General features: G+C 37.0%; 2 protein-coding genes and 1 long non-coding RNA gene across 10 annotated transcripts; 1 reads left to right on the top strand and 2 right to left on the bottom strand.

Annotated features, from left to right (window-relative positions):
- Nucleotides 1–19,922: 19,922 nt before the first annotated feature.
- LOC136235138 (histone-lysine N-methyltransferase ASHH2) lies at nucleotides 19,923–39,103 on the top strand. 4 transcript variants are annotated; one of them, XM_066024661.1, is made up of 19 exons: nucleotides 19,923–20,168; nucleotides 20,369–20,439; nucleotides 20,676–22,701; nucleotides 23,089–23,296; nucleotides 24,022–24,179; nucleotides 24,286–24,371; nucleotides 27,105–27,236; nucleotides 27,403–27,519; nucleotides 28,022–28,114; nucleotides 31,233–31,310; nucleotides 31,590–31,646; nucleotides 32,546–33,320; nucleotides 33,404–33,459; nucleotides 33,759–33,838; nucleotides 33,961–34,043; nucleotides 34,176–34,255; nucleotides 35,440–35,519; nucleotides 36,549–36,594; nucleotides 37,786–39,103. In XM_066024661.1, exons 3-19 carry the CDS (start codon nucleotides 20,697–20,699, stop codon nucleotides 38,977–38,979), a joined length of 5,328 nt encoding a protein of 1,775 aa, XP_065880733.1. In that variant the 5' UTR covers nucleotides 19,923–20,168; nucleotides 20,369–20,439; nucleotides 20,676–20,696; the 3' UTR covers nucleotides 38,980–39,103. The 4 variants fall into 4 exon arrangements, with proteins under 4 accessions (XP_065880733.1, XP_065880731.1, XP_065880732.1 ...); XM_066024659.1 differs by having other exon boundaries at nucleotides 20,598–22,701; XM_066024660.1 differs by lacking the exons at nucleotides 19,923–20,168; nucleotides 20,369–20,439 and having other exon boundaries at nucleotides 20,449–22,701; nucleotides 24,022–24,167.
- Nucleotides 39,104–39,364: 261 nt separating this feature from the next.
- Nucleotides 39,365–41,054, bottom strand: LOC136235139 (glutathione S-transferase TCHQD). 2 transcript variants are annotated; one of them, XM_066024662.1, is made up of 3 exons: nucleotides 40,909–41,054; nucleotides 40,151–40,405; nucleotides 39,365–40,073 (listed from the first exon to the last, which is right to left on the bottom strand). In XM_066024662.1, the coding sequence occupies exons 2-3, from the start codon at nucleotides 40,357–40,359 to the stop codon at nucleotides 39,479–39,481; spliced, it is 804 nt and encodes a 267-aa protein (XP_065880734.1). In that variant the 5' UTR covers nucleotides 40,360–40,405; nucleotides 40,909–41,054; the 3' UTR covers nucleotides 39,365–39,478. The 2 variants fall into 2 exon arrangements, with proteins under 2 accessions (XP_065880734.1, XP_065880735.1); XM_066024663.1 differs by lacking the exon at nucleotides 40,909–41,054 and adding an exon at nucleotides 40,511–40,872.
- Nucleotides 41,055–49,793: 8,739 nt separating this feature from the next.
- LOC136234857 (uncharacterized) lies at nucleotides 49,794–53,310 on the bottom strand. Of its 4 annotated transcripts, none has more exons than XR_010691495.1 (8): nucleotides 53,104–53,310; nucleotides 52,885–52,977; nucleotides 52,655–52,721; nucleotides 52,272–52,346; nucleotides 51,440–51,481; nucleotides 51,122–51,252; nucleotides 50,745–50,867; nucleotides 49,794–50,072 (listed from the first exon to the last, which is right to left on the bottom strand). It is a non-coding gene; the product is annotated as an uncharacterized lncRNA (long non-coding RNA). The 4 variants fall into 4 exon arrangements; XR_010691496.1 differs by having other exon boundaries at nucleotides 52,920–52,977; XR_010691493.1 differs by lacking the exon at nucleotides 52,655–52,721.
- Nucleotides 53,311–72,089: the final 18,779 nt, after the last annotated feature.

The raw sequence follows: 72,089 nt of genomic DNA, 5'->3' as shown, positions 1-72,089 counted from the left end.
ATATAAGCAAAAACGTTAATCATCATTACGACACCTTTAATGTGATGGCGTAGTAATGATGATAAACGATACTGCGTATATTGTTAGTATTACACGTGTCATCCGGGAAAAGCCTAAAAGTGTTTTCAATTTCTTACTGGGGGACATCTGTTATATTATTAAATCATTTGGGCTTATAATAAGTGGACCCACTACGATTTAAGGAGTTCAGATGGGCCATAGTTAACGCAAGAGAAATGAAGAGTTACAGTCTTGGCTGAAGCATTGACCAAAGGCAATGATTCTGTCATCTTCATATTGCCGAAGGCAACTTCTTGAGGGGTATTTTGGAGGACACGTGGACCAATCAAAGCGTTGGATTCCAAATGCACGCTCCTCGTTTTTTATAAACATGATGGCACACAAAGATATGGTTCACTGACCTATCAGCTGCCACATGTCCAGAAATATCAATTTAATTATCTATAAATAGCAGAGGTGCTTCCAGAATCGAGGTAACTCATTTCTAATCATTGAAATACATTCTCATTAGTCTTTGATATTCTCTAGTTTATCAACTGAGTTTATTATCGGAGGGGGGTCGCCGATCTCCGACCCCTTTTATGACCTGTTGTGTTTTCAGGTAATCAAAGCTCTGAGTAAGGAATCAACATACAAAATATGATACAAGTGGTGAAGATACAACTGTTATCAAACATACTTAAATTAAATAAGTATTTAACATTTTAATTTAAGTGATTAAGTGTGTTATCAAATAAGTCCTAACTAAAGTTCAATTTAATGTGACACTTGACATTCACACTGAGGATTCTAAATTTGCTGATTAGAATGTGCAAACTAGTGAAGAAATCCTTGATCAGAGCACTTCCTTGTGAGGCACCGTTAGGATCGGCCAGGGACACTCCGATGCCAAAGTCAGTAATATTACTGAGAATAAACTGTAATCACAAAGTAGGGTTTTTGGAAAGTGTACCTCAATATCTTGGGATGCAAGCTTATTTATACTCGTGTAGTTGTAACTCTCGATTTGGTAACTAGAAAGTCTCCATTAATGCCTCATTAATGGTGGTTATTGATCCTATTCAAGTATGACCGTTAACTCATTAATAGGTTATTATTTACCTTTATTAATGTCGGTTTCCTCATAGGGAATCGACACCGACATTCTGCGGGCGTCCCGATGCTTGACGGTGGACCTCTCAAGACGTGGCGTTTACCGGCCTCTTTATGACATCTGACCATCTGAGGCGTGTTGAAGAATCTATAGATCCGCCATATCTATGTCTTGCCTCGTACGCCACTTTTCCGACGTACCACTTGTCCGCAGTCATTTGGTTAATTATTCTTTTGGTCCCATGAATAATATCAGGATGTTATCAGAAGCCCCCTTAAAATGTCAATAAAGCCCTTTACTTTTGGTCTTCTAAGCGTGCTATCAATAGGCGGCCTATTGATGGTCATTCTGTCCCAGGCCACACTCTAGTTGCCAGGTGTCCTGGGTGCGCGCGTCGAGGTAATGATGTCATGGCTCTTTTAAACGTTTCTTTCTCTTTTTCCCAATTCCATTTCTTCGTAGTCCAAGCTTTCGTTTTCTTCTGGAATTGCTTTTGTACCCAGAACCTGCTGTTAGAATTCTCCGTGTTTGTTCTCGAATTCCATGTAGTTTGTTCCGTCTTCTTTCTTCTTTTATCCGTTTTTGTTTTTATGAGTTCCATCTCTGAGCTTTTTGGCTCGACTTCCCCCAATGAGGATTCATCCAGTAAAGGGTCTTTCGAGAGCACTCGAAGCTGCGATTTTTCTAGCTTGCACAGTGCTCTAGAGAAGCGTAAGGACTGCCAATTTGGGTTTATAGAAACCCAGAATTCCTTCGCTGTTGTTGCCCCTGTTGTAGTGGTGGCAACTTCTAGAGTTTCTTCGGGGATGGAGGCTTCTGCCTCGACTCCTCATAGGAAAAAAGGTCCTTGCGTTGAGGTTACTTCCTCTCGTATGAGTTCTGGGGACCTTGCCAATTTGGCGAATCTCTATCCTTGGATGAAGGATTTTGAATTGATGTTGGCGGACGTACATCATCGTCCTGTCGTTCCCCCAAAGGGATTTCTTTCGGTTTATAAAAGCCATGTGGAGAGGGGTTTTCGTCTTCCAGTTCCCCAAGTGATTGGAGAGATCCTTGATTACTCTGGGGTTACCATCTGCCAATTATACCAAATGGCTGGTTGGGTCCAAAAATTGAAATACCTTCATCAAATTGGGAATACATCAGATAGTGGACCAAGGTGCCCAATCGGCGAACCAGCGGAACCCCATTGATCATGAACTCAAGTGCCTCAGCATAGGACCAAGTGTCTGCCTTGACACTCCTCATAAGGTTCGCCACGTTCTTTTCAACAGGGGTCAACTGAATTGATTCGCCAGCCATATGCCGGGGTTTATGGTTCCAATACGATGGAAATCCTAGAGATACACCCTCTTTTAATTTAACAAAGAAGAATTTTTCGTCCCAATTATGGACATTGGACATCTTATCCTTAAAGGAGAATAACCCCTGACTTAGCAAAAGTTATGAAAGACTCAGTCTTTCGTTTGGAAGGCTTATGAAGAGACCTAAAGCCTCGAGGGGAGAAGACCACCCCCAAGTTCGCTGCTAAATAAACATCCAGAACTTGACTTTCTTTTTGTCCCCTTGACAGGGAGTTGTCTGACACCAATCGTGCCGTTGCAGAGAGTCGAAAAAATATGAACGATCTGGAGGCTAAGAAGAAGACTGAGCAGGTGGCGAATCCTAATAAAAAGGATGGGAAGCATCCTTTGGAGGGTGCAAATCTTCCTACGGATAAGAAGGCGAAGGCGACTCCAGTTGGCGAAGTGAAGCTAATGGCTGCCTGATAGCTCCCATTTGTATAGGGTTTTTAGACCCCTTTGAGCTCATGTTTGCTTCATTTTCTTTTAGTTTTATTATCGTTTTGTTAGCTTTCAGCTAAAATTAGTAATTTCAAGTACTTACGTATTTTTCTGTATTTCAGGTGTTTGAGGACTATTTGAGCATTTTTGAACCAGACTCGTGCCTGTTGGAGCATGTCCGGACAATTCGGGGACCATTAGAGCAAATTCCGGAGGCCCAAGGACCGAGACCGAGAATTTCCGGAGAGGGAGCTGCCACTTTTCAGCGCCTGTCTCACAGAGACAGTGTCTATCTCATCGAGACAGGCCCTCGTCTCGTCGAGACAAAGCCTATCTCGACGAGACGAGGGGGGCGATGGTTCCCAAAAGGGAGCCATCACGTGGTGTCTCGACGAGACGCCCATTGTCTCATCGAGACACCTTCTTGTCTCGTCGAGACACCTACTGTCTCGACGAGACGAGACGCTGGGGAGAAATTCCCCAGAGTCTTCTCACCTCCTAGGCACGAATCTTGGCCTAAAAATGTCCGAAATACCCCTAAAAACACCTCCCACTATAAATAGAACAATATGCCTCCTTTGTTAGGGTTGGCTTTTTCTTTTCCTAGATATTTTTTTCCCTTTTTCTTCTTCCTTTTTAGATTGGAGCAATTTCACCATTGTTGGGGGAATTGTTTTACTTGAAGTTCTTTGAAGATTAGTAGAGGAGAGGACTCTCTCCCTATTTTTGTAATTAGAATCAGACACATCCGGGTTTTAGATTTCTAATTCCTTTAATTGTCTTTACTCTTTGTTTGTTCAATTTAATGGAGATTTATATTGATGAACTATGTTTAATTTCTTGGGTGAGCTTAATTATGAACTAACCCCCATCCTATCTGGGATGGGGATGAGATTGATTGCTTGACCATGTGTGATTAGGGATTTCGTGTATGTATTACTCCCCAATTGATTAGATTTTGCAGGCTTTATGACCTAGATTTATCAGAACTAGGATCAAAGCTAGAATGAGATTCGATGATGATCAACCAGCCTGAAACTATGGAACTTAATGCTTAGAATCTGACAAATATAGTATCGCAGATAGGTAGTTACCTGGCCTGGGAGCTACCTAATCCGAATTAGCATAATCTAACCTCGCTAGAGACCACTAGGAGTGCGGTTTAGTGGCTGGGCTACGAATTTAGCTTCAATCACAACCAAGCCTAATGCTTTGCATGCCCTAGGTATTATGCCTAATCAAGCCGTCAACCTACGGCACGGGAATAGGCTGCAAGTGATTGACCATATCCTTGCGGTTATTTTGGTGATTACCGTCAATTGTCCTTCGGATATACGATCAAATCCCATCACATTAGACATGGAATACAATTAAGAGCATCCCTATCCTAGATTATTTCTTCATAAAATCTAATCCTACCTCTTCAATAGCTTTTATCTTTTGTTTAGAAATTTATCTTTGTTAACGACTCCACTATATATTCAACCTTCCGAACAATTACGTTCTTTTCCTTAGACCGATTAGTTGTGACAAATAGTCCTTGTGGTTCGATCTTGTGCTTAAGCACTATACTACTTGCTGCAATAGGATACACTTGTCCTGTTTTACTGCTATATACTTTGCAAGCATCACTGCCGCTGCCAAGGCGGAGAGGCCCAAGGTGGATTGGTTCGCTACTGCTCTGGAACATGTAAGATCTTTTCTTCCTTGTTCTGCTTCCTTCTCCATTGTGGTTTCTAACTTTTATTTTTCTTTGTTAAGTTGGTGAAGCCGGACTTGGGAAAGTATTGGTTTGCCAAACATGGAGAAAGAGGAGCTATTGAGAGTGAGGCGATGATGAATGACTTAGATGAAGCTATCGGACAGCTGGGTAAGGTTTAGGAGAACCGTACTAAGTATTCTAGGCCTAACCATGCAAAGATGGGAAAGAGAAAGCTCCTCGCAGTATGTTGCTTATTTTTATCCCTTTCCACATTTTTGGATGAAAGAGTGATCTTGATTTTGTGAATTTGCTCTAAAGTTAATCTTTGTTTCTGACAGGCGTATACCCACATATGTGCAATGGAGGTGGATGTTATCCAGGGTGTTGCGGATAAGGCCACCATCAAAAGTCTGGAGTCTGAAGTATCTATTGCCAACTCCAACATTGCTGCGGTTGTGGCTCTTAATAAGAGCAAAGATGCTGATGCTCGTAAAATATATAGCAGTTAATGGGATAAGTGTATCCTATCGCAACAAGTAATATTGTGCTAAGCACGAGATCGAACCACAAAGACTATTTGTTATAATTAGTAAATCTACCTAAGCTGGTCTAATTATTTAGAGGGTTGAATAATAATTTGGGTTTTTGATAATTAACTAAATGAATTAAAAGCGATAACATAACAAAATAAAGCGAACAATTAACAGGGCATAAGGTGAATTAACGGATGACACAATCTAGGATGAGGAATCCTTTTATTAAATCCTAAGTATGGGCTTAGGGAGTTCGGATTTATGTTTTACCAGTGATTGACGGTAATTACCTAATAAGAAAGACAAATGTGTACAAGATTTATCTAACCTATTCACATGCATTCGGGTGACGACTTGATTAGGCATATACCCTAGGTCATGCAAAGCATTAGGTTCTTTGGCAACTAAGGCTAAAGTCGTATCCCAGCCATGAAGCCGCACTCCTAGTGGTCTCTAGCGAGGTCAGGTTTACACAAGTTCAACATAGATAATTCCATGGTCAGGTTCTTATCTATTTATAATCCTATCTTTGTGAGGTTTATAGGCATGAGGCACATTCATATATACAAAGCAGGCTAGTTGATCGTCATCGAGTCTCATTCTAGTAATAATCTTATTCCTGACAATTTCAAGGCATTAAACATGCATAAACTGATCAATTAAAAGCCCTAGATCCCTAATCATACATATTCATACAATCAATTTCATCCCCATCCCAGGATGGGGATCAGTTCATAAACAAACCAATCATAGCAATAGGAAGTAAGGAATAATGGAAAACATCTTCAATTGAATATAAAGGTAAAAGATAAAAGGGAAAGAGAGAAATCTAGAACCCGTTTGTCGATTCCGATTTATAAAATAGAAGATCAGCTTCTCCCATCAATTGTTCTTCAATAAAAGAAATAAAAACTGAAATAAATCTAATCTAGAAAGCAGGAAAATAAAACTAAACTAATAGCTAAAACTAATTGTCTACAATGTGAAAGAGGCAGAATGAATCCCCCCCCCAGGATTAGGATTAGCTCCCTATTTATAGAGTTAGGGAGAAAACCCTAATGCATCAAGGGTGAAAAAGACATTTAGGTCCTTAGGCTTCCGAAAAATACTCTAATGGTCCCTGATGAATCCCAAAAGTTCTCTGACGTTCCCTGAATAGTCCGAAAATGCTCCAATGGGCTTGGGTCTGGTTCAGAAATGCTCGAATAGTCCCTGAAAATCCCTGAAAACACTGACAATGCCATAAATAATGGAAAATACTAATTTTAACTAAAAACTAACAAATTAATATAGAAACTTAACTAAAAGCTAATTAAAACAAACTAAATTAATCCTAAAAACACTATAAAATAGGGAGCTATCAACATCCCCACACTTGAATCTTGCTTGTCCTCATGCAAGACAGAATCCAAAACAACGAAAAATCAACAAATAGCTCCCGTATAAAAACAAGAATCTATTGCACTTTATTATCCACAACAGTTCAGACTACTCATTTTGCAATTAAAAATATAATGAACCTCAGACGAGTCTCCAAAACTGATTAATTGGTTTTATTGATCAACACTTCATGAAAACGAAAGAAGAGAACTAAAATTGATAGCTCACAAGTGGTCACTCTAACGCTCAAGTGTTTGGGTGTAATTTTTTTTTTTTGTAAACGCTCTACATTTTATTGCACAAAGTGGTCACGCCGGGATTGCATCATCCATCCGGTCAAAATTAATGCGTTAAAATTAAACAAAATCATAGGCCTTTAAGGGTTGTAATGTGGGCTAAAGGTTAGGGTAGGAAAATGGAATTTATAGGTAAGAAGTTAATGACTCAAATAGTTAAGATTTTTGCAAAAAGGACACAAAATTAGGGAGCTATCAACCACCTACCCACACTTAAAGCTTGTTTGTCCTCAAGCAAGTCAGAATCCAAAAGGGACACGTTTTCCGCTATGTATAAGAAGGTTTAAGCTCAAGGTTGTTTTTGTGATTCAAAAGTATTCGGGAAGCAACTAAAATATAAACACGTCTTTTATCCTTTCCTTTATAATTTATTTTTTTATTTATTATTTTTTTAATAGAGGGGAAAAAGAGTGAAATTCAAATGGGTAAAGATTGCTTCTTCTATTAAAATTACAACCTTTTAATGATTGCTAGCGGGAATTTGAAGGATATGTGTGTCTAAGGATTTATCAAAACTAAATTGAGTCAATTAACTTGGGTGAGAAAGGGTATTTAAGAAGGTAAAGGTTTGTAACAGGGTTGATCAAAGAAAGGGGAAATATAGGCTCAAAGGGGTTTATCTAGTGGAATTGTTAAATGATTTTGGCTGAACAAAGAATAGGCTAAATTCACAAAGGGCTATACCTAGGTTGCCTAATCATTTCAAGTTTAATAGAAACACAAAATTCAACCAGTATTGGATGCAATTCCTATGAGCACAAAGACAATAAATGTAATGCCACACCTAAGAGATCAATTGTTCCTAATTATGAGTCTAAAAATATTGATCTTTATGGCTCTAACTCGCAATTTAAGGGTTACTTGTATCAATCCTAGTCTCAACTAATGTTCTGTTCCATGTCAATTTTAGGCAAACAATACTCTTTGGAGACTCAAACGTTGTTCAAAAAATTTCGCATGCATCAATTTCATTTAGAATATGCAAATTTTTAAGCGCATTGTCAACTGTATTGTCGGGTTAGCTAAATGTATCAAATTCAACTGCATAAGATTCTTTTTATTCCTGGAAAAATAAAAAGCAAACAGAACAAAAAGCATGAAATCCTAAGATAAAAATAAAACAAAAACATACAACCATGCAAAATAACAAAGAAAAGAAAAAAATAAAAAAAATAAATGAAATAAAACAAGGAAAAACATGCAAATGGGATAAATCCAAAATCATCTTTCCTATTACCTCCTCCCCACACTTGTACATGCATTTACTTCCAAAAATATATAAAAGTAAAACGTAAAGTGCAGAAAGAAAATATGGGAGAAAAACTCCCTCAGGGGTGGCGGTCCATCCAACCCCGAATATCTGATGCTAAATTATTCAAAGCCAAGAGGAAGTCCTGGAAATCAATTCGGCGTCGGTGAGTATTCCGATGAAAGGGTTCTGCCAATAGAAAAAAAAAGAAAACAAACATTAGAATAGAAAAAGCAAAAGAAAAAAAAAGTTTAATTTTTTAATTTTTTTTAAATTCTTGTTTTTGTCCATCTCGTCGAGATGAACAGTGTCTCGACGAGACGAGGTGAGAATTTTTTTTCGTGTCTCGACGAGACGAGGCGAAAAACCCAAAAAAAATATATGTTTTTTGTTATTTTTATTTTATATACAAATCTAAACAATTATTTCAACTTATTCAATTTACACAGATTATAATCGAAATAGTCTCCGGCAACGGCGCCAAAAACTTGATGCTCGTAAAATATATAACAGTTAATAGGACAAGTGTATCCTATCGCAACAAGTAATATTGTGCTAAGCATGAGATCGAACCACAAAGACAATTTGTTATAATTAGTAAATATACCTATGCTGATCTAATTATTTAGAGGGTTGAATAATAATTTGGGTTTTTGATAACTAACTAAATGAATTAAAATCGATAACATAACAAAATAAAGCGAACAATTAACAGGGCATAAGGTGAATTAACGGATGGCATAATCTAGGATGTGGAATCCTTTGATTAAATCCTAAGTATGGGTTTAGGGAGTTCAGATTTATGTTTTACCAGTGATTGACGATAATTATCCTAGTAAGAAAGACAAATGTGTACAAGATTTATCTAACCTATTCACATGTATTCGGGTGACGGCTTGATTAGGCATATACCCTAGGTCATGCAAAGCATTAGGTTCTTTGGCAACTAAGGCTAAAGCGGTAGCCCAACCACGAAGCCGCACTCCTAGTGGTCTCTAGCGAGGTCAGGTTTACACAAGTTCAACATAGATAATTCCATGGTCAGGTTCTTATCTATCTATAATCCTATCTTTGTCAGGTTTATAGGCATGAGGCACATTCATATACACAAAGCAGGCTAGTTGATCGTCATCGAGTCTCATTCTAGCAATAATCATATTCCTGACAATTTCAAGGCATTAAGCATGCATAAACTGATCAATCAAAGGCCCTAGATCCCTAATCACACACACACACACACACACACATATATATATATATATATATATATATATTCATACAATCAATTTCATCCTCATTCCAGATTGGATGGGGATCAGTTCATAGACAAACCAATCATAGCAATAGGGAGTAAAAGAATAATGGAAAACATCTTCAATTGAATATAAAGGTAAAAGATAAAAGGGAAAGAGAGAGATCTAGAACCCGTTTATCGATTCCGATTTATAAAATAGAAGATCAGCTTCTCCCATCAATTGTTCTTCAATAAAAGAAATAAAAACTGAAATAAATCTAATCTAGAAAGCAGGAAAATAAAACTAAACTAAAAGCTAAAACTAATTGTCTACATTGTGAAAGAGGCAGAATGAATTCCCCCCAAAGATTAGGATTAGCTCCCTATTTATAGAGTTAGGGAGAAAACTCTAATACATCACGGGTGAAAAAGACATTTACATAATGTTTTAATGAGCTTCAGGGCCCAAATCCGCGAATTCAGCAAGGGGGAAGGCGCTGGTGTGCCTTTCCACGCCTCGTCTCGTAGAGATAAGGAATGTCTCGACGAGACGAGGGCCTATCTCGACGAGACAGGTCCGAATTGGGGCGATTTTGCTCCGGCTTTTATCTATTTAGCTCCTTGGGCTTCCAAAAAGTGCTTTGATGGTCCCTGATGAATCCCAAAAGTGCTCTGACGGTTCCTGAATAGTCCAAAAATGCTCCAATGGGCTTGGGTCTAAGTTCGGAAATGCTCGAATAGTCCCTAAAAATCCATGAAAACACTGATAATGCCATAAATAATGGAAAATACTAATTTTAACTAAAAACTATCAAATTAATACAGAAACTTAACTAAAAGCTAATTAAAACAAACTAAATTAATCCTTAAAACACTATAAAATAGGGAGCTATCAGATGCTAAGATACATGAGCTGGAGGATAAGCTAGCGGAAGTTTCAAAAGATTATAAGGCTGAGTTGCAAAATATGGACATCATATGTGGTAGCTGTGCCTTCTACTATGGCGAGCGGATCATGGCTTTTGTTAAGATCAGCTATCTTGAGATAGACTTCGAGGATCTAGAGCTGCTTGTTCCTACCACGAAGGAAGCTAAAAAGTATGATGAAATGGCGAATGCTCACGATTTCATCTGTGGTTAGATTAGGACTGAGTTGAAGCAGCATGCTGGAGAAGACGTGAAGCCTTTTATCAACCTGGATGAGGAGGCGGGTGATCTTAGCGAAGCATCCAAAGAGCATGGTGATAAGACTGATCTTGTGGGGTCTGATATTGGCGCTTCCCAGGTGAAAACTACTAAGAAGGAGAACGATGTTCCTGTAAAGGATGCATCTTCTGAATTAGCTGAAGGGGAGAACGCCATAGTGTAGCCTTAGTGTATTTTTGGTGTGATTGTAATCAAGTACAATTTAATTTTGAATTTTAATATAATCATGTTTTATATCACAAATTATTTAACAGGAGTATTTTTTGGGGTAAGGTGGCCAACCAGACCCCGGGGAATGAACCTAAAAAGGTTTATTTTAGTTTAGAGTCTTAAGTTTAAGACTGCCTTTAGAAGAGGTCAACCCTTTTCCTATCTTTGAGGTGGATCGATCCTCTTTTAGGACTTTTCATTCTCCTATCTCTGAGGAGAGTTAGGGTGTAATTATTTTGGAATAATTTTAACCCGCCCTAATGGTGACCAATATTTTTCCTATCTTTGAGGTAGATTGGTTTACCTATGGGACTTTTTCATTCTCTTTGAGGAGAAAGCAGATACGCCGTAGTAGCGTTTTGCGAATCTGTAGTGGGAAATGCTTTTGTTGCCTCCCACCTTTGAATCGGGAATATTTATATTTCTGCAAAAAATACTTAAAAAGAAGTTCCAAATAAACATAACTTTTTATTAAATTGCGATTCACCTTATTACAACAAACCGGTCTTTTATTTGAGCCTCATTAAAACCTTTAGTAAGAAAAACCTCATGGGAAAAACCTTACTAAAGGAAAAAGAGTACTCAAGACCTTTTATTACATTCTACTCTTTGAGAAAGTATTTGCGGAGGTTTTGAATATTCCATGTCCGTGGCAGAGTGTTCCCATCCATATCTTGAATTTTAAAGGTGGAGGGTCCAATTTTGGCAACTATTTTGTATGGCCCTGTCCACGTGATTCTCAGCTTTCCTTTGCCTTTTGTGGATTGAACTTTGTCGGTTTTTCTTAGCACCAAGTCCCCTTGATTCAAATCTACGAGTTTGGCATTCCTGCCGTGATAGGCTGCAATCCTCTGTTTGTAGGCTGCGATCCGGACATACGCCTTTTCTCTTTTTTCCTCTAAACAATCAAGACTCTCCCACAATCTTTTCTCATTCCGATCCTCACAGTAGAACAAAACCCTGTCACTTGGAACTTGAATTTCTACAGGAATGACAGCTTTTACTCTGTAGGTGAGGGCGAACGGTGTTTCGCCAATGGCGGTTCGGGGAGTGGTTCTGTACGCCCATGGGACATTCATTAACTGATCTGCCCACTTCTTGTCATGTTCACCTAACCTCTTCTTTATGCCTTTCACGATTGTTCTATTGGTGACTTTGGTCATTCCGTTTGACTACAGGTAATACACCGAGGCAAATCTGTTTTGGATACCTTGGTTCTTGCAAAATGATCTGAATTCCTCACAATTAAACTGTGTTCCATTATCTGTGATGATTGTGTGAGGGACTCCAAATCTTCCGACGATGTTATCTCTTACGAACTCCACCATTCGTTCGACGCCAATTGTCGAAACAGCCTTTGCCTCTATCCATTTTGTAAAATGATCAACAACTACCACCATATACTTTCTCTGTTTTCTTGTGGATGGGAAGGGACCGACTATGTCGATACCTCATATAGCGAATGGCCGAGGTTTTTGTAGATTTTTAGTTGTATGAGTTTTATTTGCATGAACTTGATAATTAAGGCAGGATTCTACAAGTTTCTGGGCGTCTGATTCTGTGGTAGGCCAATAGAATCCGGATAGCCTGTATTTTTTGAAAATAGATGCGGATGCTTCATGGGCTCCACACGTGCCTTCATGCAATTCTCTCATGATCCCCTGCCCTTATTTTGTCGTGACACACTTTAGCCAAGGCTGGCTAAAAGATCTACGGTATAAGTGATCATTTACCATGGAAAAATATGTTGTTTTTCTCACCATCCGCGTAGCTTATTCTTTGTCTTGAGGCAAGGATCCATCTGTAAGATATTGTTGAATCGGCAACCTCCAGTCACCAGTGGCAGATGTAACAATAACTATGAACTCCGGGGCAAATGCTGGTCTGGTTTTTACTTCGAATGGGCATTCAAGACCCGTCCATTGATCTCTGCTGGAAGCTAACTTAGCTAGATGGTCTACTTCCGTATTCGATCCTCGGAGCATATAGATCATCCCCCACTTCATCTCCTTGCCCTCCAGGTAGGTCAATAACCTCTTTGCCTCTTTTACATATTTGACCAGGGTTTCATCTTTAACACTAAATTTTTTGATCATCTGGTTGACCATCAATTTTGAGTCACTATAAATTACAACCCGCTCTGGTACAATTTCTTTTAGTAGGCGTAGCCTAAGTATCAAGGCTTCATATTCTGCGGTGTTGTTTGTTGCAGAGAAATCTAGTCTGGTCGCGTAGTGTATCTTAATATACTGGGGGCCTTTGATCACAACACCTATTTCTGCGCCTTTTGCTGACGATGCTTCGTCAGTGTACATCATCCACTCTTCCAATTTTGCTTTGGGGGGTTGATGTCTTCTTCAGTGAATTCATTCACAAAATCCGCCAAAACTTAGCTCTTGAGAGCGGACCTACCTTCATAACAGACATCGAACTCGCCAAGGCGGATGGCCCACTCCATCAACCTTCCAGAAGTTTCTGGTTTCTGCAATACCTTTTTTATCGGTATGTTGGTTCTGACAATAACTGTATGAGTTTGGAAATAAGGTCTAAGGCGGATGGAGGTGGTGACCACTGCCAGCGCCATTTTATCCAATCTTGAGTATCGAGTTTCATCTTCCTTCAGAACTTTGCTAACATAGTAGATTGGATATTATTGACCTCCTTCTTCTCTGATCATTACTGTGCAGACAACTTTATCAATGACAGAAACATACATGTACAAATCTTCACCTTTAAGGGGCCTACTCATCAAAGGCGGTTTTGTGAAGAAACGTTTGATGCCTTCAAAGGCCAGCTTACAGTTTTCATTCCATTCAAACATTTTTTGTTTTTTGATCACCTCATAAAATGGTTGGCATCTCCGAGCAGAATATGAGATAAATCTCCTGAGGGCTATGATTCGCCCATTGAGGCGTTGTACCTCTCTGATGTTCTGCGTGGCTTTCATGTTTAACACGACCTTAATTTTATCTAGATTAGGGCCCACTCCTTTCTGACTGATCATGTATCCCAGGAACTTCCCATATGTTGCCCTAAAGGTGCATTTTTCTGGGTTCAGTTTGATGTTATGTTGACGAAGGACTCATTCAGCATGTTTTTCCATCGTGGTGCTTTTGATGATCATGTCATCAACATATACTGAGAAGTTACTGTCGTCTTTACCTTCAAATATTTTATTCATCATGCACTGGTAAGTTGCTCCTGCATTCTTAAGTCCAAAAGGCATGACTTTGAAACAGTAGGTTGCTTGATGTGTCACAAAGGAGGTTTTGATTCAGTCTGAAGATTCTATATAGATCTGGTGGTAGCTTGATTTTACACCCGTGAACGAATATACAGCATGCCCATTCGTCCCATCAACCAGAATGTCGATACAAGGCAAAGGATAGTTGTCCTTTGGACACGCCTTGTTAAGATTTGTAAAGTCTATACACATCCGATATGATCCACCGACCTTTTTAACCAACACAACATTTGCTAACCATTGAGTGTAGATAACTTCTTCAATAGCGTTTGCTTTTTTTAATTTGGATATCTCCTCCTCAATTGCCTTTTGTCTTTCTGGACCGTGGTTCCTTCTTTTCTGGGCTACTGGGACTGTATTCCCAATGATGTTCAATTTATGAATGATTATGTCTGGGCTCTCTTGTGAGGTGGTGACCACTGCCAACACCATTTTATCCAATCTTGAGTATCGAGTTTCATCTTCCTTCAGAACTTTGCTAACATAGTAGATTGGATATTATTGACCTCCTTCTTCTCTGATCATTACTGTGCAGACAACTTTATCAATGACAGAAACATACATGTATAAATCTTCACCTTTAAGGGGCCTACTCATCAAAGGCGGTTCTGCGAGGAAACGTTTGATGCCTTCAAAGTCCAGCTTACAGTCTTCGTTCCATTCAAATGTTTTTTGTTTTTTGATCACCTCGTAAAATGGTTGGCATCTCCGAGCAGAATATGAGATAAATCTCCTGAGGGCTATGATCTGCCCATTGAGGCGTTGTACCTCTCTGATGTTCTGCGGGGCTTTCATGTTTAACACGGCCTTAATTTTATCTAGATTAGGGCCCACTCCTTTCTGACTGATCATGTATCCCAGGAACTTCCCATATGTTGCCCCAAAGGTGCATTTTTCTGGGTTTAGTTTGATGTTATATTGACGAAGGACTCCTAGAACCTCTTTTATATCTTCAACATGTTTTTTCCATCGTGGTGCTTTTGATGATCATGTCATCAATATATACTGAGAAGTTACCGCCGTCTTTACCTTCAAATATTTTATTCATCATGCGCTGGTAAGTTGCTCCTGCATTCTTAAGTTCAAAAGGCATGACTTTGAAATAGTAGGTTGCTTGATGTGTCACGAAGGAGGTTTTGCTTCAATCTGAAGATTCTATATAGATCTGGTGGTAGCTTGATTTACACCCGTGAACGAATATACAGTATGCCCAGTCGTCCCATCAACCAGAATATCGATACAAGGCAAAGGATAGTTGTCCTTTGGACACGCCTTGTTGAGATTTGTAAAGTCTATACACATCCGATATGATCCACCGACCTTTTTAACCAGCACAACATTTGCTAACCATTGAGTGTAGATAACTTCTTCAATAGCGTTTGCTTTCTTTAATTTGGATATCTCCTCCTCAATTGCCTTTTGTCTTTCTGGACTGTGGTTCCTTCTTTTCTGGGCTACTGGGACTGTATTCCCAGCGATGTTCAGTTTATGAATGATTATGTCTGGGATGACTCCTGTGAGGATCTCATCTTCCCATGCAAACACATCTCTCGATTCTATGAGGACCTTTATGATGTCATCTTTAATTTCCACCTTTAATCCTTTAGCAATCCGTACCTGTTTCCCATCAGCGATAAGGAACATCTCAGTGTCTCCTAGAGCGGTGGTAACAAGCTCATCCTCCTCTCATTCATCTTTGGTTTGAGGGAGGATTGCCAAGGACGTGGAATAGGTTTCTTGAGCTACCTTTTGATTTTCGCTAATCATCACTCCCCCTTTGCTTGTGGGAATATACATTGCCAAGTGGCGTATCGAAATCAAAGTTGCAACTTCTGAAATAAAAGGGCGTCCTAGGATGATGTTATACACCAACTGTCCGTCCATAATGGAAAATTCAAGATCACCAATCCATGCTTGATCATCATCCGCCAATTCGCATTCCAAAGTTACCTGACCTTTTGTTTGGACTGTGTGACCCGTTACCCCTAAGATATAAACAATTGTCATCTCTATCTGGATCGGGTCAACTTTAAGCTTGGCAAACGCTCCTCTAGTGATAACACTGCATGAGCTGCCCGTATCTACCATCACCCGTTTCATCTCCCATCCTTCTACCATCATGGTGATGATAAGAGCATATGCGTGTGGGGGAATTGTTGGGCCTACATCCGCAAACGGACGGTTGAGTGATGCCCTATCAAGGGTGGATGTTTGGGATTTCTTAGCCGAGGGCTGATATCCCGGTCCGCCGGTAATGACATTGATAACGCCTTTAGCTTTCTTTCTCGGATCATCCTTTTGTTTATCCTCATCCTTCTTTTTATCATTTTGGACGAATCTGTCTAGCTTCCCTTTTTCAATAAGCCTCTCAATCTCTTTAGCTAGTTCCCAACATACGTTAGTGTCATGTCCATTCCTTCTATGGTATCTGCAATAATTTTTGGCGTTTCTTCCAACATTGGTATATTCTCCGCCTTTTGGTTTGGGATATGGAATGTTCCATTTATGTTGGCTATTTTCCAGCCACATCAACGCTTCACTTTTGGAGGCGTTTAATGGTGTGTACGCCGGGTTGTTTCTGGAATTCCTGCGTCTACTTCCAGCGGATGAGTCAGGAACTTTCTCCTTCTTTTTTATCTCTCCTCCTAGATTCATTTTTTTCTCGCTTGGGAGGGGACATAGATTCCCTCCGAATGTCATTGATTTCCATGAAGTCCTTGGATCTTTCCATTAGCTCTACAATGCTCTTAGGTTTGTGCCTCACCAACTTCTCTTGTAAGCTTTTACATGTGGTATTTTTTTATCACTGCTGCGATGGCTGTAGGGACGTCTACATCCACCACTTGAATGCATAATTTGTTAAATTTGTTGACATAGTCTATGAGAGGTTCGTCCTTCTTTTGTTTTAACTAAAAAGGCTTTCGTGATGAGACAACCGGTGAAATACTGCCTGCAAACTTTGAACAAAACTCCCTACTCAATTGATCCCAACTGCCTATCGATCCTGGTAGAAGAGACTGAAACCAGTCATATGCCGGTCCTTTTAGTGTAGTCAAGAACATTCGGCACAAAATCGCCTCACTTGCACCATTGATTATGAGTAACTCCCTGTATTTTCTTGCGTGTGCTTCAGGGTTATCCTCTCCAGTGTAGCTAGGTATGTTTGGAATTTTGAACTGCCTATCTGTTGTCGCCTCCTGAATTTGTCTTGAGAATGGTGATTCCCTGTTAGCATAGGGATTGTGCCTCGCATTCTCCTCATTCTGCCTTTGGATGGCTGCCTGAATCTCTCTATGTATATATTTGCGATCTATCCTTGGACGTCTCCTGTTGTCGGATCTACTTCGTTGGGATGAGGAGGAGCCGGACGACGACGAAGGACCCGATGGTGACCGTCCGCCATTTCCACCTTGTCCTCCGGACTGAGGATGTCTATCGCCTTCTCCCTGTCTTATGAGTGGGAGTGGTGTTACCTGGCGATGTGATCTGGGTCGCCCTCTGCCGCGGGAACGAGATCTAGATCGTCTTCATCTTCGGGATCTGGTTCGTTTTCTACGCCTCGGATCAGTCTGTTTGTCCTGTTGGCGACCATGGTTGGCTGTTTCATTGATCCGCCCCTGTCCGCCCTGTGTCCCTGTTGGTAATGGGGGGTACCTGTTGTCCGCCAATAGTGATTCCTGGATTCGTTACATTTCTAGGGGCTACCTAATAGTTCCTTCGACTTCCTTCCGATACATCCTCGAACAGTCTTCTACTTGTTGGTAGGGGTGCACATGGTCGGTTAACCAGTCCATTAACAAAAACCATTAACCAGTCCATTTAATTCGGTTAACCATATTTCGGTTAATATAAACTTCGGTCGGTTAACCTATATTTCGGTCGGTTAACCATTAGTGACTTTTCGTAGCAAATATCACTTTACATTTATAATTATTCACTTTAAAATAAGTATATAATTATTTAAATATTAAATAAAAATATGTAACTTCAATTTTAATTAACAAAATTGCCAAAACAAATAAGTTTTAAGTTATTTTGATATTTTTAACTTAAAAATTAAATACAAATATGTATATTTATAGATTGATAATTAAATTTCTATATATATTTATACTAGCTTTATGTATATTAATACATAATCGGTTTATTTTTCGGTTTCGGTTAACCATCGGTTTTTTAAATAAAAACCGTACACTAGTCCATCGGTTACGGTTAACCTATTTTTCGGTTTGGTTTCGGAAATCGGTTTTTCGGTTTTCCGGTTAGTTTTGTGCAGCCCTACTTGTTGGTAGGGCACTCCCCAGTTCTGGGTTGGTGACGACCGCGTCTACAGGGTCGGAAAGTAAGAATGCTGAATCATTACTTGCACCAGGTCTGATAATAGCATTTTGCCAAGCCGATATCCTCGACCTTGGTGGGGGACGACGTATAGGGGGAATGACCCCCCGTTGTGGGTCCTCCTACATGGGGATTAGCAAAGTATGCTTTTAGTCGATCCACCACTGCCGATCCATAATTGTTTTCTACCAATTCAGTGATGATATTGGCGAAATATTCTAGCGACATCTCCCTAGCATCTTGGACAAGGGTTGGATCAGGGACCTGATTGTTAGTGTTTATATGGACTGAAGTTGGTATAGTATGCAAGGGTATCGTTATTCCAGTTGAAGGGTTCTGCCCTTCATTTGCCATTTCGTGATCGTGAGCTAAGTTCTTTTATGATCAGAACCTCCATGTTCACCACACCAATTGATAACTAGTGAAGAAATCCTTGATCGGAGCACTTCCCGGTCAGGCGCCGTTGGGATCGGCCGGGGACACTTCGATGCCAAAGTCAGCAATATTACAGAGAATAAACTGTAATCACAAAATAGGGTTTTTGGAAAGTGTGTACCTCACTAGCTTGAGATGGAAGCTTATTTATACTCGTGTAGTTGTAACTCTCGATTTGGTAACTAGAAAGTCTCCATTAATGCCTCATTAATGGTGGTTACTGATCATATTCAAGTATGACCGTTAACTCATTAATAGGTTATTATTTGCCTTTATTAATGTCGGTTGCCTCATACGGAATCGACACCGACATTCTGCGGGCATCTCGATGCTTGATGGCGGACCTCTCAAGACGTGGCGTTTACGGGCCTCTTTATGACATCTGACCATCTGAGGCGTGTTGAAGAATCTATAGATCCGTCGTATCTATGTCTTGCCTCATACGCCACTTTTCCGGCGTACCTCCTGTCCGTAGTCGTTTGGTTAATTACTCTTTTGGTCCCATGAATAATATCGGGATGTTATCAGAATGTTTCAAGTGATGACATTGTATTTTTCATAAAAAAAGTGATGACACTATACACATGTATTTTTTTAATTTGTATTCAAGTTGTTACCCGATTGAGGACCAGCCCAATGAATATCATTCTAAATTAGATTTTACGGGGTGTTTGTTAGAAGGGATATAGGAGGTGGGATAGAGATAAAAAACACGAGATAAGTTATCCTGTGTTTGTTTGGGGATAGAAGAGTGAGACGGATGAGAGATAAACTTTTTATCCCTCAAATTCTATACCCAGGAGGGGGGTGGTATAAGGAGGTGAGATAAGCTCCTGCGATTTTAATAGTATGGAAAAGTCCATCTTATCCCTAAAATTAATGTTATGTAGTTTAAATAAGGTTAAAATAGTAAAATGTATTATTTTATCCCCATCCGTATCCCACATACCAAATAATGAATAATAATTCTCGACTATCATATTTTTATCCCTATCCCAACCATTTATCCTTATCCATATCCCAACCTTTATCCATATCCGTTAGTTAAATTAAGTAAAAGACAAAGTAACCCTAATATAACTACAATTTATTAAATAGAGTTTTTTTTTTTATTTTTTTAAGCAAACAATAGAGTTGAAATTGAATGCGCAAATATAAAATTAGGCACAACTTCGAGATGTTTACTTCTCCAAAAACTTAGAAGTATATTAACTCTTTATTTTCTCTCTCTCTCTCCGGCAAAGAGACTTTCGCTTTTCCTTTTTTCCGTGCGGAGTATTTCTTTCGTTGATAAATCAATAAATTCCTTCTCTCTTTTTTAATTAAATTAAATTTATTTATTTATTAAAAAAAGAAAGGAGTTGTTTGGATGAGAGGAGAGGAGAGAATGAAATGAAAATAACTTTTCTTCAATGAGACAACGGCCTTGTGTTGTCGGCCCAGGTATTCGTCTCTTCTCTTCTCTGATTGTTAGTGTTTTTTTTTTCTCTCTTCCCTATTTTCTTTCTTTTTTCTTATTCGGTAATTTTTACTATTCAATGTGTATGTATTTAGGTGTTGTTTTGTTTTCTGTATCTGCATTATAATGCGAATTCTAACATAGTTTTTTTTCCTATTTCTTTTTTCTTATTGTTTTTGTGCAGAGAGGGGGCGGATTCTAGGGTTATATTTGATATCCGATTTTAATATAATTATGCGATAGCTGTTGACCCAGGTACTGTTTTTTTTTTTTTTTTTTTTATTTATTCCTGTTTTTGCTGAGCAGAGAGGCTAGGGTTTAATTGGTTGGAGGTCGTTGAGGTTGTGCATTGTTTCGGGTTTGGGTTAAGTTGCAATTTAGTGCTGTTTTGTCTGTTTTTCTGATGGTTCCAGCACTGGGTATGCTTTGATTGGGTCATGGATGTGAAAATTGATGCTTTAGCTGTCATGGAATCTGACTTGTGCACCCAGATACCGTCGAACAGCATTGAAATGCTTAAAGAATTATCAATAACAGATTTCACTATATGCGGCTGTGAGTCGCAGAAATATGAGAATAATGACAATGGCGCTAATTGTCTTCCGGTTGTAAGGGCTCCAACTGATACTTCGAAGGAAAGTGAAGTAGAAAATTACATCCAACCATGTCCTTCACAACCTTGTCTGAAGACATCGCAAACTTCACCTACAGATGACTCACTGGGTATTTGTAGTCAGGAGAATGAGCGCAGGGATGATAAAAGTGTCAGCAGTCCTTTACAGGAAGGTGCTTCAGGTGTTGTGGAAGAGGAAAGTGATGTTACAACTGAAATAAAGGTACAAATTAATGACCAGAAACTTTGTGTTGAAGGAATTCCCTATGATTTGAAGGAAGATTCACCTGAGATACCTCCCAACAGTGTAGAGTTATGCTGGCCCTGTGACACAACTGAGAATAGCTCTTCTGGGCAGTTGGATGCGTTACATCCTTTCGGGAAGGCAGTTTTTGGTGGTGTTTCTTTTAGCTCTGTAGCTGAATCTTATGAACAGAAAGATAATGAAGGGAAGGGTCTTGCAGGAAATAATAGTCCACCGAAAAGCCGATGTCCTAACAATGGCCCATCATCTTCACGAAGGAACAATCGGATACACAAATCCAGCCACAAGACACAGACAAAAAGGGCTTCAAGGAAGTGTAAGAACAAAGCCAAAGTGCATGACCTAGATATCTTCACAGCTGAGAGAAGAAGGAGAACCTGTTCCTCTAAGCAAGCGCGTTCTTCCAACTGGGGATTGTTGGGGAATATTGAAAAGTTCTTTGAGCACAGCAATGGATTGGGTCACAATGAAATTCAGAACTATGAACCAAGCAAAAGAAATCTTGGCCAAGAGAGCAGAAAGCCGAATAAAAGTAGGGACAGTGGAAGCACTCAAGGATCTAGCGAGAAAAAAAATACTTCAACCAGTGGTATTCGATTGAAAGTCAAATTAGGAAAAGAAGTTTGTCAAAAAATAATTGTCCCTGAGGTATTTGATACCTCAGCATTTCCTGCTGTCAATGATTTTGAAACTAAGTCACACGCCAGTTTCAGAGTTCCTAGTTTTGTCAATGGCTTTGAAGATAAAATGGGGGCAGATGGGATTGACAGGCAACTTCAGTGTTTTGACAACAAGCTCGAGGAGGCAAAAGTACATTCAGATACTTCTATCTCGGATTTACATCTTGCAGATAAGGACTTGAAGGGCACTGTGATTTCCCAAAAGTTAACTGGTGATGCGGCAGGGGATTGTTTTGGACTTCCTTCCCATATAGAGGTTGAAGAATCAGTAGCTGTAATTCAGAAGAGGTATATAGATCCTGGAACATCGCCAGATTCAGAAGTGATCAATTTAGTTCCTGATAGCCAGGTTAACACAAGAAGTTCAGAAAATTTTCCTGATGCTGTTTTGCCTTCTAAAGTTTTTGTTCCTGGAGTCATCTCTAGCATTAAGAGAGGAAAGAAGAAAGATTTTGTTTCCCATGCTAGTGACTGTTTTCCAGGAGATATTTTTCCTCAATTTGCATGTGCAGACAAAGCTAAAACTAAAAAGAAGCAAGGGAGCAAGGAAAGTAAGGATGATGGAATTTTCTCTAGTATTGCTTCTAGCAACTCATCATGTAGAGAGGATTTATCTGAGGAACTGTCTCATTTGTCAAGCAAGAATGACATTATAGTCCCTAGAGAGGCTTTCCAAGAAGAAAATAAACACTGTGTTGGTTTGGATGCTGGTCATAATTTGTTAGAACCACAGTGCTCGAACCATCTGCTTCCTTCAAAAAAACCCAAGGGGAGTCGACTACCCAAAAAATCTTGTGAAGCAAAGGGAAGGTCCAAAGTCTCTGACCGAACAATAAACAGCATAGAAAATGGTTGTAGACAGAGAGTGAAGGAACATAAGTCTGTTAAAAAGAACAAAGTCAAGGAGAAGAATGATTGTGGAGATGATAATTGCAAAACAGAAGATGATAAAAGAACAGGTACTGGTTTAAGTTCTTCCATATAACCATACTAACATTGTTTTTTTCCCCTTAGGCAGAACTTTCTATTTTGCTCTGATGGCACCTTGAATGCCTAAACTTTTGGGTGACTGATTCTTTTTTCCCTTTTGGAATGCAATTGAGTGCTCGAATGGAGAAATAATTTTTTGTCAAGTGGTTTTGCACCTTTTTGGTGACCAGAAGTGCAATAATGAATTAAAATTAGTACCTGACTTGGAACAAAATGAATACTTTTATAAATGACTTCCATTTGGAATGTGTTCATAATGAATTTTCCAAAAGTTTACTACTTAGTATGCTATTATCTGTTTCTGCTCTCTAGAATATCAAAGGTTAAATGCATTTTCATATTTACTGTTGATGCAGGAAGTGGTATTTTAGACGACATTGCAAAAAGCAATTCTGATAACAATATTGCAGCTATAGAAGCACCTAATTTGGACATAGCATCAGGTAATATAGCAGAGCAGCATATACCTGTGGATAATGCTTGGGTAAGCTGTGATGATTGTCATAAATGGCGACGCATTCCTGTTGCACTTGTAGATTCTATTGGTCAAACAAATTGCCAATGGTATGTTATCACTCGTATATTATTTTAAAATATTCTGGCTAAGTTTAAGTACAGTTTCTTTTTGTTTCATTTCTTTAAGTTTTCTTAATTGTTAAAAATCAACTACCTAATGACCTAGTACAAAATTTCAGTTTACATATCATGCAATGTGAAGATCATAATGAGATTTGCTTCGTTTTTTTTTTTTTTTTGTGGGTGTATGGCAATCTTGCTTTTAGGTTTTGGCTCTCCAGCATTAACTCTACCCTATAACTGACATTTGTGTAATGTGAAAAAGGCCAAAGAGAGTCTGATCGCTTCTAATTGTTGAATTAGGGGTCCAAAAAGGCCAATCTAAAGCTTTTCTGCAACCATTTAGTGGGTGCCAACCAGAAATGAGTCATTTCTCCAATCGATACTGCTATATTCCGGAACTTCAAGTTATAATAAATTGTTTTTTACCATGATATCAATCATCCTGTAGTTAAATTTGGATTCAAATTAATTTATCAGGTCTATATTACTAGTAATGGGGAAGCAATCCCCTATCCTCACAGGTAGCTCTATTATCCGATATAAAACTCAGGATTATGGTCTAAAAATATGACTCCATGGCTCACTTGTTATGGATGACATGTAACAGAAGATTAGTTGCTGTTTTCTCCTCCCTTATCTCCTGAATGATTCATGTCTTTTCTGCTCTTGAGAATTGTTAATTGTATTTTCTTTTGTTGGTTTTTTTGAAGGATCTGCAAGGACAACACGGATAAAGCCTTTGCTGATTGTTCCATCTCCCAGGAGAAGTCAAATGCTGAAATCAATGCAGAGTTGGGCATATCAGATGCTGATGAAGATGCCTACGATGCCCCTTCAAAGAGCAAGGGCTTAGAATGTAAACGTCCAGGTTTGCAAATATTTTTTCTTGATAGGTTATTGCTGTTAGATAGATTGGATACTAGCTTGATGATTTCACTTAGTCTCTGGAATCTGACATGATTCTTTTAACTCAGGTTTCATTTCCAATGAGCACGAATTTACTCGTATTTCTGCTAATCAGTTTCTGCACCGTAGCCGTAAAACTCAAACTATTGATGAGGTCTGAACTTAACTCATTTTCATTGTTTCTTTCACTTCTATGGAATCGTTGGCTTGCATAGATCACAATTTTATATAGTTATGATGAATATCTCCTTTTTAGTGAGCTCTTGTAATGAGAAAAGGATTAGCATTTAAAATTTGGCTCGTTCTCCTTTTGCTTAAGATGGTTATGATGAGTTCTGGAGTTTTGAAAGTCTTTTGAGTTCATGCGAGCTGTGTTCAGACCTGGCCCTTTAATTACTTTAACAATAAACATCATAAATCATTCAGAAAAGTTGTTAGTTACTCTTTTAGCTTGCCTGGATATAACTCGACACATTATATTCTCAGATGAAAAAATTATCTGGAGAACTGCAGGCCTAGGAGATGGTACATGCTCTATCTATTTGGATAATGGATGCTTAAGAAAGTAGTTTCAAAATTTCAATATGTTTGGATCATAGTTATTAAAGGCGCGCCTCGGCTAAGGCTCTAGCCTTAGCGCCTTTGGATGACAGAGGCGGGCGCCTTAGCACGCCTTACAGCGCCTTGAGCCAGGCGCTAGGCGCACCTCGGCTTCATTAGGCTGTTTGAGTTTTTTGGGTTTTTTTTTAAATTCTTTTATTATCAGCCATGGGTTAAAAATAAGATGAATGACTGAGATTAGTTTAGAAAATAAAAGAGAAGGGCAGAAACAAATTGCTTATCAAACTAGAGGAGTAGGAAAAAATATTGCAAATGCATCTAGTTCAAGTGTTAGGCGTAAGGCTAAGGCGAAAGATAAGGGTAAAATGCCTTTTATTGATGATGAACCCGACTTTGTAGATGATGAGTACCTTGATGAGGAAGGTGACAATGATGGTGAGATTGAGAACCTTATTCAAGAAGCATATGATGATGATGATGGTTCCGATGAAGATTAGGAAGGAAGACTAGGAAGTTAAAGATTAGTTGTTTTCTAGAGTCAAGAAGACTATTAGTGTTATTTATTATTTGAAGTTGAACTTTGGTCTTTCATTTTAACTTATAAGTCGGTATTGTGAGTTTATGATTATGCCTTATTAGTTAACTAGAACTTAACTCATGCATTTTATGGTTTTATTGTTGGTATGTGACTATTTGTGACTAGTATTATGAATTTATGATTTTTTTTTGTGCGCCTCGTGTCGCTCGGGCGCGCTCCTTAAGTTGCGCCTTGCGCCAAGGCTCTAGGACCCCCTTGCGCCTTAAGTAACTATGGCTTGGATTTTGAATATGTCCAGTTAGTTTCCTCTATGAATGTTTGTGCCTTGTAAAGGGAAAGCCATATGCATTTTAGGATACTGTGACTGAACTGTGGGCAGTCACAATTTTTGATAAATTCAGAATGAATATTTTTCTCCTCAATCATCAAAGTAGCATTTCCATTATGTTGCTACTCAACATGTCCAGGTACTTCTTACAATATTTGAAAAATGTGTCTTGCCTAATGTTATCTGATGATGACATTTGTTCCCAGCACAAGTCCAATTTCGCTCTATATTGTTCCAATGACGTCAACAATTTCGTTTTGCTTACTGTCAGATATTAATATGAAGTGGACCTTTAACTATCAGCTCGAGCTTTTAGTTCAATTGGTTCCATGACATGGTATCAGAGCCAGTTTGACCAAGTGGTCCAGGGTTTGATTCCTGGCAGCCCCATTTGTTGAGTTAATTGCAGGACATGATAATATGGGCCTGTGTTGTGCACGCTTCAAGCCCAGTGGGCATTCGCGTGTGTGGGGGTGTCAGATATTAATATGAAGTGGACCTTTAACTATCAGCTTGTGCTTTTAGTTGAGTTGGTTCCATGACACTTACGATCATATCAATGGGGAGATAAAAACAAAAGAAGTACCACTTCTGCTAATTTGTTTTATTGCATTTTGTGTTTCAAATTGTGTTTGGTTTTGATACAAAATTACATTGGTAACTTTGAAACAGTCATTCCATCATCTCCATGAATTCTGGTTTGGATCCACTGCTATAGTTCTCATATAAGAAGTCGGTATCTTAAGGGTATCTTCTCACCAAGTAATTTGTACTTATCTTTTTGAAGTGTTAAGTGTGTGGAAACAGCTTCAATATTGTGTTGAAATTTATTCTCTAAGTTGTAGAATATTATGTTTGAAGACGTCACTCTTCATTATTATCTCTGTCCCTCAATGCGTTTTTGTCTGTGCGTGCATGTGTTCTCTTGCAGATACTAGAAAACATGCCTTTCAGGACTGAAGGCTGAATTAGGGTTAGGCATCCTAGATTCTTGCATTGTCTTTAAATATTTTTCATACTAAGGAGTCTTCAGTTATTAACTGGACATTTCCTCAATTTTTTTCGGTACCAACCATAGACGTTTACAGTATAATCTCTCAAGTATTTTTCAAACTCACGAGTTCAAAATTTTAAACTTGACATTCCCAAATTGAAATTATAAATTGAAACCTTGTCCTTTTTTGTGCTCTGATCTAATAGAATAAAATCAATATGTTCAATGCCTGTAACATGATTTGAACTTCTGTCTTTTCTTGATTTTTCACCTTTTCATCATTAGAAATCTTTTTTTTTTTGTTAAGACTAATCTTGGCTGGAAATGTAATTAACTCTTTTGCATATTTGGGTTAAGATCTGTTCTTGTTTGCTTGTGAAAAGCTGATGGACCTTAGGGCCTTGTAGCCTGGACTTTTTTTTTTTAATAAAGAGGAAACTTATTTTGTATTATAAATTGTAAGCAGATAATGGTTTGCCACTGCAAATTACCTCTAGACGGCGGGTTAGGTTGTGGTGACGAATGCTTGAATCGAATGCTAAACATTGAGTGTGTTCAAGGCACCTGCCCATGTGGGGATCTTTGTTCAAATCAACAGGTATGGTGGCTCCTGTAGCAGACAGTAAACTTCTTTTTAATTCACTATAGATCTCTGTTCAGATTGATATGTATGGTGGTTCGCATCAAGCAGCATGATCTTTTTTCTTCAAAATTGATCTTGTTTAATTCATGAACAACACTCAAAACCAAATATCTATTTGCAGTTCCAAAAGCGCAATTATGTCAAAATGAAGTGGGATAGATGTGGGAAGAAAGGTTTTGGACTGCGGTTGGAAGAGGACATTCCTAAAGGGCATTTTCTTATTGAATATGTTGGAGAGGTAGTTTTTCTATGTTATGAGACTGTTGATTTGATTTTAATGGAAAATTTTCTAAAATAAAGGATGGATAATAACCATATTAAAATCCGTATTTACGATGTTTTCATTAATTTCTATTACTGTGCTTATAAAATATGTACAGTGGTAGCTTCATTATGAACTATGAAGCAAGGCTATTGTTCGTTTTTTCCATGTGTTACTCGCATAGTGGAGAAAAACAAATTCATTATTGAGCAATATGTGGATAAAACAGCTTCTATCAAAGATTGAACTTTATGTTTGTAGAATGTAATCCAGATGGACCTTTAAATGATAGGTTCCTTGAGAAGTTGAAAGTTGTGGCTTTTTCATGTGTTCACTTGGGATATTTTAAGAGTTTGATATTGACTTTCACACTTTCTTCTGTGCACTGTGATTTTGTGTATGTGGATCTGGAAATATTTCCACAAGTGATTTCAATATACCGTTTCTTCTTCCAAGCGATCTAATATATGGTTATCAGGTCCTTGATATGCATACCTATGAGGCACGACAGAAAGAGTACGCTTTTAACAGTCACAAGCATTTCTACTTCATGACTTTGAATGGCAGTGAGGTTCGAATTTGCTCTTTTATCAATATTTGTTTTTTCCTATCAATCATTAAGTTGCAACAAAGATGTACGTCCTTTTAATTGCTATTTAAAAATTTGGGAAGTTCACATATTTTTTTTTTATCTCCAGCTTTAGATGCTCAATTAACATGACTAGAATATGCTAATAATAGATGCAGTTTATACAGTTATATCTTTTCTATCTTTGAGATGAAGCCCTCAAAGTCAGTCGCAAATGTTGTTTAAATATCATTTAACTCATCGTACTGTAGAATTGAAATTGCTGCCAAAATTTTTGTTCTTTCATTATTTAGTTTTAGTTTCTTCATGATGTGGGAAAAAGGGTATGAATGTTGCAAACGGGACTAACTAAATTTCTTGCAACGGCTCTTCAAATGGTGGGAAAGGTGATATAGCCCATTAAGCATGTTTTTGTGTCTAATCTAGGATCCATATGCAATCCTGATTCATGAAACTAGTTTAGTTAATTGTAAGATCTAGTATAGGTAATTGTTCTTGCATCACTCGCCCGATTTTATCTTCTGGTTTTGAGAATACATCGCTAATTTTAACTTTGGCACTAAAAAATATTGATATTCTTCTATTTTTACTCTACCAAATTGTATTCTGGGTCGAAAACATCTAGTTTGCTTTTTTTTTTTTTGATAAATAATTTATATTTTAATTGTTTCTGGGTTTGTGAATATTACATTAGTTAGTCTCTCTTTATCCAAAAATACATTATAGAGTCCTTAGGTTTTGTCAAAGTTAACTGCCTTATTCATAGTTATCAAAGGCTCGCCTGGGGCGTAAAAGGCTCTAGGATCCAGCCATAGTTGTAAAAGGCGAAAAAAATAAAAAAATTCAGAAAATAAAAAAATTCACGCTCATGAGGCGGAAAAAATAAAAAAATTCAGAAAATAAAAATTAACTCAAAAACATCAAAATTTGGAAAGGAAAACTCAATTTATGAAACTCCCTCAATCTCCAAAAGCCTGCAAAGTTTACAACGGAATCATAAACCCATTCTAATAAAGACCCACTAATAATTATTCCACTAATAAATATAAATACCATTTATATTTATAAAAGAAAACGAATATTCATAAAGAATGTGGCTACCTCGTATATTAATTAGAATAAAAAAATGTGGCAGCCTTGCCTAACAGGTGTAACTATGGTCTTTGGTTACAAACTAGCAACTAGTTGACTTCATTCCTTGTTTCAACTGGTCTAACTATGGTCTTTGATTATAAACTAGCCAAAGATAATAAAAAAACAGAGACATGGCTGCTGTATAATAAAGAAAACAGAGACATAACATGAATTTCTTTTTCCTAAGTCCTAAGTGCATGTCAACCGATCAGTAGGTATACTCCTGAGTCCGAACGAAAAAAATTGAAAAAAATTGGGCAGCATAACAGCATACCTACTGATCAGTGGAGATGAAAAGAAGATTAAAAGATGAAGAGAAGATTAAGAAAAGATTATAAGAAGATGAAGAAAAGATTAAAGGAAGAGACATACCTGGTGGTTGCTTGGTTGGCCGACAGCGAGAGATGTTGGTCTTGCCATTGGAGGTGCCTGGTTGGATAAGTTGACGGCAGGCAGACCCAGAAGGAATAGAGAATGGGTTTTGTGTTTTTTTTTTTCCTTTTTAATCTGAGATAAAACACCTCACCTGCTAGAGGCGATCTCCCTCTCAGCTTGGTGTGACGCGGTCGCCTCTAGTAGGTCGCTCGTGCACTGGAAGGATCACCTCTTGCCTCAGGCGACTGAGGTGATCACCTTTTAAAACTATGGCTCCAACATGCCGCCTGAGAAGCCAAAAGGCGGGATTTGTTCAAGAGGCGCTCGCCTGAGCACGCCTAGGCTCAATTTTATAAGCCAAACATTATTTAATTTAGGATTTGGTTTGTGATGAATGTGGGCTATGGAGACTAGTCTTGTTGAAAAGTAGTTATTAGACTATTAGTTAATTAACTTGGGATTTGGTTGAAATTTAGTCTTTAGACTTAGAATTTATTATTTAGAATTATGATTATGGAAAAGTTAATAGTTAATTTGGAATTTATTTAATGCTAGAATTTACGATTAAGATTATGGATAATTGTATATGATTTTGTATTTGAGAATTTGTTGCATTTTAGAAATGTTAATTATTGTTATTTATGATTTTATATATTATTTTTCCTTTAGTGCACCTTGTCACTCAGGCGCACGCCTGCTCCTTGTGGCTTTAATAACTATCGCTTAGACCCTCCATCCATAATCTAATTATTCAAAGGTCAAAAAGTAATAATTTTTGTACAAAATGACATGTTTACCCTTTATTCATTAATCAATTTACATATATGCTCTTTAACTAAGTATTATAGAGTTTTTTTAATTATATCAATGCAAGTATGAAAAGCAATTTTGTTTCTTATATTCAATGGAGGGATAAATCCGTCCTTTGGTATAAAATTTGTTAGCCTTTTGCCTTTGACTAACATAATTATGGATGAATAGACTAAGTAGTTGATTTTACCAAAACCCAGGGACTTCATAATGTATTTCTGGAAAGGAGGGGCTGGCTAGTATAATATGCACAAACTCGGGGACTAATAAATTATTTATTAATTTTTCCCTTGATTGCTTTATTTCTGGACCTTGAGTCAACACATTTGTAATGTTTGGTTCCGTTTTGGAGCTCTGAATTGAATTTTCTAGTGCTTTGCCCATCTTCGACCTTATGCAACTTTCAAATGGATATGGCATTGTTAAGCAACTTTCAAATGGATATGGCATTGTTAAGCAAGTATTCATTATACTAGGGAAGCACATCATAACAAGTTAAACAATGATAATTTTACCTGGCTCTGCCAAATTATTTTGCTTTTGGATTCTTGATTTTCCTCTTAACTTTAGGTTTGTGTTCAAGTACTCCTGGGCATAATCTAGGTCTCTTTTATGTGTTGTACACAAGAAGCTTGAACTTGCTTTTCTATTCTTTTCTTTTTGTAGTTGCTAATGATAAGAGAATATAAAGAAAAAAGGAGGGGTGAAGGGCTGATGTGTTCTGATTTTCTTTTCATATCTTCCTCACCTTATTACATGATCTTGTATTTCATCCTTTCAGGTAATAGATGCATGTGCGAAAGGAAATTTGGGACGTTTCATTAATCACAGTTGTGATCCTAATTGCCGTACTGAAAAGGTGATTTCCTTAAATATGTGAATCTCAGTATTATGCAAATCTTCTATTTGACTTTGACTCTGAGTTCTCAAGCTTTGAGGTGTCTTGATCAATTTTAGTACATTATAGCTCTTTTTCTCCAATGGTTCTGCAAGCCTTTTTTTTGTTTTCAATTCTTCTGCTGAGATTTTCCCTTGTTTTCATGTTGCCTATTGCCTGAGCTTTTATTTCCAGAAATTAGCTGCATAAAAATTTCCTTGCATTTAAAGTTTGCATCACTGGTGATTTTTTTGTGAACAGTGGGTGGTCAACGGAGAAATTTGTATTGGATTATTTGCATTGAGGGATATTAAGAAGGTACACTCGTCTCATTTTGATATTTCTTATTTTTATAGTTGAGTCCCGAATATTTCTCGTGTATGTATTAATGCCTTGCAAAGAGCGACATGTCTAAAATAGAATGACTGACTAGTGACTAGTGATGACCTCCTTCCTTTGGCACTGATCTTTATAAGAGAAATGCTGGAATTAAAGGGAAGGGTAACATAAGTGAAATAGGACATGTGCTACGTTCTCTGATTGAACATGACAAGTTTAGAATATAGTTTTTAGGGGGGGATTTTGTTGGGATAGGATCAAGGAGTGAAACTGTTCACATATTGGGAGCATCATGATCTCTGCATTTTATGTTAAAGTGAATATAAGGGAATATATGGTGCTTAATGATTAGGTAACTAAGCTGGGTTAAAGCCCCTTAACCATACTCAACCATCCACATTGATTATGTTAGCAAATATTATGTTTTACCAAAAGATGATTTTTATTTGTGCAAATATCAAAATAACTTAATCTAATAGTTTATTTAACATGTAAAAGTTAGTTAAGTTTGACAATCCAAGGAAACACGGAAAGCATATGGCACTTTGCTAATGTTATGAAGAGCTTTGATTCTTCATAGGCATTATTAGAAGTCTGACTGGGTAGGTCAGTCTTTATCATGAAGAGTATGCTTGTCATGGGCTGTTCTTTATTTTTCTTGGGTTTTTATTTTTATTTTTTGTTCATTGGGAATCTTGATGGGGTTTTGTCCTGAGGACATGAGAAGTCCCCATACAATAAGTTTGTCCCGTAATTCAAGCTGAAATATCAAGCCTGAGCCATTGCTGTGTCTGGATTTGGACGTGTGTTTCTGTTTTTTGTTTTATATGCAACACATTGTTTTTCTTTTTATTTTCTATAAGCATGCTGTGTTTCAGGATGAAGAGGTTACATTTGACTATAACTATGTAAGAGTGTTTGGGGCAGCTGCAAAAAAATGTTATTGTAGTTCATCTAATTGTCGAGGTTATATTGGTGGTGATCCGACTAGCATTGAAGTGATTGATCAAGTTGATTCAGATGAAGAATTTCTTGAACCTGTGATGCTTGAAGATGGGCAAACTGGATATACATTGAGGAATGGAATATCCAGAAGCAGCTTATTCAATGATGAACTAAGAGTTGCAGAGATATCAAAAGATAAGAACAAAATGGAATATCCCAAAGAAGCTGAGGTGAAACTGGAGGTTGCCTCAGAAATTGATGACACCATTAACCAGTCTGCTTCTGCTGTGTCCCGTTCATTGGAATCTGATGATTTGAAGGCAAATTTTCCATCTTCTTGCCAATCAGTAGAAATCTCTGAAACTTTGGATGATATAACTGACAAATCTGTTGCTGGTAAGCATGAGATTTCCATGGAAGACAGTGAAAAGTGCGAGATCTCTTCAATGACAATGCTCAGCAAACCATCATCTGATAGCACCATCACTAAATTGAAGTCCAAGTCTTCTACAGTTGAAGAAAAGCGGGTCTTTGTGAAATCTCGATTTCTTATCAAAGCTTCACGTGAATCTTGTTCCTTTAAGAAAGGAAAGGTTACAAATAATCATCTGAATGCTAGTAAACTTCCCATGTTGGCCAACAAGTCTCAGATATTGTCTGTCAAACCCAAAAAATCAATGAATGGTACTAATGGTCGCTTTGAGGCAGGTTAGGATCCCTCTATAACTTGTATTTACCACAAGACAATAATTTTATATGCAATAATGATTAATGCATGTTAATGTTTGCAGTGGAAGAGAAACTTAATGAGTTGTTAGATGTTGATGGTGGGATAAGCAAGAGAAAAGTAAGCAACCAGTGAATTTCTATTCTTTTGAATTTTGGATGTTAAGAAATTGCAGCACATCCATAGTGGTGTTCTCTTTTTGTCTTGAACATGTCTGTATTTTCCACAAACCCTCTTGTTGCTCTATGTATAATTGTGCCCGTTGTCAAAGTTTGCATCCAATAAATATGTTGTATGCATGTATGTTAAGACATGTTATTTCCTTATGGACTTATTGATACTAAAAGTCAAGAACCAACAATCTGTTATGCCTTTGTTTATTGTCTCAATCAATGCTTTTTCTTTGATGTTTATGACAGGATGCTGGAAAGAGTTACTTAAAATTCTTGGTTCATACTGCAGCATCTGGGGCTAGTGGCAATGGCGAAGCAATTCAGAGGTAATTTTGAAATTTCTCTTGTTGTTGTGTATGATATTCTGCATTATTACCCTCTCAACCTTTGGAATGTAATTATTCACTACTATGAAATATATGTTAACAATTTAGTTTTCCTTTTGCAGCAATCGAGATCTTTCAATGATTCTTGATGCACTTTTAAAAACTAAATCGCGGGTTGTGTTGATTGACATTATTAACAAAAATGGTAATGTTTCTACTCCTATTGCATAGTGTTCAATTCCGTAGTCATTGCATGGAAAACAACTCTTGTAATCTTCCTGAAAAAGGGGAAAAAAGAGTCTTGATCTCTAAGTAACCAATATTTGATCACTGTCAGGTTTGAGGATGCTTCACAACATGATCAAACAGTATCGAAAGGACTTTAAGAAGACACCGATTCTTCGAAAGCTTCTGAAGGTGCACATAAGTGGAATTCTGTATACACTGTCTCTTTTCTATAGTTCTACCCAACATTTTCTACACACCCAATGTATTCTTACATAAATTTTTCACATTAAGGATTTAGACGTTTCAAAATGTGCTCTACGATATTTGAAGGAAATGTTAACAAAGCATCAACTAGTTTAGATCAATGGCATTTCTGTCTCTCATTTTCCTTTAATTCAACAGCGAAAATGAGGATGTTGAGACAAATAGATGTATAATTGCAGATTGATAAAGATTAGAAGTTAGTATATTTGAGAAAAGCTGGGTGGGGTGCTCATTGAAGATAAAATAAGAGAAGGCTGTTTACTCTTCGAAGGAAATTCCTAACAAATTATCAAGTAGTTTAGATCAATGGCATTTTCCATCTCTCATTTTCCTTTAATTCAATTGCTGAGGTGAGGATGTTGTGATGATGGATACATGCAGATCGATAAGATTAGGAATGAGCATATTTGAGAGAAGCTGGGTGTGGTGCTCATTGAAGATAAAATAAGAGAAGGCCATTTAATGTTTGAAGGAAATGCCTAACAGAGCATCAACTAGTATAGACCAATGACACTTTCTGTCTCCGATTTTCCTATAATTCAATAGCAGAGATGATGTTGTTTAGATGAATGGACGGATACATACAGATCAGTAAAATTAGGAATGAGTATATTTGAGAAAAGCTGAGTGTGGTGCTCATTGAAGATAAAATAAGAGAAGGCCATTTAAGGTGGCTTGGACATGTTTAATGCTGGAAATCAGACACTCCAGTACATAGGAATAGATATACTAAAGAAGGGAAGAGGAAGATCAAGATTTGCTAGGATGAAGGGGAATCGAAAATGAGCTTCCATTTTTTAGATTTTCAGGATCTTACTATTAGCATGAATGAAAGGAAAAGAGGAAAGAATATAGCTGATGCCAACTAGTGTTCTTGTTATTTAAATGACTGGAAATATGATTGAAATTTTAATACATGGATATGGTAATAGTTGATATTGGAAGAAGCTTTTCATATTCATTGTTTTTGCCATTTAAATGCAAGCATTTTTTACATTGTTAAAATGATTCATTTGTTTCATGTAGTCTTTTCCATAGAACTTTATCAGTAACAATTGCGGAAGCTTGAAGGAATGTGAACAAATGGCTGATACATGACTTTTCTACAGGTTTTAGAGTATTTGGTGGTCAGGGAGATACTCACACAAGAACATATTAATGGAGGTCCTCCTTGTCCTGGAATGGAAAGGTTAGATAACATGATTATTTAAGTTAATTCATTTCGTTCTTTGTTGATAAACTAGGTGTCAAATCTTTTATTTCCTTTTTCATCCGATGGATCATTGATAAAAACAAATAATGTTATTTGTGATATTTGCTCTTGTTTTCCTCTAGGGAACTTTGTCTTTTGGCAGAGTTTTACTCCAATTTAAGGGGCTCTCTGACTCAATTTAGTTGGTCTGTAATGTATGGGAGTACAAGGTTTTATATTATGGGAATTTTTGTCCTAGCCTGGGATCTAGATTTTGTGACAAAGAGGAGAATCTTTCTAATGAAGAAGCAAGAGAACATAGTGGGGAAATCTTATGATCCACAAGAAATTGACCTTAATCCAGAAGAAAACTAAAATATTAAATGATAAGTTCGTGTTTCATTTCTCCTTATTAACTGTATTTCAAATTGTACTGTAGGGACAGCACTTCAAATTAAACAAGAGTAGTTAAAATTTCAATACTCTTAGATTGGGATGCAGAATTTTGAACAAACAATAATGAATTAGAGTTGAAAGGGAATATATATTTTAATGTCTTATGTAGAAGCAGTCCAGGAGAGTAGGTTTATCCCTTGAACAATGAAGGAAAATTGATCTCAATCTGGAAGGAACGCAAATTAGATATGAGCTTAGCTTACAGTTTCTTAGTTGTTACAAAGATTTGAGATAGTAGGGCAAGAAAGGAATTACTGATGCTTTCTTCTTGATGAAAGTTTGTTGCATAGTAGATAAGTTGATGTCTAACTTTGGCATTTATTTAATTTTGTTTGTTTGGCTGTTTATTCCTTCCATTTCAATTGATTAGATTATTATCGTTTATTGTTCAAGAGTTTATAAAGCTTTAATAGATGTACTGTCATATTCTTAAGGTTTATTTTCTTCCTTTTCGATTGCTCAATTCTGTCGAGTTCGTTCACGTTTAAGCTTTCTAGCTTGCAATTGAAATGGTGCTCCTATCACATTTTTGTCATTGCTATATGTTGCTGAGCAGTTTGGTTTTTGCAGCTTTAAGGATTCAATACTGTCATTGACAGAGCATGATGATAAACAGGTCTTCATCAAACTCTTACTTTAGTTTTGAACTTTCAGAATCTTTATCATGCATTCCCTCAGTATCAAAGTAGCTCATACTTTAAAAGTCAACAATTCTTATTAATGTATTTATATGTAAATCAATTCTTTAATTCCATTTATGGACTTGTCCTGTTGCTCAATGTTGAGTAAACAGTTCTTGATTCAGTTTAATTTAGCATCCAATTTAATTTTTTGGAGAAATTACAGATGTCCCCCAATCTATGTCCTTGATTCATGTAAAGTTATAGCTTGAAGATGATTAAGGATAATGAAAACTCAATTTATTTAACTATTTACCAATCAAAGCAAACTCCTCATGGTTTTTCAAACTAGATTGAGAACCAATTAGGAAACCCATGGATAATTACCATGGAATACAAAAAACAATTTTAACCTGGAGTCAATCTCCATATTGGATCAAATTGTTTCTTCAAGTTTCCAACATCGTTTGCTTGTTCTTCATCCAAATCCATTCGAATTAAAATATCATTCATTCTTCTGTTCACAGATGGTAGGATACCTGTGGGGATAATCTTTAAGATGTAGGAATTGTATGTCAGCTGTAATTGTAAGCAGCTATTAGAGTTTAAAAAGAGAGTTGGTTTCGTCTTTTTCTTTTTCCCCTTTCTTTTTTGGCTTTGTGTATTTCACATGGATACAGTAATTGCCATTTTTAGAAGAGCATGTGATGATGGAGGGTGACGTCAGATGAATAGATGATTAAATTTCGGGGTTTGATTGTTACAAGTCCAGTTGTTGAATGAGAAATAGATAAGCATATGGAAAGAAGGATTCAGGATTTTTTTTTGGGTGGGGGAGGGCGCAGATTGAGAAAGGCTTAAGTTAGATACTTTTGGTCCTTATTTTAATGTCTTTGATTTTCTAATCACTGCAAAAGTGGGTTGCGTATTCTTTCTGCTGTTGTTTTGTGAGAGAGTCAATTAAGTTTCTCACCTTTGAAGAGTTAATGTATACTGCTATAATGAATTGCAAGAAAACTAAGTGAGTGCTCTCTTGAGTTGAAATAAATAAAGGATCAACTTTCTGATACAGATAAGAAAAGCATATTCGGGAGTGAAAGATTGATTCTCAGTTTGCATATGTGACCTATATACATTTATGTCTTTCAGGGTAAACTTTTTTCTAATGAGGTTTGTTCAATGAACAGGTTCATCAAATTGCACGGAATTTCCGAGACAGATGGATTCCTCGACACGGCAGAAGACATGGTAATATGGATAGGGAGGATGGGAGGATGGATTTTAACAAAGGTTCTACAAGCAATAGGTTACAGAATAATCATTTGCGCGATGTGGCTGTAAGGCCTGCAGAAGCCATTGATTGTGCCGTGCAGCCAAATCCTGCAACCCCTGCTGTCAGTGAGGGCTGCTCTGGATCGTGTGCAAGTGGTGGGACAAAAAGGAGAAAGCGTAAAAGCCGATGGGATCAACCCGCTGAGGAAAAACCATCTTCAACTTCTCTCCAGTACGATGAGCAGAAGATTCAGTCTGGGTTGCAACAACAATTTGAATATAACCCACGACCTGATGCAGGTAAAGACGTGTTGGATCATGTAGAAAAGGGGATCAGAGAAAGTTATTGTCCTCATTGTGCTCGGAATTATTGTAGACAAGGCGTAACCAGTTTTACTGATACTACAAGACAGAATATTCAAAGTGATGTTCCACCTGGGTTCTCTCCCATTCTGGTCTCACCTGGTGCTTCATCAACCATTATGAATCTCCCTGAACAAACTGATGGTCTGAAGTTTCCTGCTGGTATGGTTGTTGGATATCCACAGAAGAAATTCAATTCTCGTGTTTCTGTCTCATATGGGATTCCGGTACCTATTATGCAGCAATTCGGGTCACCACAAAACGGAACCAAGGACAGTTGGGCAGTTGCTCCAGGCATGCCTTTCCATCCTTTCCCACCACTACCTCCATTTCCCACTCATAAGAAAGAGAGTGGAATTTCACCTCCTGTGAGTTCTACGGTGATCGATGAGACTAGAGAAAACAATGAGCTCAGACATGATAACAATCCAAGCACCACTGGTTCTAATCAGCCAGATATGGAAATTCCTGGTGAAGATGAGCAACAATCATTGAAACGAGGTAGGGCATCGCAGGACCTGGGTAGGAGGTACTTCAGGCAGCAGAAGTGGAATAAAGTGCCTCCGCCATGGATCCGCAATAGAGACGGGTGGGGATATTTGGGGAATAACTCAAGAGGTGGAATATGCAGCAATGTAGGGAATGTAACATATGAAGAGAGAAATTCATTGTGCTCACAGGAAGTAAGCTATAGAGTGGAGAAAACTGGGAATTGCGTAAATCAGCAAAATAGTACCCTAAATTAGCAATTGATTTATATGACATTGTCAAAAGAGTTTATGGATTTTGTTCCATATTTGTATTCTCCCAATTCTTTTCTCTGTGGGGTTTTATTTTCAATTTCAATGGAAAATTCATTCAATTTCTCAAGAGTTCTAATCCTTTAGGCTGTAACTGGGTGTGGTGGGATAATTGTACTGAAGTAGGGAACTTGGCTTTCCTCGATCTTAACCAATCTGTTTTTGTATGAATGATCATCAGGTACTTGAATCAAAGGGGAAAAAGCTGTTTTTGTAGTTTGATTGCTTGGATTGGAACAAGTCATTTCAGAAGAAATAAACATGATCTACAATTCCCTCATATTAGTTTCTTTTTTTCCAAACAAAGAATTTGGTGAAAATAGAATTCAAAGATAGAAAATTAGATCACATAGAAGATAAGATAATTGTCACAAAACTCCAATTCGAGGATAGTGCATAAGCTGTCTCGTGTGTACAAAGAAAACCGACACATTTACTTACAATCTCAGTATTTCCTCAACACAGTTCGGATGCGAACAAAACACCATGTTTTAATTAGTGTTTTGTATCTTCTCCAGCCATTGAAGTATTTCCCAATTACCTTCCTATAGCTAGGTCTCTGCTGCACCACAACCCAGTACTCTGCCATATTTGGCCTGCTACTTATATATTCTTGTTCCAAATTCAAAAGTACTAAGCGAGCAAGTACAGGGATCAACATTGCATCTGCCATTGAGAACTCTTCCCCACCTAAATATGATGTTTCACTCAGCTTGGTTTCAACTTCATCAAGAAGTCGAATAAGATGCTCTTTGTTTCGTTTTAAGACTTGTGGGTTTCTCAACTTGTCTTCTGTTTCATATGCTTCTTTTAGCTTCCGGTGGTAAGCACTTGCTAGATCAGGGGATTCGGCCATGCGCGCTATCATCACTCGTCTTAGGAACTTGGAAACAGTCTGGCGGTATTTCTGAGGGATGTGAGAAAGTGTGAAAAATTTGGGGTTCCATTCTTGTATTTTTTGCATCCACTCGACAACTTGTTCAGTACTGAAGGATGTCTGATCAGCACCAGAAGAGACAACTGCGATGCGTTCAATGTACCTACAAATATCTATATCATTTCAGATTCTTCCATTTAAAACGAGCCAACACAAATTCAATGAAAGGAGAGAACATACTGTATAATCTCAATGGTGTGAAAAATGATGTGGTTGCCATTCTGGAAAACAGGAAGCTTTGCACTTGGATTTCTTCGAAAGAATGAAGAGTCCATATTCTTTCCTGTTATAGGATTAACATGGTGCGACGTATAGTCGATGCCCTTCTCCTCCAAAGCAATTCTCACCTTTTGACTATCCAAAGAGTATGGATGGTGATAAAACTGCATAATTAATTATGTCTCAAGTTGAAAAATCCAGCCAATTTTGAATTGCCTATTATTCACAACAGTAGAGTAAATCAGCATCTTTCATTATCTTCCATAAATTTCATATATAGCAAGGAGCTATCTATATGAAAAGATTCTATTTCTACTCTACCTCAAATCATAAGGTCTGTCATGTCATATTAGTGTGACTACCACAAAATACACATACAAACAACTCTTAGTCTGCTATATAGAACAGTAAGTTCAGTTTGAATCATCAGTTAGATGCAGCAATAGAAGTAGATGAAATTGAAAATCCTTGGTGCTCTAAACAGGAGTGAACTGAATCCGTATTAAAAATGGATAGGGCAAGTGTTGTTTCCAAACAGTTAGTGATACAAATTCATCCTTCTCATGTATTTGGTGATTCGTAAAAAGGAAAACCCAGATCAAAGCATGCAAGAAATTACAGTTTAAATAGAGAGAGGAGAGAGGCAAAAAGAAAATCGGAAAAGGAAAAGAGAGAGAAAGATATGAACCCGAAAGGATGAGAAATGGAAAGAGACTTACCCAGATGAGAGGTGGGCACGGCACATCATGAAAATCAAACTTTTGGAGGACATGCTATTTTTTAAAGCTAACAACACATCAGCTTTTGCGAATAACTTTTCCCTTACATCCTTTGGTTAAGAGGGAATAATAATTGCTTTTCTTAATATTTGGTAAAATAGGAATAAAAATCATATTTATCTCATTATGGAAATCAATCATTCCCACATTCTTTCCCTTTAATCAAATAAACATATCACTGTTGGGGTAAAATAAGAATCTTAACCGCTCGGAAGAGATTCTGATGTTCTAAAAGCGAGTTCAATGGATGAAGAAGGGGTGTTGTGATTTATTCACAAAGGAACTTAACTATGAAAGGAAGATTTTCTATAAATGAAGAATTTGAAATTATGTATATTATGGGTTTATTTTTCATCATTCAAAATGAGAAATATGACTAAAAGTTCCCAATTCAGAATCCCAAAAATAAAATCCCAATTCTTAAATTGGAGCTAGCAAGATTTGGTATGGTAATGTTCAAATTGAAGCTAGCAAGGTTTGGTGGTTAGTGAGGAGCGGAAAAACCATAGATGGGGGATAAAAGGGTTAATTGAGAACTCTTAACAGATGGGGATAAAGAGGAAATGAAAGAGAAAGTTAGTGAGGAGTGGAAAATACCACTCTCATTTAATTAAGAGTGAAGTACACTCTCTAATACCCTCAATGGGAGGAATTGTGTTGAGAAAAATTAAAGAGTTGAGGGGGTTAATTGTTGATTTTAGTAGATTGGGGATGTAATTGAATTTGACTCTTTAATTTAGACGCAAAATGAGTGTTATGCCAACCAAATATGATTCCCATTCCTCTATCAAATTTAATAATAATAAAAAAAGAACTCACCTACGAATTTTGCAATTGCTCTCATACACCAAAAATAAATAAATAAAAAGGTAACTACCCCCATATATATGTGTATATATATATATATGTATATATCGATAGATTGGTACGTACTATATACTATAGTATATTTACTTGTATAATATAATATAATACATTTTTTTTTGAAGTAGTATAATACACTGGTCCTTTAAATAATTTATATACACTATATATTTATATATTGTTGTGCGATTTCCGCAAGTGCACGGTATCGTTTGTAGTAATAAAAAGATATCGATCCCACAGAGAACGTTTTTGATAATAAAAACTTATAATTTTGATTAAATTCGTTTTCTCGAGGTTAATAGAAAAATCATTAAATGGTTTAAAAAAGTTTCTGATTCTAATTTTGGTTATAGTTTAGATTAAAATTTATAGAAATTATGTTTAGATTAAAGTTCATTTTAAGGTTTATTTACACTAAGCGAAAATACAACTTTAACTTTGATTTGTTTAAAAAGATATAACAAATTATCAATTGATTCAATTTAAAAGCATTGAACTGTTACCAATCTTCCTTTTCGGTCTAACACTGAAAACCTTAATCAAATTCGGAATCTAAACCCGATTATTCGACCTATCGCAATGACCAAATATAAATCCGAATTTGCTTAAGTGTACAACAAAGTTTGCATGAGAAAATACCAAATCTCTTTCTAAATATTTTTGCATGAAAACACCAATTAGAATTACTCAAAGAATATCGCTAGATCCGACTTTAAACAAAACAATAATGAAAATGGAATTAAATTAAAAAGATATTTATTAGTGTGAGTTGAAACATCACAAGTTAACAGAGAAGAAGAAGTTTGAATGACATTTGACTAGGAAGAGTTCCGGGTTGTCAATTCTTTATTCAACTTCATAGGTTTGTTAGACCGTGGGCTGCTCCAATACTGGTTCTTCTCGCTGAATCCTCGAAATAGAACATTTCGATTGATCTACAGAGTATAAACTCGACTTCGAAGTAAACTCTAATGTAAACAATAAAATCTGTATCTTGTATCTATAACTATTTGTTTGTGTAACAAAATTCTAACCAAAATCTAATATCAACAACTGAACAACATTGAATTCTGAATTTCTCCTCTATTTATAATTGTCCAAGAGGTGTGTTGAAGAGACGTGTCCGTTCGTGAAGAGTCGCCTCTATTCGGATGAAAGGATGTGTCGTTTGGAAAATAAAACATGTTAATTGTGCTGAAATTGTTTGCTGTTTCTGTAGAGATTTCAAGAATCTCTATAGCGACAAGGGGAAGAGGAAGGAAGGAGGGAAGGAGCGTGCAAGTGTTGCTAGGTGCATGTCGCTACAGAGATTTTCAGAATCTCTGTAGTGACAAAAACTATTTTCTTCCTCTTTTGGTTATGTGCTTCAAATCTCTGACACGGCTTTTGATTCTCGTTCACTGAAAACTTGATTTCTTACTCAATTCTACTCCATTTTTGCTCCTATTTGGATTTTTCCAAATAATTAACACCTTGCATACAAATAACAAATACCAGCGTGAAATCTTTCCAAAATAATATGATTAATGTATTTTTTACATGAAATTGACATATTTATGCATGCTAATTTGGTATATTTTGGGCTTATCAAATCTCCTACACTTAAGTGTTTGCTAGTCCTGAGCAAAATCATCATCAAATTTATCCTTCAAACGACCTTTAAAAATAGAATACATTTCCACATAACATTTTTAAATTAGTTAAACCAAAAGATAAATCTCTTAAGGCAAATTTATACGCAAAACATCAAACTAGTTAGGATTAAAGTGATTATCATCCGACTTGTATTGCAATTTCTATAATGAAGCATTAGGGACGGGTGAAAGCACACATGTTTTTTATCTTCGGTCTCAAGGCATTTCTAAGTACAAAATTTTTCTTTTTCCAAACTTATATCATCTAATAAATATATATATGAATTTAGGTTTTTTTTAACTTATTTGCTAGTCATGCCCGTGATAAGGGTGGTCTCGATCGTGACTTTATGAATTTATTTATTTTTGTGTCCGTTTAAGAGGTTCCGACCATGCCATGGATGGGCGCAACCGTGACTTTAAACTTTAGACACGTTATTTTGCTTTTAATTTATATTTTAACGTTCCTTTCATACCTCGATCGTGATAAGGGTGGTCGCAACCGTGGCCAAAAGTACCGTTTTATTTATTTTTCTTCCCTTTCATACCTCGACTATGACATGGGTGGTCGCAATCGTGGCCAAAAGTTAAGAATATGATTACTTAATCTAATTAATATGAGTTAATAAAATAAAAATTTAATATGGGAAAGAAAAGAGTACTTTCATCCTATATTGACTTAAATCAACATGTATTATGGCTATAGTTTCCCTAAAAACTTCAATTGAATTTAAAGTAAGACGGAATCAAACAAAGCAAAAGCTAAAAAATGTTAGTTTGATTAATGCCTATAAACCTAATTGAAAAATAGAAATAAGAATTATATTTATCATGCATTGGCATAATATAAAAGAAAGATCAAAATAAGGAATTTATTACTTATATACATTCACTCGAGACGTTTTCTTTATAAAATCATTTCGGAGATTTGTAATAATATTCAATATTTGATTGTCCTTGTAGAAATATTTAACTATTTCTAACATATTTATAACCTTAAAAAGCATATGTTATTATTTATCTACTTATGATATATTTTTTAAGCATATGTATAATTATGAAATTTTTACGTAGGCAAAATATGTAAATATGTATGCACAAATTGAAACAAGCATTCGTACTCAAAATAAACAAGCATTCGTACTAAAAAATAAGTAAATGAAATATCGCCTCCTACACTTAAATTGGACAATATCCTCATTTGTGCAAAAATTGATAATTCATAATAGATAGAGTACGAAATTATAAAACCGAAAGAAATGAGTACGAAATAAACAAGCATAAAATAAAAATAGAAATTATCCAAAAGTAAGGAAAGATAAAACCTATAAATGGGAAGGAGAATCCGGTGGAGATGGTGTCAACTCGACTCATTGGTGGCGGAAATATGATAATAACCGACGACGAGTGGATTTGTGCTCCTTACGCAAACTATTGATGTTTTTATCTACCTCATCGATCCTTAAATTCATTTGGCGATTGTTGGCATTGACTTGCACCAAAACACGTTGCCAACCTACCATTTCATCAACATTAGCCCCAACATCCTCACGTGGTGCCTCTTCATCGTGCCTTTCTTCATTCTCACCAACATCCACTTCCTCATCTTCCTCATTTTCCTCCTCTTGAGTCCATTGACCATGTGAACTAGATGCACCGCCACCCGGACTAGCAAACAAACTCCTAGTCCTAGCCTCGTATGATCTAAAAGTGGGCGGTCCTTGGCTAAACACTAATTTTGCCCGTTGAAGTGCGACATAATCCAACATTGGAAAATAAAAACCATGAGGGAGAGATTGGAATTCCGCCAAACCACTCGTAGCTCCCAAAACAATATCCGTAATGAAATTACCCATTGGAACTTGCCTATTGGTTGAAACGGAGGCTCGGTGTAAATGGTCAAAAATCATCCCAATACTATCTACCACTAAACCCTTGAAGATGCAATCCAAAAACAAACAAATCCCGACTTTGAACCTTTGACCCTTCAACTCTCCCAAAAAGTGAATAGGATAAAAACTTGTGAAAATAGAAAACACAATTATCCTTAATTAGCTTGCTAGAAGTGTTCTTTGGATTAAAATTATCCAAATCCGTCTAAGTTTTCCAAACCGGATTGGTTTGAAATTCTTAGGCTTAGAATAAAAATTTCGTGAGGGAATCCAAACCACAAACCCATCTCCTCATACCCAACATCAAAATGTTTACCTAAATTTCTAAAAGAAATTCTACCATTCTTCTTATCATATGCCAAAGTAACCAAACACTCGATAATATCCGTTTCACTATGAGGGAAACGCATACTAGCAAATCTTTCCCAACCTAAAACTCTAAGGGTGCGTTTGGTACGCTGTAATGCAATGTAATGTAATCAAGATTGTAATGTAATCAAAGTTGTAATGTAATGGAATGGAATAACCATTACATTACGATGTTTGGTTAGTAAAATTTTACAATTGATGTAATGTAATTACCATTACATTATCATTAGGGGTGTGCATCGGTGCAAAACCGAACCGAACCGAAAAAACCGAATACCAAAATGATCAAAATAATTCATACCGACACTGAACCGAGTAATAGGTAAAACCGAATTAAAACCGAATCGAAATATGCAGTTCGGTTCGGTTTAAACCGAACAAACCGAATTAAGTTAAAAATAACAAATAACAAATAAAAATCACTATATTTTCTCATTAAATTTACCTCAACAACAACAAAAATTGAAATATTTCCAAAATATATCTATATTGGTTATTATCTCATATATATATAAATGTAAAATATGTGTAATTCGGTGCAGTTCAGTTTTTTTACATTTTCTGTCAAACCTAAACGAACCGAATTGAATACCGAAATAAACTTAAAATTAAAATCGATGCCGAACCGAATTGTTAAAAAACCGAACCGAAAAACCGAATTCACTCAGTTCGGTATGCGGTTTAAACCGAACCGATGCACACCCCTAATTATCATGTTTGTTTTGCTATGTATAATCATAAATTTCTATTTACTCTTATAAATATATATAACAATAGTAATAATAAAAAATTAATAATAATGTGATGTAAAAAATGGAGGAAATGAAAATGTTAGATTGAATGAATTAGGAATACATATTGGAATGTAATGGGAATTCCTATTGATTTCTTTGGTAATCCTCATTACAAAACTTATTGAAGAAAATTAAAGTCATGGAATTCCCATTACATTCCAATAAAACTATAGAGTACATCCAAACATAGTAATGGGCTTTTGATGTAATGGGCATTCCATTACGAAGTCCATTACGTCTTACCAAACGTACCCTAAGAAATTCATTAATCCTTTCGAAGAAGGAAAAATCTCTCACCGTAGCAAAATCTAAGAAGAGCATATCGGTGAACAAGATCTTGGATCTGGAAAAGTGCCTATAACGCTTTCCTTCCGCATCCGAGTAAATATCAAAAGTTGCTCCATACTGAACTCTTAATCTATTTTCTGAGGTTGAAGGAGTTTTGTTAGCAACATTCTTTTGTCCAGGCATGGTTTTTGTGTTTGGAGAAGAAGATGAATAGGGAAAATATATATGGGGAAGAGAAAAGTGTATTGATAGGTGAAAAGTTGGGTGAATTTAAAGGTGATTTGATGTGTAATTGATTATGGAAGAAGAAAAGGTGTTTGAATTAAAGTTGGAATAGTAAAAGGTGTAAAAATAGGCTCAATTTCGGCATATACAGCACCGTATCGCGACCGAGATTCTCAAAATCTCGATCGCGACACGCATTTTATAGGGGAAAATTTTCTTCTTGGCTTGCCTGCTTGATAGCCGTCCAGAGATATTGGAAATCTCAACAGAGATTTTTGAGCTGTTAGCCAAAATCTTGAATATTTGACATTTTCAACTTGTTAAAATTATTTCTTCTTGCACTAATGTTTCTTTAATGATATTTAAACCTGAAAAACTTAAAAACAAAACTAAAAATTAAATAAAAGGTTGGCCTTAAGGACTTTCCTTACTCTAAAAATTATAAAATAAACGATTTTATTAATATTGGAACATATATACACAATCATATAAAATTGAAAATATGTAAACTAAATATCAGAAACATATTTACAAAGAATTATTCTTAAACACAATCAAAGCAAATTAAATCTATTCTTCACCCTTATTGATGGAAATTCCTCGTGCTTGAGCCCGATTTATTTTTACTTGAACTGTTAATTGTCTCTCTTATGAAGAAATAAACTGCAGACCAAGACAAAATTCACGTTTGACAAGTCCTTCGTTCTCCAAGAACTCGAAATCAAGGACAGGGAATGGTTCATTCTCGCTCCAAGGAACGGAAATTGTGCCATTGGCACCCAAAATAATTCCACAAACTATATTCCCATATCCAACTTTCTTATTCTTCGAAAGTGAGGCAGATATCAAACATTCCATCAAATTTTTTATGAATCCACAACATTACCTTGAAGTATATCTCCTAAAACATATAAATTTGTGTCACGGACTATATTTCCATAAACACGTCCAAAAATACTATAACAGAGATACTTATGGAGATATAAGATGGAGTTAGAATTAATTAATTTGTTTAATGCAAGATGTGGATTAAAATGCCACAATCCTGTCAACATCCTCCATATATCTCGAGAAGTCATATCTCTACCAGGATGGATATTTGATGCTCCACGTGGTGGAAAACCAAACCATGAATGTAATTCAGCAGTTCTTTATTTTTTCATGAATATTGTTTGATTGCTTTGATTTTTCTTTATTTCTATTTTTGGTTTGTCAAAATTGAACTCCCCGTGCATGCTTATTACTTTCTCTGTTAAATTTTTTTTTGCGTTTTTCGCCCCGGGGTGCCCAGCTCGTCGAGCTAGGCACCCAGCTCGGGCGAGCTAGGCACTGTCGCTCAGCTCGCCGAGCTGCTCGGCCGAGCTGGCCAGCTTGACCGAGATGGGCGGCCAGTTCGGGTATTTTCCTGAATTTAAATAAATAAATAAATAAATAAATTAATTAATTAAAAAAATGGGGGATGAATATTCATCCCCCTTCTTCTTTCTTCTCTCCTTTTCTCTTTTCTCTCTTTCAAAATCCCTAACCCCCAAATCCTTAATTCTCACCCGAAATCAACAAGTAAGGTATGGATTCTTACCTATTTTTGATTTCAAGCATGATTCTAACATTAGTTTTTAGTTTAGACTCTTTATTTTTTTTATTTTTAGGTAAACCTAGGTTTTAAGATTTTTCTTTCTTTTCCGATTTTTACTTTATTTGCTTGTTTCTCTTAGTTTCCTTGCATATTTACGACTTCTTGATGAGTGATACTAGCTTTGGACATGATTTTGAGTTTCTAATTTGTGTTTTTGAAGAAATTGCTCAATCTGGGTATTTTCTCCATTTGAGCTTGAAATTTGACTATGCGATTTATAGCCGAAACCTTGATAATAGGACTCTATTTCACATCCTTAACATATATTGGTCACTGGGTCTCGTTAATTTTGCACGTATTAAGAGTTACGGGTCAATTTCTATTTTTTTAGGGACCAAAACCTTGCATTTTGGTCCCTAAGTTTCTAACTTTAGAATTAATCATGCTTTGTGAGTTGATTATTTGGGTGATTTAGTGTATATTAGTATATTCTGCCGTTTTTGGTTACCCTTCTTATTCTCAGGAAGCGATGGGCAGAAAAGGAAAGAACAAGGTCATTGCAGAAGACGAGATTGAGTCCGACATCGAATTCATTGACTCACTGCAAGATAAGTATGGTTCTCCTTTTGGTTTGACATATGAGGAAGAGGGGAAAAAGTATGTACGCTTTGCAACGCAAGGCCACACCCCCCGAATCATTATTGATCAAGCCTACTTAGCGTCTCTAGGACTAGATAAGGATTTCAAGAAAATCCTACAGGCTCAAGGCTGGTACCACCTGGCCACGAGACACTACACCATAAAACCCCTACTGCAACCAAGTGAAATTGTTGGCTTAGACCCCTTTTTGAGTTGCAGTAGGCCAAAAATAGGACAAACGCAACAAAAATCCAATTGTTGCGGATGCTCAGCAACAATTTGTAAACTATAGCAACAACTAACAATTGTTGGATATTTTTTAATTAGTTGCAACAAATTTTTGATTAAGCAACAAATTTACAAAATAATGCAACATGTAATTATTGTTGCAAAAAATCTAATGCAATTAATTTATTTAATTTTGCAACAAATTTTATGTTTTTGCAACAATTTTAATTCAAAATTGCAACATTTATAATTGAATTTGCAACAATTGTAATTTGCATCTTTTTTTTGCAATATTTTTAATAATTTCAACCTGTAATAAATGCAAATTTTGATTAATTTCGGAAAGTGTAATATAAAATATGCCAACTATATTTACAAACAATGATCCAAGTCATACATACAGAATCTCTTACAAAATAAGATAAGAGTATCATAATATAGTTTTCAAATTCTAAGAAACCACAATCTTTCATCGATGTCACTCGTTAGCTTCTCCTCTTCCCAGGCAGGTCCCTGTAGACCAAAAAGCTCGACAGCAAGCCTCAACTCAAGATCAGCTAAGAGTATGAATGATTGACAAACAATATAAGACCTGCATGACCAGAAATCATTTAAGTTAATGCACTTTTTAAATTTCATTTATAATTCACCATAATATTACAAACGAAACATGACCCCAAAGTTTTGATGAAGGAATAAGCATGGATATTTAATATTGATGAAAAGATTGAAGATTTCCCTTGGTTGGGAGTTCAATGATGTTGAAAGGAAAAGATAAGATTTCCTTTGAATCACACAAAATCAAAACGAGGGAATAAGATTTACCCCTCAGCTTCTTAATAACAAATACAACCTATTCGGTGTTCAATTTTGGAACAGATCAAACACGGTTTTTATTCAAACTGAACATGAACAAAGGAAATCGGGACTGTTTACAAATTCATTTGACATCTTCAATCTGTTTGAAATTAAAAATCAAGCACTTTAAGTTTTTAAATTCTCAATTTAAGAGGTATTGTTATAGTTTTGTTAAAAAAGAGCAGAGCATTAGAGCTGACTTAGAACATCTGTTAAGCAAATCCATTTGATAGACCTTAACTAACAATTCACTAAACCAGCTCAAAGTCTGCAGGTTCACAATCTAGATCCACTCATAAATAATTCACAATATTTCAATCACGTTATATAGTCACATTTCATCTCAGATAATGGTAGACAAAAGGAAGAAAGAACATCAGAAATCAATAGTTCGTCTGAGAAATACCTAAAGACGTCCACTGAACTTTCGATTTAATAGAATTCTGATCCTCAATAAACCCGCTGCCAGAAGCCGTTCAGCTGCTCCGCCTATGCCATGCATTCGGGTCACGTGATTCTTTTCGCACGACTGAAAATAAAGGAAATAAAAAAAACATTATATTTAAGGAAAATCAGTAAACAAACATCAGAAGTCTGCAGCTAAACTAAAGTCTACTTGAATTTATGGTCGAAGAACAAGTACTTCAATTGAATCATTCAGCTTAAACATTCAAGGGACTAAATTTTCGTAGAACGAAATGATAAAACTGATATATTTTCTTTCTTGTCCCTATTTTTTACAACAACCAAATTGAGAAAGTTCAAAAGACAGAAAAATCTTACCTGAATTTGCTTGCTCAAATTGATAATTTTCTGCAATATTGGCACTGTGGGCTCTTGAGCTGAAGGAGTTTCTTCTTTTGTGCTTGATTCACTATCCTCGTTCATGGAAGATGTAGTTTCCTGAGTTAATTCTGAACCAACAACCACAAGTTCAAATTTTGGTAAACTGAACTCTCCTTTTAGATTACAATAATAGAAGTTACATAAATAACGAAGGAAAAACAGATACCTTCTTGGTTAGTTTCAGTAACTTCAAATTTCAGAACGGAAAAAAAAATTATATAAAAAAAAAAAAAAATTGAAGAACACCATGCTAACCTGCTTCCCATTTATCCTCAGCGGCAGTTTGAACTGGCAAATCTGAAAACCAAAATCAAATGGACCGATTATATCCAAATGTCAAACATACTAAAATGAAAAACACCACCATGTCTCTACTACAAAATAGCAACTGTCAATCAGCACTGTCTAGGCTAAAATTAATCAACAGAACACAGGAGCATCTACTTTACTCATTTGCAATGCAATCTAATATGCTTCTAACAACCATATAACATTAACAAAATTATTATAATAAAAATGAATTTTGAACTACACTACACTAACATTACATAATCAAATCAGAAGTATTACCTGCTAGCCGTTTAGTTCATGAATGAACTTAACTGCTGCCACATGATATGTTGCCATAAGAATCATGTTGGCTTAGATGACTTAATTAAAAAATGAACTAAAAGACATAAAATAGCCAACAAGCATAAACGAATAGATGCCGGGACACCAAACATGGGGCTCCAACTCCCCTTAACCAGTGAAGGAAGTGGAGTCTCTGTACAACAAATAGATGTCGGGACACCAAACATGGGTATTGAATTGATGTATTCTACTGATGCAGAATTTCCTAGTTAAATCTTCTGGCTGCCTGATATCTATTGCAACCTATGCAACACTGCATTAAAGCTTGCCTGATGTCTAATGTATCATAGTCAAAGACCCACTAATTTTCTTTTACTTTTAAATAGAGTCAGACCTCTATGAGATTAGAATTTGGAATCAGTGCTAAGTCATATAGAGAACATAATCTGCAATTAAATAAGAAACAACAACTATTGGGACTTCTAATTAGCTCTTTCACAAAATAAAGGCATACTTTGAATGAAGTCTCCATAATAAATCTGCCATCCTGTGATAAACTAGGTATGGTGCCTTGCTGGAAGAAAGTGACCTGCATTTGAAAATAATGTTGTTCAAATGAACAAAAACTGTAAGAGGAGTATTTGTCTTTTTACAATCAAGTCCATGAAAGTATTAATCTAACTTGAACAACAAATTTATCTCAGTTTATCAAGATTAGTAATGACATCACATGTTGTTCATCCAATAACTAGACATGACTAGAATTGTTACAAGTGGCAACATATGAACACAAGAGGGGCAAGATTAAAACAAAACTACTTATATGTGCTGTTATCGTAGGTGTTAATGAGTAACAATATTTTACATATGATATATACATATATAACTCACAATTACCAAATCAGGAGAGCAGCCGCATATAGAGCATCAAACTTCTGAACACCTATACACTTGTAATGATGAACTGTTCAAATACACAGCTACACCTCAATTAACCTAAAACTTTAACTTATCTTAATCATGATCTGTACAATTAATTAACTTAATGATCTATGAACCATCAGGTAAAGGTTGGAATTTTATTTTCTGTTTTTTCCCCATTTACTGAATTTGAAAAAGATACTTACAGAAAAGTGGGATCCAGTAAATCAGGGATATCTACCTCTCTCATTGTAGCAATCTTTGTGTATATGCTCCAATTAATCCAGACAAGAAAGTGGCTGTAAAAAAAAAGAAAGAAAAAACATGATCAATTATTATTAATTTGGTGTTTATAAAGAATATAATAATTGTTAACTCGAGACTAGGCATGGCAATGTAAATCCATTAAAGTTTTCGGTGCATACCTTTCACGATGAGTCGAACCAAGTAACGGTCATCAAGCCGAGGGCCTCCTACGACGAGATGATGGCGGCACGGTGATGACGGCGCCGGCAGTGAGAAAATCAATGGAGAAGAGTGGAGGAGAGGCGGTGAGGGAGGGAGAAGAGCAATGGAGAAGTGGAGGAGAGGCTCAGAGGCGGAAGAAGTTTGAGAGTTTGAGGAGAGAATAGAAGAGAACAAACGATGTGGTGGCTGTAATTTTAGGGTTTTATTTTATATGAATAATAACGAAATTAATATAATATAATAATTACGGTTTATATGTGAACAATAACATTAGGGTGGCGAAGTGGTAATACTCATTTCTTACAATTAGAAGAGTATGGGTTCAAGTCCCATGTATGTTTATCAAATTTTTTTTTATATATATAAGGGAAATGGGTAGCGGGTAACGTCGAATTTTTTTTTTATATATAAAGGAAATGGGTAGCGGGTAACGGGTACCCAACAGATATGTACCGTGTACCCGGGGGGTATTCTCATACCCGTGACGGGTAGTATTTTTAATCTCATACCCGTTCCATACCCTCTAAACCAAGGTTCGGGTAGTCCCATTAGGGTCGGATTTTATATATAAGGGAAATGGGTAGCGGGTAACGTCAAATTTTTTTTTTATATAAGGGAAATGGGTAGCGGGTAACGTCGAATTTTTTTTTTATATATAAAGGAAATGGGTAGCGGGTAACGGGTACCCGACAGATATGTACCGTGTACCCGGGGGGTATTCTCATACCCGTGACGGGTAGTATTTTTAATCTCATACCCGTTCCATACCCTCTAAACCAAGGTTCGGGTAGTCCCATTAGGGTCGGATTTTATATATAAGGGAAATGGGTAGCGGGTAACGTCAAATTTTTTTTTATATAAGGGAAATGGGTAGCGGGTAACGGGTACCCGTCAGATATATACCGGGTACCCGTCAGATATATACCGTGTACCCGGGGGGTATTCTCATACCCGTGACGGGTAGTATTCTTAATCTCATACCCATCCCATACCCTCTAAACCAAGGTTCGGATAGTCCCATTAGGGTTGGATTTTATATATAAGGGAAATGGGTAGCGGGTAACGTCGAATTTTTTTTTTTATATAAGGGAAATGGGTAGCGGGTAACGGGTACCCGTCAGATATATACCGTGTACCCGTGGGGTATTCCCATACCCGTGACGGGTAGTATTCTTAATCTCATACCCATCCCATACCCTCTAAACCAAGGTTCGGGTAGTCCCATTAGAGTCGGATAGTGCCGGGTACCCGCGGGTACACTACCCGTTGTCATCCCTAAGTACAAGGATACCATTTCCTGGTCCCGCCCCGTACCTGCCTACGGGAACCAATCCCATCCCTGCCAAAAACCGGGGCAGGGCCCCAACGGGTACGGGTATGGGCTGCCCTAGTTGCATCCCTAGTTCTTCTCGACTAATTTTTCCCAGAATGAACGATGATATTGTCAAGTCCAGCCCGGCCTAAGCTCGCCAAAAACTGGACGGGCTTGGGCTTTACGAATTTTACATCGGCTCGGTCCGATATATATAAATTATAACTTAAGTTTTAACTTTGATATTTATATTAATTATAATATATATATTTATTTTAATTATAATATATAAATATAAATGGGCTTGAATGGGCGGGCTTGAGATTCATATCTTAGGCCCGAACCCAGTCCGAGCCCGAGCCCGATTAAATTTCTTACGGGTTGGGCTGGACTTGGGCTTGTCAGGCTTTATTAAAAGTTCGACAGGTCCGGCCCGAGCCCGGCTCATACTAAGGTCTAATAAAAATTAAAAAATTTCTTTTACAAGTTTAAATATTAATAAAAAGATTAATATTTAATATTATATAATTGTTTCCAAAAATTAACATTATAATTGTTCTCAAAAATTAATATTTATATATATTAATAAAATAATAAATTATTTTAATTGCAACATTATATATTTGTTAGTTTTTCTTTATTTTTGTTGCATTGGATCACTTAAATGTCATTGCAACAATTATAATTTTGTTGCTTTCTCGGTTTTACATTATTTTTTGTAACAATTTAAACAAATTGTTGGATTAACTTGCTTAAAAGCAACATGTCAAGCAACAATTAATATTTTTGTTGCATAATTTTGCTAATTTGAAGATTATTGCAACAAAAATGCAACATTATTGAAATACAACAAAATAAACTCATTTAATGCATCAATTTTCAAGCAACAAACCCAAATCCTTAATTCTCACCCGAAATCAACAAGTAAGGTATGGATTCTTACCTATTTTTGATTTCAAGCATGATACCATTTCCTGGTCCCGCTCCGTACCTGCCTACGGGAACCAATCCCATCCCTGCCAAAAACCGGGGCAGGGCCCCAACGGGTACGGGTATTCCCTGCCCCAGTTGCATCCCTAGTTCTTCTCGACTAATTTTTCCCAGAATGAACGGTGATATTGTCAAGTTCGGCCCGGCCTAAGCTCGCCAAAAACTGGACGGGCTTGGGCTTTATGAATTTTACATCGGCCCGGTCCGATATATATATATATATATATATATATATATATATATATATATAAATTATAACTTAAGTTTTAACTTTGATATTTATATTAATTATAATATATATTTTTATTTTAATTATAATATATAAATATAAATGGGCTTGAATGGGCGGGCTTGGGATTCATATCTTAGGCCCGAGCCTAGTCCGAGCCCGAGCCCGATTAAATTTCTTACGGGTTGGGCTGGACTTGGGCTTGTCAGGCTTTATTAAAAGTTCGACAGGTCTGGCCCGAGCCCGGCTCATGCTAAGGTCTAATAAAAATTAGAAAATTTCTTTTACAAGTTTAAATATTAATAAAAAGATTAATATTTAATATTATATAATTGTTTCCAAAAATTAACATTATAATTGTTCTCAAAAATTAATATTTATATATATTAATAAAATAATAAATTATTTTAATCGCAACATTATATATTTGTTAGTTTTTCTTTATTTTTGTTGCATTGGATCACTTAAATGTCAATGCAACAATTATAATTTTGTTGCTTTCTCGGTTTTACATTATTTTTTGTAACAATTTAAACAAATTGTTGGATTAACTTGCTTAAAAGTAACATGTCAAGCAACAATTAATATTTTTGTTGCATAATTTTGCTAATTTGAAGATTATTGCAACAAAAATGCAACATTATTGAAATATGATAGGGGTCAAAAAACCCTATCTTTGGGTACGGTTTTAGGACGGGTTTTAGCATTATTTAGTTAATAAGCGAGCATTTCTCGCATTTAAATGCTTTTGTGTGAGTTAGCTAGGAATTGGAAATGTTTTATTTATTTTTCGTTGTTTAGGCTCGTTTTATGACCAATTTAGGCAATTACGGCCAAAATAGCATGCATAGTATAATTCCGTTATCTTTTGAAGCTAATTGGTCCGTCAAAAGTCGCACCAAACGAAGCGTTTGCTCAAAATAAGCGATTGACGGGTCAATTTAGCCTTTGGACTAATGTTATCTGGAGTTTCTGTACATGCGCAGGTATAAGTTCGGACGAAAAAGGAATCGACGGCAGTCGGCAAGCACGCGGGGGCATACCGGACAAGAATGCTCGACGAGCGGGCCTCCGTAGGCCATGCCTGCTCGCCGAGCAGGCCCCTGGAGGCCTGCTCGCCGAGCAGGCCGCCAGAGGCCTGCTCGCCGAGCAGACCTGCGGGAATTGGTCAAAAAGACCAATTCCGCCCCCACGATGCCACGACGGACCCCACGACTTTCTACCTGCATAAGGACACGAAAATAGGTCAAAAAGAGGGCCGAGCCACGCCTATAAATAGAGTTTTTCCAATGTAAATTAGTATCTTTTATCTTTGTAATTTTCTTAGCTTTTCATCTTAAGAAATCCTCTCCACCTCCTCCATATCCTTCAAACCTCCATTGAAGACACCTCCGAAGCCCCGTTCACCGAGGATTGCTCAAGCTCCATCCTTAAGTCCTAGGAAGACGCCTGCATTGGTAGACAGGTTCCCTTAAAGGGATTTTTCTTCTTTTATATTCTGTCTAGCCTCTGATACATGTTATGAATCCTAGGCTCATTGTAACTTCGTGACAATACTTTCATCTTTGATATATATTATAGTTCTTGTTCATTCAATTGTTTTAATGCTTTAATCTTTGTCTTACGCTTTGTCTGATTGGTTTAACTCATTCGATAATCCCAAAATCAAGTTGGCACATATTGCGAGCTGAATCTTACCTAGTCAGTGCCTATAGGATTGACGACCCTATAGAAGATTAAGCCCAAATTGCTGAGCCTTAGAGCTAGTTTCGGCCTTACAAAGGAATCACGAACTAGGGACTTTAGGAGGATAGGTCGGGTTAATCGCCTCGGACACAAGTGACTTAGGTTTTAATTCAATTGCTTAAACAATCTATTTTCACTATCATCGTATCCCTTCATGTTCCTTCGGATAATTGCATTGGTAAAAGATCACTTAGGAGTAGTTTAACTTAATTAGGGGTAGAGTAACTTAATTAGGCGTAGAATAACTTAGTTAGAATCAGATAACTTAGCTAGGAATAGTATAATTCAACCTAGGAGTAGATTAACTTAGAAAAACCAACTCAAAACCCCCTAAGCCTAGATAACACCTGAAACCAAGTAATTCGATACTTGCAGAAATAAATCCTGTGGACGATAACCTGGACTTAACCAGAAATTTATTACTTGATAACGATGGGGTACACTTATCCCTAAGATCGGCCTCGCTCCACGACCGCGCGAGGCCGCATCAAGTTTTTGGCGCCATTGCCGGGGATTTATTTCTTCTGTAATATCGAACTAAAGGTCGATTTGTTAGTTTAGGCATTCATTGTAAATATCTTTGTTTATATCGTCTATACTTGTTGATATATAATTTCTTTATGCTTTTCTATACTTGTTCATATTTGTATAATGTTACTTATCAACTTTTGTGCTAGAACTTCACTTTTTCTCAGCATTCTCTGATCAATGAATTGGCAAGAAAAAGTCAAGTGGCAAGCTCAAAAGTTTACTATCCCATCAAGACAATACATTCATGCCCTGGAGAATGAGGCTCCCAATCCCTCCATGGCCGACTTAAATGAGAAAATGGATATCTTGATGGCGAAACTGAGCCTCAACACCAATGAAAGTGTAAGTTTTGTGGGTAATCACCAAAGGTATAATTCTAACCCAAATTCTTACAGCTTTTATGGTAATGATTGGAAGAGACCTCAACACTGAAATCTGTCCTACGGGAACCCTAACATGTTGAGGCCTCCAAATAGGTTTGTTAATGAGCACAGGGAAAATGAATTGGGAATGTTCCCTTACGAACAAGCAAGCCAAGTTCCTCCACAACCCTCTAGCTCACGAGATGAGGTGCTGTCCCTTTTGAAAGGAATATCAGCCCGACTTACAATCAACGAGGAGGTTTGCAAGGACTTGAGCAACCAATTGGCTCAAATAAACCATGAGATGCAAGAGCAATCCCGAGATGCTCTCCCAGGCATAAAGGAAAACATAGAAATCCCACAAAGGGAATCAGCTCAAGCCATCTCCTTGAGGAATGACAAAAAGGTAGAACCAAGTCCACTATCACATGCATCACTCGAGGTAAGTGAGGAACCGGAAGCGGTAAGCAACCCCGGTTCAAAATCTGAAATTCTAAATCATGTGATAGAGATAAAAGATCAAATCGAAGCTTGTGTATATCAACTACCTTTTCCTCAAAAGTTCGAAAAGTTTGGATTTACTCCTTGTTCAGAAGTTTTCATTCTCTTCGACCTACCAAGAGAATCCAAAAAGGAGCAAACCAAACTTTTTCATAATATGTTTAAATTCGGCCTCCTACTTTCATTAAACTTATTTGAGGCTCTTAATCCGTTTTGTAGGTACGGGTTATTTCTCAAGGAGTTCGAGTTCCTAACGCGAGTAGAAGCTTACACCTAGGAAGGAACTCCATATCGAGCTAACCGACTATAAAGTAGCGCTTCTTGGGAGGCAACCCAAGTTTGGATTAAACTTTTTCTAGGTTTGTTTTTCTTTTTAATTCAATTATAGATTTCTATTTTTAACTTTGGTTAGTAAGTTGTCTTCTCCACCCTAACTTTTTGCACATGCGCTTGATGGTTTTAGATGCAATGTTGGAACTTATTGCATATTTTAAGTGTGAGGAGGAGGGGTAGACAAACTTACAAAAATTTGTATAATTTTTAAATTTTTGTTGCGTCGTGTCTAGTTTAGTTTTGCGTTTTTCGGGTTTTATTTAGGTTTTGCATGTTTAGGACTTAAAACCATGAACCTTCTTCGAATCTAAACTTCGTTATTTGTCCTTGAGGACTGAGAACCGAATCTAAGATTGCATGACAACTAGTTTAGGTGTAGGACACAACCCTTGTATCTGTAAAAGCATGAGCTAAAGTTTGCATTTAGACCCTACTTTTGAAGAAATGCTAAAATCATTACTTAGGTAGATAACTTAAGAATTGAAGGCATATGATGTTAAACTTGAGTTTGGGGAGAACTAGTAAACACAAATTTAAACCCAAAGAATTGTGAGTTAAATTTGAGCCTAAGAGCGAACATCAAAAAGCTCTTTTTCTTGACATTTTTGTGTGAATGCTTTGACTTGTGGAAGATTACAGATTTTGCACCTAATACTGTGTTGAACCTACATGCAATGATTTGAGATGATAAACGATGAAATCAGCCTCATTAGAATTAACCCCTTTTTTTCTTTACCTTATTTTCTCTTTTTCATCCACTCTAGGAAGCCCCTTTGAGCCTATATTTTTGTAGTTTATAGATTTTTCTTTCATTCTAACCTATTTTTGCAAACCACAACTTGGTTTGCTACTTAACCCAAAATTTTTGCAAAGCTCAAATTGAGCCTTTGTTTTCTTCTAGCGCTTTTTCTTTGTTTATGGCATTATAGTAGCAAGCCAAAAGGCTAAGAAGTGAATGAGCATCACTATCCAAAAAAAGGGAAGAAGAGAAAAACAGAAAAAAGAAAAGAAAAGAAAAGAGACGAACTAAAAGGGGAGAACTTCATCCCCCAGTTCTTTAAATCAAAACGTCTCAAGAAAACATCCCAAAAAGAGAATAATGGATGAATAAAAAGCTCAATCACTTCATATTTGCTAAAGCCATTTGAACTTTGTTTTTCTAGCGCTAGAACTATTAACCCTTGTTGTACCTTTAACCCTCTAACCACATTACAACCCAAATTCGAGGCTGTTTTTGATATCATCGGAGTCATATAGCATGGTAGAGGAACTCGGATGAACGTGCAAAATCAACGTAATCCTAAGCAAGAACATAAGCCGAGAGTAAACACTTTAGCCACCAAAATTGTGTGAAATGAGTGAACTACCTATGGTGAGGTGTTTTACTTAGCGATCCCCTCAAGCTTGTTTAATTGAACATGTGTCATTTTCCTTAAAACATATGACCTATGATAATTGAAATGCGGCTTTTGGATATCGTGTCTCTACTTTGTATTTCCGAATGCATGTAATTACAGATGCTCGAAATTGTGTCAAGCACCTAGTCAAACCGGGAGGTTTTCTGGCTTGCTTGTATTGCGGGTTTAGTTTTTTTTAGTTTACTTGGGGACAAGTAAAGTTTTAAGTGCGAGGAGGTTTGATAGGGGTCAAAACCCCCTATCTTTGGGTACAGGTTTAGGACGGGTTTTAGCATTATTTAGTTAATAAGCGAGCATTTCTTGCATTTAAATGCTTTTGTGTGAGTTAGTTAGGAATTGGAAATGTTTTATTTATTTTTCGTTGTTTAGGCAATTACGGCCAAAATAGCATGCATAGTATGATTCCGTTATCTTTTGAAGCTAATTGGTCCGTCAAAAGTCGCACCAAACGAAGCGTTTGCTCAAAATAAGCGATTGGCGGGTCAGTTTAGCCTTTGGACTAATGTTATCTGGAGTTTCTGTACATGTGCAGGTATAAGTTCTGACGAAAAAGGCATCGACGGCAGTCGACAAGCACGCGGGGGCATACCGGGCAAGAATGCTCGATGAGCGGGCCTCCGTAGGCCATGCCTGCTCGCCGAGCAGGCCCCTGGAGGCCTACTCGCCGAGCAGGCCACCAGAGGCCTGCTCGTCGAGCAGGCCACTAGAGGCCTGCTCGGGCGAGCAGGATGCCTACTCGCCGAGCAGGCCGCTAGAGGCCTGCTCGCCGCGAGCAGCGCCTGCTCGCCGAGCAGCTCGCCCTGCTCGGCGAGCAGACCTGCGGGAATTGGTCAAAAAGACCAATTCTGCCCCCACGATGCCACGACGGACCCCACGACTTCCTACCTGCATAAGGACACGAAAATAGGTCAAAAAGAGGGCCGAGCCACGCCTATAAATAGAGTTTTTCCAATGTAAATTAGTATCTTTTATCTTTGTAATTTTCTTAGCTTTTCATCTTGAGAAATCCTCTCCACCTCCTCCATATCCTTCAAACCTCCATTGAAGACACCTCCGAAGCCCCGTTCACCGAGGATTGCTCAAGCTCCATCCTTAAGTCCTAGGAAGACGCCTGCATTGGTAGACAGGTTCCCTTAAAGGGATTTTTCTTCTTTTATATTCTGTCTAGCCTCTGATACATGTTATGAATCCTAGGCTCATTGTAACTTCGTGACAATACTTTCATCTTTGATATATATTATAGTTCTTGTTCATTCAATTGTTTTAATGCTTTAATCTTTGTCTTACGATTTTTGTCTGATTGGTTTAACTCATTCGATAATCCCAAAATCAAGTTGGCACATATTGTGAGCCGAATCTGACCTAGTCAGTGCCTATAGGATTGACGACCCTATAGAAGATTAAGCCCAAATTGCTGAGCCTTAGAGCTAGTTTCGGCCTTACAAGGGAATCACGAACTAGGGACTTTAGGAGGATAGGTCGGGTTAATCGCCTCGGACACAAGTGACTTAGGTTTTAATTCAATTGCTTAAACAATCTATTTTCACTATCATCGTATCCCTTCATGTTCCTTCGGATAATTGCATTGGTAAAAGATCACTTAGGAGTAGTTTAACTTAATTAGGGGTAGAGTAACTTAATTAGGCGTAGAATAACTTAGTTAGAATCAGATAACTTAGCTAGGAATAGTATAATTCAACCTAGGAGTAGATTAACTTAGAAAAACCAACTCAAAACCCCCTAAGCCTAGATAACACCTGAAACCAAGTAATTCGATACTTGCAGAAATAAATCCTGTGGACGATAACCTGGACTTAACTAGAAATTTATTACTTGATAACGACGGGGTACACTTATCCCTAAGATCAGCCTCGCTCCACAACCGCGCGAGGCCACGTCAAAATACAACAAAATAAACTCATTTAATGCATCAATTTTCAAGCAACAAACCCAAATCCTTAATTCTCACTCAAAATCAACAAGTAAGGTATGGATTCTTACCTATTTTTGATTTCAAGCATGATTCTAACATTAGTTTTTAGTTTAGACTCTTTATTTTTTATTTTTAGGTAAACCTAGGTTTTAAGATTTTTCTTTCTTTTCCGATTTTTTACTTTATTTGCTTGTTTCTCTTAGTTTCCTTGCATATTTACGACTTCTTGATGAGTGATACTAGCTTTGGACATGATTTTGAGTTTCTAATTTGTGTTTTTGAAGAAATTGCTCAATCTGGGTATTTTCTCCATTTGAGCTCGAAATTTGACTATGCGATTTATAGCCGAAACCTTGATAATAGGACTCTATTTCACATCCTTAACATATATTGGTCACTGGGTGTCGTTAATTTTGCACGTATTAAGAGTTACGGGTCAATTTCTATTTTTTTAAGGGACCAAAACCTTGCATTTTGGTCCCTAAGTTTCTAACTTTAGAATTAATCATGCTTTGTGAGTTGATTATTTGGGTGATTTAGTGTATATTAGTATATTCTGCCGTTTTTGGTTACCCTTCTTATTCTCAGGAAGCGATGGGCAGAAAAGGAAAGAACAAGGTCATTGCAGAAGACGAGATTGAGTCCGACATCGAATTCATTGACTCACTGCAAGATAAGTATGGTTCTCCTTTTGGTTTGACATATGAGGAAGAGGGGAAAAAGTATGTACGCTTTGCAACGCAAGGCCACGCCCCCCGAATCATTATTGATCAAGCCTACTTAGCGTCTCTAGGACTAGATAAGGATTTCAAGAAAATCCTACAGGCTCAAGGCTGGTACCACCTGGCCACGAGAAAAACTATCGCTTACGACAATTACACACTAGAGTTCCTAAGTACCCTAAATAAAGAAAAACCTGAGAGTAATGATAGATACACCTTCAGGCTAAAAGGACACGCCTATCGCCTCCAAGAGTCGCAAATAGCGGCCTGTATGGGTGTTTATAACCCAGATGGGGCACTATCGGGTTTTGAAAAACCCATGACTACCGAACTCGCCTGGTACGAAATGACTGGAAATTCAGGATATAGTTCCAGCACCGCTAGCCCGAGATCCTTACGAGATCCACTCTTGAACCTTGTCCAAAAATTCGCGGCACATAATCTGATGGGCAAGCAAGAGAGTAATAAGGTCACTAGCAGTGAAGTATTTATACTGTGGTGTGTTGCCAATGGGAAACTGGTTGACAATGTCAAAACCATTTTTGAGGGTTTCCGTAGCCAAATAAGCAAAAAGTGCGGGTCCATTGGGCTCGGTTATTTGGTAACCAACTTTATCAAAGATCAGTTCAAAGACACGGTCTTTGACGAAGAGGGTTACCCTCCAACACTACTTAACTCCAATTTTCTAGGAAGATTTACTTTTCAAGCAGTGTTGACTAGAGATCCAGCTCAAGGAGCAAGCTCAAGCAGCCAGCCGCGGAAACGAGCAAAGAGACCACCACAACAGAGGGTAGAAGAGGAGGAGCGAGAGGGAGTTGAAGAAGAAGGAGCTGCAGCTGCAGCAGAAGGGTACCAAACGGAGTACCAAGAGTCAAGGGTTCAGGCTCAATTCCAAGCCATGAACACAATGTTGGCTGAGATGCACAATCTCAACATGCAAACCTATGCTACTGTGTAGCATATGGATCAACGTTTCACCGCTTTTGAGCAGACAATGGACCGGAGACTATCCGGACTGGAGCATGTGGCTGCGGACTACTGCGAATGCTATGGCATGGAATGGCCATACCCCCGGCTGATCAATAAGTTGTCTTCTCCACCCTAACTTATTTCAAATGTGTTTTATTGTTTTATATGCAATGTTGGAACTTATTGCATGATTTAAGTGTGAGGAGGGGTAGACAAACTTACAAAAATTGTACAAATTTTGAAATTTTTGTTGCGTCGTGTCTAGCTTAGTTTAGCGTTTTTGGGTTTTATTTATGTTTATTTATGTTTTTGCATGTTTAGGACCTAAAACCGAAAACTTCCTCCAAAGCTAAACTTCGTTATTTGTTTCTGGGGATTGAGAACCGAATCTAAAATTGCATGACAACTAGTTTAGGTGTAGGACACAATCCTTGTATCTGTAAGCGCATGAGCTAAAGATTGCATTTAGACCCTACTTTTGAAAAAATGCTAAAATCAGTGCTTAGGTAGATAACTTAAGGATTGAAGGCATGTGATATTGAATTTGAGCTTTGGGAAAACTAATAAACACAAAATTGAAACCCAAAGAATTGTGAGTTGAATTTGAGCCTAAGAGCGAACATCAAAAAGCTCTTTTTCTTGGCATTTTTGTGTGAATGCTTTGACTTGTGGAAGATTACAGATTTTTTCACCTAATACCGAGTTGAACCTGCATGCAATGATTTGAGATGATAAACGATGAATCAACCTCATTAGAACTAACCTTTTCTTTACCTTATTTTCTCTTTTTCATCTACTCTAGGAAGCCCCTTTGAGCCTGTATTTTGTAGCTTGTAGTTTTTCTTTCGTTCTAACCCATTTTTTGCAAACTATCACTTAGTTTGTTACCTAACCCGAGTTTTTACAAAGCTCACATTGAGTCTTTGTTTTCTTCTAGCACTTTCTCTTTTTTTATGGCATTATAGTAGCAAGCCAAAAAGCTAAGAGGTGAATGAGCATCACTATTAAAAGAAAAAGAAAAAAAAGAAATAGAAAAAAAAAAGAAAAGAGACGAACAAAAAGGGTAGAACTTCATCCCCCAGTTCTTAAAATCAGAACGTCTCAGAAAAAAATAAAGGAATAAAAAGCTCAATCACTTCATATTTGCTAAAGCCATTTTAACTTTGTTTTTCTAGCGCTGGAACTCCTAACCTTTGTTGTACCTTTAACCCTCTTCTAACCACATTACAACCTCAATTTGAGGCTGTTTTTGATATCATCGGAGTCATGTAGCATAGTAGGGGAATTCGGATGAACGTACAAAGTCAACGTAATCCTAAGCAACAACATAAGCTGAGAGTAAACACTTTAGCCACTAAAATTGTGTGAATTGAGTGAACTACCCATGGTGAGGTGTTTTACTTAGCTATCCCATTAAGCTCGTTTAATTGAACATGTATCCTTTTCTTAAGAATATGACCTGTGATAATTGAAATGCGGCTTTTGGATATCGTGTCTCTACTTTGTACTTCCGAATGCATGTAATTATAGATGCTCGAAATTGTGTCGGGCACCTAGTAAAACCAGGAGGTTTTCTAGCTTTGCTTGTAATTGCGGGTTTAGTTTTTTAGTTTACTTGGGGATAAGTAAAGTTTTAAGTGTGAGAAGGTTTGATAGGGGTCAAAACCCCCGATCTTTGGGTACGGTTTTAGGACGGTTTTTAGTTTACTTTTTGCTAATAAGCGAGCAATTCTCGCATTTATATGCATTTGTGTGCTAGTTAGAATTTGTATATGTTTTATTTACTTTTGTGGTTTAGACTCATTTTTTGATCATTTTTAGGCAAATATGGCCAAACTAGCATATACGTTAACTTTCAATTATCTTTTATGGTTAATTGATTCGCCAAAAGTCACACTAAACGGAGTATTTACTCAAAACAAGTGATTGGTGGGTCAATTTAGCCTCAAAACTAATGTCGTTTGGAGTTTGTGAGCATGTACAGGTTAAAACAGGAACGAGTTCGGGCGAAAATCACGCCGCAGGAACACCCGACAGTCACGCAGGGCGTCTGGGCATGTCGCTCATTGAAAATTGGCCTTTTTAGGCCAGCTCGGTGAGCTGGCACTGCTAGTGCGGTGAGCTGGCAGTAGCCAGCTCGCGCCGAGCTGGCTCGTGCAGATCGGCGAGCTGACCTGTGGGAATCAATCTTTTGACTAATTCCCAGCCTCACGACACCATGATCGGCCCCACATCTTCCCACCTGCAAAAGGAAATGAATTAGGTCAGAACAAGGACCCGAACCACAGCTATAAATAGAACTTTTAGTTTGTAACTTAGGATATCTTTCATTATTGTAAAAAAACCCTAGCTTCCTCCCTTGAAGAATCCTCTCCACCTCCTCCATATCCTTCAACCTCCATTGAAGAACCTTCGAAGCTCCGCTCACCGAGGATTGTTCAAGGTCCATCCTTAAGTCCTAGGAAGACGCCTGCAGGGTAGACAAGTTCCATGAAAGAGATTTTCTCATCCTTTTTATAATTTGTTTAGCCCTTGATACAGTCTATGAATCCTAGGCTAATTGTATCCCCGTGACGATGTTTCTTCATCTTTAATGATATTATAGCTCTTGTTTTGTTCAATTGGTTTATTTATTTAATCATTGTCTTACGCTTTATTCGATTGGGTTAACTCATTCATAAGTCCAAAAATTAAGTTGGCACATATTGCGAGCTGCATCTGACCTAGTCAGAGCCTAGGAGATTGACGACCTCTTAGTTGATTAAGCCCAAATTGCTGAGCCTTAGAGCTAGTTTTGGCCTTACAAGGGAATAACGAACTAGGAACTTCAGAAGGATAAGTAGGGTTAATCGCCTCGAGTACAAGTGATTTAGATTAGGTTAACAATCTATCTTCATTACTATCGTATCACTCCATGTACCTTCAGGTAATTTCATTAGTGAAAGATCACTTAGGAGTAGAATAACTTAACTAAGAGTAGAATAACTTAACTAGGAGTAGAATAACTTAGCCAGGAGGAGAGTAACTTAATTAGGAGTAGGTTAACTTAATCAAAACCAAATTCAAACCCCCCAAAGCCTAGATAACACCAGACGACCGAGTAGCTCGATACTTGCAGGAGTAAATCCTGTGGATTCGATACCTGGACTTGTCCAGATTATTACTTGATAACGACGGGGTACACTTATCCCTTAGTGAGTCTCAACCGTGAGGCGCATCAGTACCCAAATCTTTTTGGGTCATTTCTTGTTAGACTCAGCAGGCAAAACATTGTATTTAATTCTGTGTCGGCACACTTTAGTTGTGTGACCTTTTTTCCCATAAAAATCACATTGGACATTTTGCTGTGGGTACCACCTGCTCTTACTAGAATTTTGATTCTAAGCATTTTGATGGTAATAGCTCTTTTTATTCAAAACCTTGAGTTGGTTCTGAATCGATGTGATGTCCTTTCTGAGTTTCTTAGAATCCTCTTGGACTTTCGAGACAAACCTATGCATAATCTTAAGATTTTCATCTTGTCTGGTATTATCTTGGAGTAGATGTCGGAGGTCACTGAGTTTGACTTCATCAATCTCATCACATCTTCTATTGAGTGCTCTTACTTTCTTGTTACATATCTTAACAAGAGAGTAGACATCACTTAGAGCATTAATCATTTCATTTCTAAGGATAGGGAGAGATATTACCTCAGCAGCTTGATCATCATTTTTAGAGGCATACAAGGGTTCTAGCACTTTAGAGGCAAACGACTCTTCGATCTCATCAGCCATGAAATAGATGTTTGCTGTCTCAGCAACACCGACTTCTGAGGATGATGACTCATCATTGTCGCTCCATGTTGCCACTATTGATTTCTTCCCATTCCTTTTCTCTTTCTTCAGAGTGGGGAAACTTGACTTGATGTGACCAGGTTGATGACATTCAAAGCAAGTGATAGGCTTTGAAGTCTCTTTTCTAACCTTGTTATCACTGTACCCAGCTTTGGTCTTGTCATACTTTCGGAAGGGCTTCTTTCCATATTTTTCATTTTTGCGGAACATCCTCTTCATCTTCTGAGCAAACATAGCCATCTCCTCATCATATGAGGAACTGTTGTCAGTAGAGTCTGCCTTCATGACCAACGACTTTTGCTTCTGGTCGTCTGACTTCTCTTTAACCTCAAAGCTTTTTATGGAGATCTCATGAGTCAGAAGAGATCCAATAAGCTCATCGTATTTGTAAGTTGTTAGATCCTGAGCGTCTTCGACAACAGTCTTCTTAGCTTGCCAACTTTTTGGAAGGCTTCTGAGTATCTTCTTGACTTGTTCTTCTTTTGAGAAGATCTTTCCAAGCCTTTTGAGTTTATTGATGATGTTAGTGAACCTGGCATTCATCTTTGAGATACCTTCGCCATCATTCATTTCAAATAGCTCATAAAGTCTCATATGCTGGTTCACCTTGGACTCCTTCACATTGCTGGTACCTTCATAGGTGACTTCCAGCTTCTTCCAGATTTCTTGTGTTGACTCACATCCTGAAATCTTCTTGTACTCTCTAGAATTTAACGCATAGTGAGGCATATTGATAGCCGATGCATTATTTTGTAATTTCTTAAGGTCATCTTCTGTCCATTTAGCCTCTTCTTTGATGACTTGCACATCATCAATCGTTTCATAGGGAATGAACGGGCCTTTAACTATTGCTAGCCAGGCACTCATGTTCGTTGCCTGAATGAAGTTTTTCATTCTGTTCTTCCAAAAGGTGTAGTTAGACCCGAAGAACAGAGGTGGCCTGGTGATAGACAAGCCCTCAGGCAAGATCTGAGTTGTTTCATTTCCTGGGAGAAAACGAGTGCTATTGACAACCCTGTTATAGGGATTAGCTCAAGATAGTGTTATCTTGCAAGTTGAGCACTTATGCTCTGATACCACTTGTTGGTCCATTGTGATATGAGAATAAGTTCGGGGGGGGGGGGGGGGGGGGGGGGGGTTAAAGGAACTATTTAAAATTTTATGTATTTATCCTGGCTTGTTCAAACTTGTGAGATATAGTTTCTCAAAAGGTTTAATAGCACAAAGATACTAAGTGTGATTAGAGGCATCTTTAATGTTGATTCAGGAGATAGCACTTAGAAGTCTATTCCTAAACACATCACTTAGTCTAGCAACTCAGCAGGCTTAAGTTAAACAATTACATAGCAAACATAAAAACAAGCAAATATAGGAGATAAGGGATAGAAGATACTACTCAGCAGTTTTATCCTAGTTCGGCCTCCTGCCTACATCCAGTCCTCGGAATTCCTTTTTCGAGCTTTAATCCACCACTGAGCTCTTTCAGGTAGAGCACAAACCCTTTACAATAGTCAGTGAGCAGTTACAGAGTACCGTCCTCTATATACCTACACTCAGTACTATCCAACTCTGATTGCTGAATACTGATGCGCCCATGGACTAACGCTCCGATGGACTCACTAAGGGATAAGTGTACCCCGTCGTTATCAAGTAATAATCTGGACAAGTCCAGGTATCGAATCCACATGATTTACACCTGCAAGTATCGAGCTACTAAGCTTCCAATGTTATCTAGGTTGTGGGGGGTTTGAGATTGAGTTTGTTTAGATTAATCTACTCCTAATTAAGTTATTCTACTCCTGAGTGATCCTTTAAAACATGTAATTAACCTGAGGAGAAGCGTGGTGATACGATAATGTCGAGTTCAACCTATTTCATTAATCAATTGTTAATCTGAGTCGCTTTTACATAAGGTGATTAACCATACTTATCCTTCTATTATTCCTAGTGCGATATTCCCTTGTAAGGCCGAAACTAGTTCTAAGGCTCAGAAATTTGGGCTTAATCTTCTATAGTGTTGTCAATCCTATAGGCTCTGACTAGGTCAGAGTCAACTCGCAATGTGTGCCAAGTATTTGTTTGGACTTATGAATGAGTTAAACCAATTAAGCAAAGCGTAAGACAAAGATTAAATCATACAATCAATTGAACAAAATAGGAAATTGAATTAACATTAAAGATGAAGAGTATTGTCATGAAGATACAATTAGCCTAAGATTGATAGTATGGATTAGAGACAAACAGAATGTAAAAGAGACTAATATATTCTGATTAAATGACCTACTATAGCAGGTTACCAAGAGGTTATCACGTTATCTAAATGCATATTTCTCTCTCCATGATAAATCTTATTCCATTTTTTAAGAAGATTTCTCTCAGCATAATAAAATCTTCTTATTCTCTACGATCGGATTTAGTTTTGTGTTTCTGGTTCTTTAACTTTTGGTGTTTTCATCTTTTTCATGGATACTAAATCTATATCCTTCTTTACGACCTATTTAAACAAATTTTTTGATTGATATGAAATCCATACCGTTATAATAAATACATCTCCTTCTTGTTAACATCTTCTGTAAGAAATATGACAAGGTATTTTGATTTTCCTTCGATTTATCATTGATTCTAAAATCGATTTTGCTTTCTGATTCCGACTACCATATTTTTTGGTGATTTCATTCGAGTTCATGAAGTTGAAGATAAGTTTATGGATTTAAGTTGATTAATATGATTCTGTATTTGGTTAATTTATGATTTGGGATATATAATTAAAATTGGAAATTTGTGATTGGAGTGACAAAACTATGGGTATATGAAGCTCTGTATATGAAGGTGTGGATGCTTCAATTATGAAAACTACAACACTTTATAATGAGAAGTATGATGAAGAAGATGTATACATATGTTGGGATTTTTTGAGAAAAAGTATAAAAGAAATTAATAACAAAACATGGTGCTAAGAATTTTATTGAATATGCCAATTTCTGCACACCTTAAAAGTACAAATTAATGGCTTTTTTATAGGCTTATAATGCAACAAGAAGATATTAGAGGAAAACAATAAAATCTTATTTGTTATCCATTAATATCCCACTAACAAAATCAAATACTTATTTTTAGGAACCACTAAACTCTACTTGGTCAAAAATAACTTTGAATAAAAATAAAAATTTCAACATTCCCTCCTGATTCAAAGTTTTTTTTACATATGATGTACGTCTCATCATCATCTTCTAATCGGAGCACTTGTCCCCGCAAATGGCTTTTCGGTGCACTTCTCACCGTAAATGGCTTCTCGGTGCACTTCTCACCGACCTTCAATTATTAATTAGAGCACTTCTCTCCAACATTAAAATACTAATTCTTCATCAACAACACATGTCAAGTTGACATTTTCTTCTGTAACTTTTTGCATTTGACACGCAGAAGCTTCTCCTTGTGCCAACAGTCTTTTTCTTTTTGACCATGCTTCTCACAATGACCATACTGACTAATTTTCAATTTTGCAGAAAATTCCCTTAACCATTTGTTCATTTTTCGGAAGACATGGTAGAGTTTTATTTCAAATAATCGCAAATCTCTTAAAGATCAATGAAACTCTTATACCAATTGTTGGGATTTTTTGAGAAAGCTTATAAAAGAAATTAATAACAAAACATGGTGCTAAGAATTTTATTGAATCTATCAATTTCTGCACACCTTGAAAGTACAGATTTATGGCCTTTTTATAGGCTTATAATGCAACAAGAAGATATTAGAGGAAAACAATAAAATTTTATTTGTTATCCACTAATATCCCACTAACAAAATCAAATACTTATGTTTAGGAACCACTAAACTACACTTGGTCAAAAATAACTTTGAATGAAAATAAAAATCTCAACATATTTTTTTTTAGAAAATGGTGCTAACAATTTTATTCAATCTGCCAATGTTTTGCACACCTTAAAAGTACAGTTTAATGGCCTTTTATAGGCTTATAATGCAACAAGAAGATATTAGAGAAAAACAATAAAATCTTGTTTGTTATCCACTAATATCCCACTAACAAAATCAAATACTTATTT

This window comes from Euphorbia lathyris, chromosome 7 (genome assembly GCF_963576675.1).
Source record: "Euphorbia lathyris chromosome 7, ddEupLath1.1, whole genome shotgun sequence".
In the NCBI taxonomy this organism is placed as follows: domain Eukaryota; kingdom Viridiplantae; phylum Streptophyta; class Magnoliopsida; order Malpighiales; family Euphorbiaceae; genus Euphorbia; species Euphorbia lathyris.
This window is presented reverse-complemented; position numbering and strand designations above follow the sequence as displayed.

Excerpts from the sequence above, each read along its gene's own strand:
- LOC136235138 (XM_066024659.1), top strand. The coding sequence starts at position 20,622 with ATGGATGTGAAAATTGATGCTTTAGCTGTCATGGAATCTGACTTGTGC. Across the intron at positions 27,237-27,402 it reads ATCTTTGTTCAAATCAACAG|TTCCAAAAGCGCAATTATGT; the intron begins GTATGGTGGCTC and ends ATCTATTTGCAG. Across the intron at positions 36,595-37,785 it reads CAGAGCATGATGATAAACAG|GTTCATCAAATTGCACGGAA; the intron begins GTCTTCATCAAA and ends TTCAATGAACAG.
- LOC136235139 (XM_066024662.1), bottom strand. The coding sequence starts at position 40,359 with ATGCAGTTTTATCACCATCCATACTCTTTGGATAGTCAAAAGGTGAGA. Across the intron at positions 40,074-40,150 it reads CACACCATTGAGATTATACA|GTACATTGAACGCATCGCAG; the intron begins GTATGTTCTCTC and ends AGATATTTGTAG.